The following is a 70,658-nucleotide window of genomic DNA, read 5'->3' as shown; positions in this document are numbered from 1 at the left end:
TACCAGAAGCATACAAAGTCTGCTTGGCCGAAGGCATCAGATGGCTAGGTTGAGCCACAAAACAATGCTTTCTTCTCTTTCCCATAAATCCCTGCAACCAACCAAAGAAAACAGAGCTCTGACTCTAGGAAGCTGGTCTGTCTTCACTAATCAGAAGGAAATGGATTCTAGAGGGAACTCAGACTCAGAAAGGACTCAGCACCACATGGGGAGCTTGTCCTGGGAGCTTCGGCTTCTGCCCATACTCTGAGGCACTGGCAGACAGTAAGCATGCTAGAGGTTACTGCCAAGTTTGGGAACGGCCTTGTCCTTGCATCGTTATTGCTGTAGAAACAAGTCAGCTTGTCTCCACTCAGTGGCAATTACAGTAAGTTATGAGGCAGAATTCCTGAGTATAGATTCATTTTCATTCCTACCCTGTCACAAGACCTCTGATTGGACTTCTTAGGACAGACAGCAAGAGGGACAGACAGCCTGTCACTGCCTAGAGCCCAATCTCCTATGTAGACAATGGCCCAGAGATGTAAGTTACCGTCTGGCATCTTTTCTTCAGGATCCAACACCATGGTAGATACCTGGGGGTCTGTGCTCTTAGAATAGGATTCTGTGAGAGAAAGGAGCGGGTGAAGAATTAGCGAGACGAGAACCAACACTCTGTCAAGGTATGGCTAAAAAAAAAAAAAAAAAAAAAAAAAACAATGTATGTAGGAAAGAAACAATCCCTCTACTTGGTTAGCTAACCCTGAAAATAATCACGGTTTTCAACAACAAAAAGGGAGGCCAGAAAGATGGTGAGACTGGGAGCTAGCAAGCTCCAAGCAGCCTGAGGTATGTGCACTTGCCTCAGTGCTGGGGTCTCACGAGTGCTGAGCTCCATTCCTGTGAGTCCTTTGCAAGCACGGCAGATACACCAGCGCTCCAGCCAGCCAATCTGCTTACAAGACTTTGTCTCAGTGTTACACCAAACATCTAAAACCTGAAGATTCTCCTTCATATATAACACCTGAAAGGCCTGCTGAACAGAAAGCAGCCAGGTCTGTGATAACAGAAATGGAGATGGAGGCAGGACAGGGAGATCGACATCATCCCTATGAGGCCAGTGTTACATCAGCCTGGGACACATAAGATCCTGTCTCAAAACCAAACCAAACCACAGCAGTGAATAAAAATGAAGAAGTAAGTCTAGAACTCTATGATCTACCTAACAATGGAAATGCATGGTTTGGTTTTCTGGAAGGGCATGCAGGTACCTTTGGTGGGGGGAGCACTATTCCCCAGAGAGAACCAGTTACTTCCAGTATCACCCCAACTCTCTGGGAATTGGGAGAAACCAGCCACCCACAGGCTAGCCTGCCCAAACGCCTCCAAGAATGTTGAGGCATCAGCAGGCCCCATCTATGGGATTCTCTGGGCTCTATCCATGGGAAGTGGTATTTCTCTGGGTGCCGGTGGCAGATGAAGGTGCCGTGTTCCCACCAGCCGGACTGGGGAGCATCAGGAAGCTGACACAGCTATGCAACACATCCCCATCCTGGCTTCACCAAAAAGGCTAAACTTATTTTTTTACATTTATGTATTTATCTATTTGTAGGGACAGGGGCATGGGTGCCAACTAGCTTGCCAGAGTTAGTTCTCTTCTCCTGCTATGTGGGTCCCCAGGGGGAGCTTGGTCAGGTCTCTAGGCCTCGGCACAGGTGCCTTTATCTTCTTAGAGCCGTCTCCCTGGCCCTAAAAAAACAGAACTTTTAAACTCTGGACCTTCTTATGTTTTGTTTTCTTTTTGTTTGGTTGCTTGTTTTTCAAGACAGGGTCTTCCTCCCTGGCTGTCCTGGTTCACTCGGAAGGCCAGGCTAGCCTCAAACTCAGAGCCTCCTGACTCTGGCTCACAGGTGCTGGGATTAAAGACATACACCTACACCACCACCAGCAGCTGGATATTCTTTATGAATGTTGAATCTTATTGAGGTCTGTCACCTAGATTCAAAGGGAGATCTGAGGTTTCATCTGTCTTCTGGGCTATAAAACACACCGTTACCTGTTAACTTAGGAAACACCATCTTTCCCTCAGTAGTCACCAGGGCCAAGCATTTTGCTGCAACAGACAACTGGCCTGTCAGCCAACAGATCCCTGTCCCCTTCACCAATGTAGCCTCTTCCTTCCACATAGAGCCTCACCTACCTGAGGGGCATTCACGCCTCTGACCGCTCATGTGGGTTCAGATCCCAGCACAGCGAGAGGCTGCTCTGCGGCTTTCTCTTTAAGGTTAGACACCAGTAATCCTAGCACAAGAAATTAGAAACTACAAATCAGACCAGGTCCTGAGTGTGGCTCTCACAAGACAAAGGAACCTGAGCCCGGAGGAACCAGCAAACATCAAGCAGTGCCCAGGTGAACTTTGGGTCATGTGATAGGAGTCTTTCCGTAGTCTTTGATCAATTCTGAGAACTGTCACCAAGACTGATTACATCAGATTGCTTCCAAATGAGTGCTGATATCTTGCTTAAGAATATTCAGTTTATGTAATACACTTGAAAAAGGTTTTTTTTAAAAATCCAAAACAGGTTTTAAAAAGTTATACTTATAAAGGAAAATGGACCATCAAGAGGGCTCAGTGAGCAAAGGTGCTTGCTGCCAAGCCTGATGACTCAAGTTCAATCCCAGAATCTACAATGGTCAAAGGAAAGAACCTACTCCCCACTCCTACAAATTTGTACCATCCTCTGATCTCCCCACACTCAATGTGCCAATCCCACGAACACACCCCCACTAAAAAATAAATTAAATAAAACTACCTAGAAAATTGTATATAGTTGCCCAACATAAGTATGTAGGTAATTAAATTGTAAATATTTTAGGATAAATTTGTTTTATATTTTGGGGGCTTTTTTGAAACAGGGCTTTACACTATGGCCCAAGTTGTCCTGGAACCTGAGGCCATGATCCCCTCAGCCTCCTGCTCTAGAGAGTTAAAATTCTGCAGTTACTAGCAGCATTCTAAGTGGTAATCCTACACTGAGTACAGAAAGCCAGCAAACCAGCGGTGGGTGGTCTCTGACGCTCAAGAGCACTGTTCCAATGAGATCAGTCTCTGCAGGACAGTTTACTCCTATTAGAAAACAAGCCACAGGCTCCATGCTCCACACCACCTGCAGGGTCCAGTGTGCAGAAGACAGGATGGGAAGGACACTGGGTGGCACTTGTGCGGTCAGTGGCTTTGCCCTCCAGGACTTTCCCCCACCTTGCTTCAGCCACCACTCTCACTGCATCAAGGAAAGATGCAGCCTTAGGACACAAGGCACAGAATCAGCCAGCAAAGCTTAATTACCACACACGCCATGAGGCTCAACAACAGCCTGGTGTACACGTCAAGTCCCAGGCCAACCAGGGCTCCCAGTGAGACCCTGCCTAAAAATAAATATGTTGTAAGGCTGTCTTACAAGTAAAAACGATGATCAGATTACATTTTTATTCACAAATTCTAGTTTGCATAGCCTTTGATACAGCATTGGGCCCTACAAGGCACACAAGAGAGACACGCCTAAGCAACCGTGTAGCACATGCCAGAGGCTGGCATACGGCACACCATGCAGCCATGGTAAGCAAGGCAGACGTGTACACACTGACCATCAAGCCAACCTGTCAACCAGGAGAAAACGCCAATGCAGCAAAGGCGCTATAATCTGTAGAGGAAACAGACGAAAATTGTAATAAATGCCTCAATGCCTGAGCATACAAGGTGACAGCTGGGTGACAGCAGTTAGGTGGCTCAGCTGGTGAGGGAGCTTGCCACCAGGGCCAAAGACCTACTGGAACTTCATCCTCTGCAAGTTGTCAAGTATCCTCCCTCCCCCTCCCCACACAGTTTAAGAAAAGAATTTAGGAGTCCAGTGAAGGTGACAAATGCCTTTAATCCCAGCAATCTGGAGGCAGAGGTTACACAGAGAAACCTTGACACGAGAGAGAGAGAGAGAGAGAGAGAGAGAGAGAGAGAGAGAGAGAGAGAGAGAGAGAGAGAGAGAGTGTGTGTGTTGGGAGCCAGGTTTGGGCTTCACCCACATAATCCCAGCACTTGGAAGGAAGGCAGGAAGATCTTGAGTTCAAGGCTGGAAAGGGCCAGTAGGAGATGAGGATACCCAGGAGAGCCAGGACTGCTGGGTAGGAAGCTAGCACTGGGCTCACTCAATCTTTCTGGCAACAGAAATGCTTCACCGAGTCCTTGTGTTTTTGTTGTATGTAGCACCGAGGCTCACACCCAAGTGTCCCAAGGCTCCACTTAGTTCTCTCAAAACTCAGATCTTCTACAGACTGTCACAGCTTTTCAGAAAGCCTCTCACCTGGACATTCTGCCAAACTGTCTGATAGAGGTTTCCACGGGGATAACAGGCTCTGTGCAGGCGGCAGGCAGGCAGAGACAGAGAGACAGGCAGACAGACAGGCAGGCAGGCAGGCAGGGCACTGACAGCTTAAAGCTTAATTTACTCCTCCTTAGTTTTAGTGTCCACATAGTGGTTCAGATTGAGAAGCGATGATTTTCCACTCAGATACAGAGAGTACAGGCCCTCCTTTCCAGTGAAGCATACTGACTGTAACTGTGGGGAAAGTGGCTGTCACCCAGGACCCCCAGGGCTCACAGCCTAGCATAGCTCAGCCTCCCCTGTCCTGGCCCCAGTAGGCACAAGAACAGCTCCTCCTGGTGCTCTCCTAGCAGCTCTTCTCCAATTTCCTTAAGAAATTTTAATTACTTAAAAGTCACATTCGGTCAGGTATGGTGGTGCGTGCCTCTAACCCCAGCATTAAGAGGCACAGGCAGGATTGCCAAAAGTGAGGCCAAGCTGGTCTACCTAGCAAATTCCAGCCCAGCCAGGGCCACAAAGTAATAATCTAGCTCAAAGAAACAAAATAAAGGGTGAATACAGTACAATCTAACTTATAATTTTCTTACCTTGAAAAAGGCTTAAGACTAAAATAATCTCTTCTGCTTGTTTCTAAAAGGGGGACATCGGCAGCCACGTCGTGAATCTAAAGGAATGGAGAAGTTATGTCGTCCCTGTCCTCATCTGGGGAGGAGGCAGAGTTGTTTCTGCATCTCTAAATCTCCCACCTCCCTTCCTTTTCTTTTCCTTCTGCCTGTCATTTCAATAAAGTCAAAGAGCAGGAACTAGAATTTACATACAAGCAAAACCACTCATCCGTGGCAGGAGGATTCTGTAACTCCTCACTCTGAATGAGCGCCTCGGGTAAAAGCTGATTCTTTTCTCGGACACAAGTCAATTCCAGAAACACAATGATCACAAACTACAGAATACGAAGCAGTAATAATCCAGAAATTGCACTGAAGTATTTGAAACCTTTTTATACATTTCCTTACGTGTGTCTGTGTGTGTGTGTGTGTGTGTGTGTGTGTGAGCATGTGTGTACCTGTGCAGCTCAGAGGACAACTTCAGAGTGGCTCTGTCCTACCTTGGGGACTTTGGAGATCAGATTCAGCCTGGCATCTCTTTAGCTCTCATACTTAGAAGACAATAAGGGCCTGTAACCTTCGCTGTAGGAGACTGAGGCGTGTGAGTCACAAGTTCAAGGCCAGCCTGCAGCTGCTTAATAAGATACTATTTCAAAAGGGTGAAGTAGGGACCTTCACCTTAACAGGAAAAGATTTTCAAATCTTACCTGAGTCGGCTAAAGTCACAGTCAGTCTTGAGAAGCCACCACCTGCTTTTCTAGCCACCCCCTTCCCATGCGATGAATTTCATAACTGAACTTTCTTCCACTTAGATTAACTGGGAACCAAACTGCTGTTGTTTTAATATTTTCAAACAGAGCCAACTGAGACAGCTAGTGTTTCTTACTCCCTGCCCTCGCCAGAGTTTTGACCTTGTAAGGCACATGCATGTGAGGCATTGGGCAACACACTTCTCTCCTCTCTTTAAGGGCTGACTCCTACCTTTCTGTTAAAACTCTAGGCTCACGTAGCAGTCATTCTCAGAGACCTCCCATCAAGGATTCCTGACAAACTCCAGGAACCTATCTATACTGGGAGTGAGGGGAAAGAAACAGATCCCTGAGGGTAGTAAGGTTAGAACTATTATTTAAATTAAAGGGGGCATAGTGGCCCATACTTGGTCTGGTCTACACAACCAGTGGTATATAGAGACCTGGCTTCACACACACACACACACACACACACACAAATCTGTGGTTCACACCTACAGTCACTGGAAGGACCAAGGAGGTAGAAGCAGAAGGATCAGAAATTTAGAAATTCAAGCTCACCTTTAGTTACCTGGAAAGCTAAATGAGACTTTGTCTCAACAAAGAAATTATGACAATGTTTTATCCTACTATCTCTTATGAAAATGAATTTAAAGGCTGAGAAATAACTCAGCCATACAGTGCTTACCTGGTGAGTACAAGTCCATAAGTTTGATCGCAATGCCTCTAATACACACATACACACACATGCATACATACACACATACACAGAACTGACATGAAGCAAGCAGATGGACACACATGCATACACATGCATAAATACACATGCATGAATACACACAGAGACACACATGCACACATATATACACGCACACATACACATATATACACACATATACACACGTGCATATATACACACACGCATACATACACACACACACAACTGACATGAAGCAAGCAGATGAAGGAAAGAAAAGGGCAAGTTATGGTTTTCATCTTACGTTGTTTTTTGTCTGCTTCAAGAGAGAAGAAATAAAAGGTACCTTGTGCTAGTTCAGGGGGAAGCCTCAGGGCTTCCTGATGAAGCTTAGTGGTAGAGTCCACATCTTGGTGTTGAGCCTCAGAGTCTAATCAACCTGTGGCAGCAAAGGTCTGTTTACCCCAGCACTTGGTATGTGAATCCAAAGTCATCCTTGGCTACATGAGGCCCTGCTATTTAAAAAATGACCTTAACACTATAATCCACTCTGCCTGGGCTACTACAATGCCTTTATTCCGACAGCACACTGTAGCTGCCTCAGGGCCAGCTCTCTCTGACAATGACACTGACATTTTGCTAACCTCTCCTCCTCCCTGTCCTACCCGAGAACTGTAATTTCAGCTCAATGCCCCATGTGCTGCTTCAAACCTCTGTTTGACTCCTCAGTTCTGAGACAGGGTCGGGGTGGGGCAGCCTTTAATCTCAGCACTAGTGGGAGGCAGAGGCAGGCTCTGTGAAAGGCAGGCCAGTGTAGCCTACAGTGAGCTATAGCCAGGACTACGGACAAAGACTCTGCCTCAGACAAACAAACATTAAAGAAGCAAGAAGAGGAAAACCCAGCATGGTGACTGACTCATGAAACTCCGGCCTTCAGGACACTATAAAGCAGGGAGCTATTCACAACTCAGCTAGCCAGCCAGATCTTGTCTGCAAACACACATCCAGAAACAGAAGAAGGGAGGGAAAGAGAGGAGGCAGGGGAGGGGAGAAAGATCTGGGGAGAGGAGTACAGTTGATAATGAAGCTGCTTGCCTGGGTGTCAAAGAAGATAAGAACAGGGGGAAATGTGACTGGCTGTCAAACGCTGATCTGTCAGACAACGGTAGTATTTATCAACAGAGACTTTAGTAATAAGGGCCTGAGCTGGAGAGATAGAAGCTGTGGGGGTTAAGTCTTCCAGAAGACTAAGCAGGTACATCAGATGGCTTACATGTGCTTGTAACTCCAACTGCTGGAGATCTGACACCTCTAGCCTAGACACAGGTACACACGCAACTAATTAAAAACTTAAGAGAAAAAGAAAGGGTGGGGTGTGGGCAAGCCTGGTACCTACTACTGAGAACTATCCTTTCTCTGCTCAGCCAGGGTACACCTTCCTGACCACTCTTAGTTTACTCTGACAGAGTTAAGCTTCCTACAAACTTCCTTGTAACCACAGCTTAACAGCAGTGTTTCCTTGGGGGTGGGGGCAGCCTGGTCACCTGGCCTAATACCTCCATCCTGTCAACAACTTCAAAGGCCCTCTCTACCACAAGGAAAAGAAACCTACCAAAGTATGTTACTTTCTCTCCTACCCAGAGATGTTTTGCCCACCTTTTGCTAATTACAGTGTTTTTTCATTAGATCATATCCAACCCATTTACCCTAACAGGTACTACCTTCAAAATGTACTTTTCTTTTTTAAAAATTATTTATTTATATGAGTACACTGTCGCTATCTTCAGACACACCAGCAGAGGGCATCATATCCCATTACAGATGGTTGTGAGCCACCATGTGGTTGCTGGGAATTGAACTCAGGACCTCTGGAAGAGCAGTTAGTGCTCTTAACCGCTGAGCCAACTCTTCAGCCTGTACCTTTTTTAAAAACATGTATGTGTCAAGTCAGACAAACCTAGAGTAAAACCCAGCCATAGATGCTTATTCCTTCTGCTCTTTGGAACCTAATAAAATTTTAATAATTAACTTAAAGCCTTCTCATTACATGTGAATTTTAATACATTTCAACCTGAAGAAGTATCAAACTGTTGTAATACAAAGAGAAACAAGTAAACTTAAGCCACACATGGGCAGTGGGCTTGATGCCACTGATGAGCTAACCCCCAGTTTCTCATTCAGTGATTAGTTCCTAACAATGTTGCGGAGTGAACTGAATGGCAGCTGCTTCGGGAACTCCTGGGGTCTCCAAGCAGAGAAGAATTAAGACCCAGACTCACACACAGGTGCACTTGCTGTAGCAGAAACAAAGCCAGGGGACTGTTTAGCCCCCAACCAAGCTCTTGGCTTCAAAGTCAAACGGAAAAAGATCCTATTTTGTGGAAATAATTCACTGACTCACAACTGGACCATAGCTGCTCACTAGCTCCGCCAAGGGAAGCGGAACTCTGCTTTCCTAAGAGTAGCATGTTTGAGATTCACATCCAGTTTCCCTGTTCCTCAACAAGATGTGCTGGCACCATGTTCAGGAATTCCCCTTCTGAGTCCCACAGGCCTTCCCAGAACACGAGAGACCATGTGTGCTGCAGTCACTGCCTTTTAGGTCTGTGTCCAAAATAAACTCTTAGCCCAAGCAAGACTGAGAGGGAAATAGCTAATAAAAAGCATCAGTGAAATCTCAATGTTACACTTACCAACAGAGCGACTGCAGGGAATTGCCTAAAACCTTACTTTCCCACCTCATTTAATAAACTCAGCAGAAGCCAAACTTGAGTGGGAAATGTGATCTCAGCAGAGGCAGGAGGATCACTTTAAAGCCAACTTTGTCTACACAGCAAGTTCAAGGCCAGTTAAAGTAGTCAGATAGTCTCAAGAAGACAAAGAACTGCAAAGCGCCTCTCCTCACCTGTAATTAGCTGCACTTGCAGACTAACAGTATGGCTAGGAAGCCCTGGCCTGGGGAAACCTTTGGCAACAGCCCAAGGGATTCTGTGCAAAGACTACTGAGAAGGTGAAAGTCTTTAAGGAAACAGCAGGCACAAGCAAGCAGTAATTTAAAAAAAAAAAAAAAAAAAAAAGCGCCAGGTAGCAGGGACTGCTCCAAGCACTTTATGTGTGTTAACTAACTTAGCACCAACAACCCGGTCGGATACAACCATCACCCCCCACCACCGCTTTAAATGTGTGGAACGCAGGAAAGTTTAAGGAGCCCCGACCAAAAGTTAACACAGCCAAGAAGTGATGAGACTCGGTCAGGCTGGAGATGCCACGGTGGACAAGGTGGACGGACAGCTTCCCGTGGTTTCCCCCACGGGTCTCACGGAAGATCCCAGATGCCCGCCAGCCCTCCATCCGTATGTTTGCTTTTGCTGCCTTAAATCACACCGTTGAGAAACAAGGGACAACGGGGTGTCTCCTTTTTATACAGAGGACACTCAACTGTCCTGAGGACGCCCTTCCAAATACGATGTATCAAAGAAGTGGGCTGGAGAACGGAAATGGACAAGGAATCCAAAGGACTATCAAACAAGTGAGTTTCCAAGCTACCCGGCCTAGGGCGCCGCAGAGAAGGGGCGCATCCATCGCGTGCAAGGTGTCCCTGAACGAGGCCTGGAAGGCGCAGGGACCCGGGCTGCACGTACAGCCCGGGAACGGAGCAGTACTCAACCCCGAGGCCTGAGGCCTCCGGGGAGACCGTGCAGCTCCAGCGGCCGCTGGGCTGACAGCGCGCTGCGCTGCGGGAGGTCCCGGGGCTCCGGGAGGCGACTGCGGTCGCGCCCCCGAGCTGGGCGGCCGCGGAAGGCTGTCCCGGTGTCCCGGGTCGCGGTGAAGGGCCAAGGCCCGTGACCGTGGGCGCCTGTGCTGAGCCCGGAGCCCTCCGGGTGTCCTCGGGATACGGGGCTCCCTCCCCCAGGCTCGCAGCCGCGCCTTCCTCTCAGGCTGCGCCCGCCCCGCAGGCCGCCGGCCGAGCCCCCGCGCACGCCCGCGCACAGCGGGACGTCGTAACCCCTGACCCCGCCAGCACCCCGGCTTACCGGCTCCGCCACCTCCTGACACGCCGCGCCGGCGACTCCATATCCCAGGAGCCAGCGCCAACCCAGTCAACCTTCTGCCCTCCCCTGATTGGCCGGCCGGGAGGGAGCCCCGCTTTCCTGATTGGCTGGATTCCTGCAGCTGCCGGACTGCGTGGTCGGCGGAGGTGGAGCGGAGGCCCCGCCCACCGGAGCTGATCTGGGGGCGGGGCCGACCCGGGGGCGTGGTTCTGAGGGGCGCGCCACGGTCCTTGCATTTCAAACCTCCAGGGTTCTCAAATTGGCAACTCCCATCCCCGGAATGCTCGGACATACACGTTTTTGTCCTAGTTCCCGCCACTTCCTTTTAGGCAACTGCATGCCTATTTCCACCTAAGAAATGAGATACTGCTACACCGGATAATAAGGCACCATACCATGGTAGTCTCTTCTTCTGGCTTCTTGGGCCACAGCACGGTACCCACTGACGCGCCCAGAACACCCCAGGTCTGGGAGGGACCGAGATACTTCGACCAGTGAAGCCAGTTTGGCCGCCCCCGTTGTCCTACTCCCAAGCCTCACAGCGAGTTAGTTGTTCTCCATTTCCACCTGCCTCTCGCTCTTCTCCACACATTTTATCCTGCCTGCTCCTAAGCAGTCCGGCTCCATCCCCAGCCTCGGCCTCTCCCTTCAGTCTTATGGCCTGAAAATTGCCCCAACTTGTCACTTGCCAGTAAGTTTTTAAGAGCCACCAAAAAAAAAAAAAAAAAAAAAAAAAAAGAAAGAAAGAAAAAAAAGTTTTTTTTTTTTTTTGATTTCCCCTACAACAGTAGAGATGACAGCCCTGTTTTCTTCATGTACAAACTGCAGAGAGAAATGTTCATTATTTGGTAAGAACGGAGATAGGAAGAAAGGGTAAACCCCAAAGATGGAAACTAAAAAGAATTATGACAGCAAAAGCAAACTCCGGACAAACAGAATAGCCAAACATCCACACCCTGGCAGGGGCTACTGCTCTCCACACAGAACGTCTGCTGAAAGAAGAGAAACTGTAAAAGTTAATCCTGGCCGACTGACTCTCCAGCTCATCCGCGGCGTTGGAGAAACGCTTCTCCAATGCCTTCGAGCCCAGAGCCTGTCTTCTGGGACCCTCCGCTGCATCTAGAAAAAGAAGGGGGAGCTGTTTGTGTCAGCATCCAGGTGTGCTCTGGCCACCGTCCCTGGGCCGTGGCCACTTACTTAGCTCACAGTTTGGAGCAGCTCCTGCTGCCCTCGGCTGCTTCTTCCCCATGGTGCAGAACTGGTTTGGCTTTTCCCAGAGCAGCGCAGCCTCTATATATGCAGATGAGTACGCCTCCCCTTGGCTAGAGAGGATTCTTAAGGTAGATCAAGACTGAAGAAAAAAATCAAACCGCACCCTTCAAAGCATAATCAAATTTCATCTTTGACCGGCCATGAAAAGGAGGCATTGTATTTCTGCCACTCCTGGTTATTAATAAAAATTAATTGAGTTAAAAGTTTTCTTCTGAGATTTCATTTATGTGCCATTCGGCAGGGCAGGACCCGGAGGCGGGCAGTGGGTGCCGGTGGCAGAAACGTAGTAAAGGCTTTTCTGAAGGCCACGCCCCTGGGAGTGAAGCAGGTTCAGGGACTCCACTGAGGGTGATCGGAGGACTCTGTCCCTGTGAGACAGGAGGTGAAACTAATTAACCCGAAGCCTGACAGTCCACATCCATTTTCCACTCAGTACGTGCCACACTGAAGCAAGTCCGAGACTTCAAAGGAGAAGCGAAAACGCCGCCGCCTGGTCTGTTCCCTCCGGATCTGAAGGAGCCGAGGGCATGAGCTGGTCAGTCAGTGTTCTCCAGGCAGACAGCAAAGTGAGGCGGAACCAGAACTTAGTACCTGATGGGAAGGAAAAAGTCCCGAGGCAGCAAAACAGAAACCCAGGGCAAGGATTCCTCCGTGTAGCAGAAGGAAGCTGACGGAATGGGGGAAACCTGCCTCCTGGAAGCAAATAGCGAACTAAGAATTAACGGGAAGAAGAGCAGCCGATTCTGCCGGCACAGGCGCACATTTAAGTATCTCGCCGGTTCTGGGAACCAATGGTTTTCTGAGCAGCATCCCAGAGGAGAGACTGTGCCGGCTCGGCCCCCAAAGTGCTCCGTGACTATGTGATCTGCTTCCAGCCCTGGCAGCTATCAAACAGGTGCCTGAGGCAAAGTTACCTTTGCAGATTAAGCTGAGGACAACTTGTTCTCGAGAAACAGAAGTGCCCATAAAACCATCCATGAAATCAAATCTGGCAGAGGAAAGATCTGAATTTATAAATTCTAAAAGAGAAGCAGGGATGGGGGTGTGGTAGAGTGTAAGGCTCTGGGCTCCATCATTACACACGCACACCACACACATACACCACCACACACATACACCACCACACACATACACCACCACACACATACACTACACACACACATCACACACACCAAATACATACACATACACCACATACATATATCACATATACATATCACACACCAAAGACATACATACACACATATCACACACACACATGCCAAATACATACATACACACACCACATACACACACCACACACACACCACACCACCACACACATACACTACACACAATCACACACACCAAATACATACACACACATACACCACACATACATATATCACATATACATATCACATACCAAATATATACATATACACATACCACACACATATACACATGCCAAATGTACATATACACACATACCACACACACATGCCAAATACATACATACACACACCACACACACACCAAATACATACACCACATATACACATACCACACCAAATGCACACACAAACACCACACACACACATCACACACATCAAATACATACACATACACAAATGTCAAATACAGATGCACCACACACCTACTATACACACACATCACATACAACAAATACATACATACATACACACACACATACACAAACTGAAATAAAAATCATTCAGGGGATGGTGGTAAACCCCTTTAATCCTAGCACTCAGAAGGCAGAGACAGTCTAGGTCTCTGGGTTTGAGATCAGCCTGGTCTACAAAGCGAGTTCAAAGACAGCTGCAAAAAAAAAAAATAATAATAATAATAATAATAATAGTAGTAGTAGTAGTAGTAGTAGTAGTAACAACAAAACCAAAAGGAATCAGCAAATTGGGAATGGAGCTAACACGGTCTTCAGGTGTTTCTCCAGCACACCCAGTCACTGTTGTTGCTTTGTTCCTTGATTCTCTCAGTCACCCCAACATAGCTGGATTCTTTTTGGCATACGCTGTGTTTCACACCTTCACGGACATCTGTTCCTCCCCCAGACTCCGGAGACAGAAACTGTTATCTCCCATTTGAAGATTCATCAGTAATGTACAAGGGTCAGGTAATTTGTCTAAAGACACACGGATGGGGGCTAAAGAAATGACTCAGCTGTAAAGAGCCCTGGCTGCTCTTCCAAGGACCTGGGTTCAATTCCCAGCACCCACATGGCAGCTCACAACTGTCTGCAGCTCCAGTTCCAGGGGATCTGATACCCTCACACAGACAAACATGCAGGCAAAATACACATAAAACTAAATCTTGAGGAGAGGAGGAGCACAGACGGCCAACCAGCAGAGCTAGATTCAAACACAACTCCATTAGCCCGGCAGCTTGCACACAGTGTATCTTGTACACTAAGAACTATTCTCTCATTCAAATCTAGCTTGGAGACATCACGAAGCAGCCATACAGCAGCAAAGGCAGCCCCTTTCTGCTTAGATTTCAGTACCCACGGATGGCACTGGCTAATGTGGATATCTCTGGGTAGCCCTGGCTGTCCTGGAGGTAGCTCTGCACACCTGGCCTTTAACTCCGAGATCCGCCTGCCTCTGCCTCCTGAGTGCTGGACTAAGGTATGCAGGGCCATGCCCAGCAATTAATAAGGGTTTTTAGGTTTTTTTTTAATGATATGTATAATGTATAAAAATCCATAAGGATTTTTGTTATGTGAATACATGTGTGTCTGTGTCTGTAAATACTGTGTACAGTGCCAGCATGGGACTCCTGACACCTGGGGCTGGGTATAGAAGGTTGTGAGCGGCTCGGCGTGGGCGCTGGGCACTATATCTAGGTCCTGGAAGAGCAGTTCATGTTCTTCACCCCTGCCATCCAGCCCGGTGTGGCTCTTACAGCACACGCCCCTTACATAAGAGGTTCTCCCCCACGATTTCCATTCACCCACTGGGAGATTTTTTTTTTTATGCTTTTTTTTTTTTTTTTTCTCTGCAACTTCCTAAAATGAGCTACTGCTGCTGTTCATCATCTTTTCCTGGAAAATCATTCTTCCGGGTTCCTCAAAATACCTGTGGGGCCAAGGAGATAACGGTGTTTGCGGCGAAAGCCGGGAGAACCTGACTTGGAGCCCAGGAAGCCTTATAAAGATGGAAGGAAAGCACGGAGTCCTCAGGGTTGCCTCTGCTCTCCACTGAAGCGCGCCACACACTCACCCGATACAATAATAATATTGAAGTTTAAAAAGCTACTCTGTGATTGTCCTCTGACTCCTTTGACAAGGACCTCAGGGCCTCAAACCCATGGGAATTGGCAAAGCTCCCTCTGGTGTTTGTGGGAATGCTGCCTGAGTGAACTGGAAAGCAGAAAGCCAGCCCTGAGCTTCCTGCTGGGTGGGTAGCCCCTTTCATCTCTGCTTTGGAGGCAGAGGCAGGAAGATCTTGGTGAGTTCCAGGCTGGCCAGGGCTACATAAGACCCTGGGGTGGGGGTGAGGTTGGGGGCGGGTCTGTAGCCGACAAGGCCAGGTATACAGGGGTGTTCTACGAATGTCCTACAGATGATGTACAGATGGATGGATGGATGGGGTGTTTTATGACGTGTTATAACTCTTAAGCAATAAGGAATGACAGCATATCTCTATTTATGTACTTAGTTTTTCAAAGTTAGGCTTTACACCAGAAATATTCTTCCCTAGATGCAGCTAGCCTTAGAAATTATTTCTACAAAATATAAAAATATAATAAAGCCAAAACATAGAGCTCAAACTCTTCTGCCTGTGCCTCTGCCCACCCCACACTACACCCTTTGAGAATGAAGAACATTTTAGGCCAGAGTTGAAACAAGGCCTTGGGTAGCCCAGACTGGCCCCGGAACGTGCCATGTAGCCCAAGTTGGCCTTGTGATCTTCCTTGTATAGGCCCAGCTGGCCTCCAACTCATTGAGACCCACCCACTGCCTTTGCCTTCGAGTGCTGAGATTAAAGTTATGTGTCACGCGCACACACAACTATGAGGGATTTACTATTCCAGCTGTTGGTAGTTGAAGGCTATTGGCAGACGACCTTGGGTGTCAGGTCCTTCCCCATTCCTCACTGCCTACATCCAGGGAGTGGTCCTACATCACAGCTCAGCTGTTCCTGACCGGTCTGGCTTCCTTCCATTCCCTTGGTATCAATCCCAAGTCTGCAGCCTAATAAACTTCCCCTGGGTACAGCCTTGGGGGTGGCTTCCCCAGCTATTTCAGGAACTCAAGGTCAAAGTTATCTGGAGAAGTGACCTCACTCTCCGGCTTCAGTTCTTGCCTTTTCTCCATCCCTTTTCTCAATGGAGGTCATCGAGGCCAGCTACGGCAGAACCTGACTTTGGCCATGTGTGCAGCCGTTATGGTAAAGCTTTTCTACCTGTGTGTCTGCCTGAGCCACTGCTTTCCTATTCCTCCTCCTCCCCTCACATGGAGGCATTTCTCAGACTCAACCCTGAATCTGCTGATTTCCAGTTTTTGTACTGGTCCTACAGACCTTTCCACGCAAAGGATAAAGCTGTAGAAAGAACCTATCTTAAGATTGCGCTGAGTTTCGCCTCCAGCTGGAAAATAATGCGGGCAAGTCCACAATTTCTTATCTGCGTTTCTTTGTTTTCTTTGAGACAGATCCTCGTGTAGTTGAGGCTCATCTTGAACTCCCCACATAGCCAAGACTGGCCTTGAACCCTTGCTAAGTAGATTTGTGCCACTGCGGTTACTTTGTTGCATTCTCCATCTGCACTGAGTGGATACCTCCTGGGGAGGATGTTTTTTAGTTTTCCTGATGTTCTAGTGGTGTCTACTGGAACACTTGCTCTGCCCAGGCTTCACTGGGCTAACTTCTCGTTCTTGAGGTCTCATGTTAAACGCTCCTACCGAAGGAAGCTGTGCTCTTTGGACTGCGTCCTGCCTGCCCCACAGCTCCGGCCACGGATTGCTTCTGCAGACATCCGCGCTCCGCTCTCCACACCAAGCCTTTATTCTGCGTGCTCCTGCATCCCCAGGGAAGGCTAAGGTCCCTGTTCCTAGCCACAGCTCCACTTCCCATCTGGTGACTGCAGAATGTCAGGGCCCTTGCAATCCTTTCCTCTCCAGACCCCCAGCTTCAGCCCACACTGGTGGGTCCCAGATGGTCCTCTGCACACAAACCAGACCTGGCATTTTCCCAGGTCAAGCCTGTTAGTCTCACAGCCTCCGCATCCTCTCTCATACCAAATGACGACGGCGCCGCTCTGCCTTCGCTAGGCCAGTGTCCTCTTCTGCTTAATTCTACCTTCTTGCTTGACCTCCACGGCTTGCTTGAGGGTTTCTGTTTGCTGAGATAAAAACACTGTGACCAAAAGCAGCTTGGGGAGGGAAGGGTTAATGTCAGCCTCTAGCAGTCAGGTCTCACTATCACTGAGGAAAGTCCCTGCTGCAGAGGCCATGGAGGAACACTGCTTACTGTCTTGCTCCTGATGGCTTGCTCTGGGGTCCTCTACCTTTACCGGCAACCATTCATCACCTAAATGCCCTGCAGACTTGCCTACAGACAGTCTGGTGAAGGCCTTCTCTAGACTTAGATCCCTCTTCCCAGATAACTCTAACTTGTGTCAAGTTAACAAAGAACTAACCAGAACACTGCTCTTAATGACTGCAGTGTTGGGTTGGAGAGATGGCTCAGTGGTTAGAGCACTGGCAGCTCTTCCAGAGGTCCTGAGTTCAAATCCCAACAACCACATAGTGGCTCACAACCGTCTATAATGAGATCTGATGCCCTCTTCTGGTGTGTCTGAAGACAGCAACAGTGTATTATATATAATAAATAAATCTAGGGAAAAAAATGACTGCAGTGTTTCTCTGCAACGTATCCAGTTTAGAAAGGTTTAGTGGCTTCTGTGTGCAGGGGATTATTTTGTGAGATGCTGAGACCCTGCGGATACCGTAAACAAGTAAAAACTAATGACTACAAATGACACAGATGTCTTGGAGAGATCTGTCTGTCTAGTTTTTTGTTTGTTTGTTTGTTTGTCTGTTTGTTTGTTTTTGTTTTTCAAGGCAGGGTTTCTCTGTCTAGCCCTGGCTGCCCTGGAACTTGCTTTGTAGACCAGGTTGGCCTGGAACTCAGAGATCTGCCTCCTGAGTGCTGGGACTAAAAGTGTGTGACTTCAGGTCGGGTCGTAAAGGCAGCGTCTCCCCCACGGAGCCCAGGGTGGCTTTTTCTGCCTGGACCTCTTTACTGTTTATTTCTGAGTTGGTTGTCAGCAGCAGAAACCCGGTCGTACAGGAAAGGACCTGAGTCACGCATGCACGGGGTTGGGAAACAAGGATGGCGTGAGTTTAGGGCAGGGCTTACGTGGGAGCCCAGACGCCGTCCCTACGCCATCCCTACGCCATCCCTACGCCACTCTTCTCATGGCCGTGGCCGATGCTCAGATTCTGTCTCTGTCTCTGCGTCAGAACCAGCATGGCTCTGTCCTCAGGCCGGCTTCCACGCTGGAGGAGACAGGCCACCGCCTCTAGGCTGGCTCTTTCTCTCAGGATAGTACAGAAAGAGGAGAATATTTCACTCCTACAGATCCAGCCCCAGTCTGGAGATACCTCCCTTGGGTTACAAATCAAATCCCAAACAAAAATAAATTGCTAGTGGTACCTGGGGCCACAGAGCGACCCCTGGACATAGAGGAGTCACCCAGACTGAACAGAGACCTGAGGAATCTTCTCAAAGAGACGAGCAGAGATTCGGAGGGTCAAGGTGCCTAATACTGAAAAGGGTTATTTTAGAAAGATGTCATAGCCTTTAATCCCTGCACTTGGGAGGCAGAGGCAGGCAGATACCTATAAGTTTGAGGCCAGCCTGGGCTACGTGGGGAGTTCTAACCCAGCCAGGGTACACAGTGGAGCTTCAAAAAGAAACTGGGGCCAGTGAGATGTTTAGCAGGTAAAGGTACCCATCACCAGGTAGCCTAGGTTGGACCCTCAGAACCAGTGAGATAGGTGTTCAGTAGGTAAAGGTGTGCATCACATGACCTGGTAGCCTAGGTTGGACCCCCAGAACCCACATGCTAGGAGAGAACTGACTCCCACAAGTTGTCCTCCGTACCACTGTGGCATGTGACACCTGTCAGCACACACACACACACAAATAATTGTAAAATAATTCGAAGGGAGGTATATTAGTCATGGCTCTCTAGAACAGAACTTATAGAATGAATATCTCTATACATATAGAAGAGGATTTATTAGAATCACTCACTGGCTGCAGTCCACCCAGTCCAACAAAAGTCCAAGAATCCAGCAGTTGCTCTGTCCTCGAGGCTGGATGTCCCAGCTGCTCTTTGGTTTACACTGGGATCCCAAAGAAGAGACTCCAATGCCAGCGAAGGAATGGATTTGTGAGCATGAAGTGTGGTCCAGACTAAAGGTGTGCCTCCCTGTCTCAAGACCCAGAGTATAGGCACGGAGTAGATCTTCCTACTTCAAACTAAGCAAAGATCTCTTGCTGGTCTGCCCTCCATGTGGAGATTTTAATTAATTCCAGGTATAGTCAAGTTGAGGATTAAGAATAGCCATCATGGGGGTGGAGGGAGGGAGGGCGGCAAAAGCTGTAGACAGAGGCGGGGTATTTTAGAAAGACATAGGGAAGACCTCCCTGTGTATGTATATATATATTCATGTGGATGTGAGATGGCACACACGTGTACACGTGGAAGCCAAGGGTCCAGTGTCTTCCATCACTCTCTACAATGAAGCTCCAATGTATGTGTGTGCGCACACGTATGTACACATACATGTATATTCTTTATTTTCTGTTTGAAATTTTGGAGGGGGGTTGTAGGGTAGGAGGAGGCAGGTTTTCTCTGTGTAGCCCTGGCTTGGCTGTCCTGGCACTCCCTAGGTTAGGCTGACCTTGAACTCACGGAGATCCGCTTGCCTCTGCCACCCTAACGCTGGAACTGTAGGTATGCGTCACCACACCCAGCTGTGCTATTCGAAACAGCACCTCTCACTGAACTTGGAGATCACTGGTTCAGCTAAACTGACTGGCTGTCTTCATTCCATAGCCAGGGGCTTACGGGGACTCTGGGTTTGCAGGAATGAGCCACCACACCCAGCTCTTACAGAAGACTGGGGATCAAGCTCAGCTTTTGAGGCAAGCATCTCTCTGCCTCAGTCGGTGGTTTGGGAGCACCAGTTTGGCGGCTAAACTACGAGAGTAACCGACATGAACACTTGAGGGAGAACCTGCAGGTGGAAGGAACAGCAAGTGAAAAACTTAAGGACAAGCCGGGCACTGGTGGCACACACCTTTAATCCCAACACATGGGAGGCAGAGTCTTAGTTGAGGTTTCTATTTCGGTAACAAAACACCATGACCGAAATGCAGGCTGGGGGCACACGCCTTTAATCCCAGTAATCAGGAGGCAGAGGCAGGCAGATCTCTGTGAGGCTGAGAGACCAGCCTGCTCTACAAATAGAGTTCCAGGACAGCCAGGACTCCACAGAAACCTCCTCCCCTCCAAAAAGAAGCCAGTTGGCTGTGGAAGCTGTTAAGGAGGCCGCAGAGGGGCATGGCTTACTAGTTTGCTCAGCCTGCTTTTTTCTAGAACACAGGACCACCTGCCCAGGCATGGCACCACCCACAATGCATTGGGCTCTCCCACACTGATCATTAACTGAGAAAATGCCTTACAGCTGGATCTCATAGAGGCATTTCCTCAACTGAGGTTCCTTCCTCTCTGCTGACTCTAGCTTGTGTCAAGTTGACACAAAAACAGCCAGTAAACCCAATCTCAACACACACACACACACACACACACACACACACACACACGTAAAAAGAAGGCAGGCAGGCAGGCAGGCAGGCTCTAGAAAAGGGTGGGCAGCTTCTGGAATCGAACGTGTACAGCTGCAGACATACATCTTGACATTTGGTGGGAATACATTAACACCTATTTTTCTACTCTGAAGCAACAGGAGGTTCATATTGTTTTTGAGACAGTCTTACAATGGGGCTGAATATGGCCTTGAACTATTAACCTTCTTTTGCCTCTGCCTCCCAAGCATTAATTAGTCCAGGGATGAGCCATCATTACCAGATGAAGGAATATTTTCCCCACAGGCAGGGTCGAACTGTAAAACCCTTGGGCCATTTTTAGGCTTAGAATGTTGCTTAATGTGCAAGACCTTGTATTTAATCTTCAGCACAGGAAAAAAAAAAAAAAAAAAAAGCACAAGTCCTTTCTAACCCTGATTTACCTCAGCCAGGTTTGGGGATCTTGTAAAGGCTCCTATGTGGAGAGTGCTTTGAGGCAGGGGCCTGTTTCCTACAGGAACTAAGTTCCCAAGAGCAGCTCAGTGTAACCTGCCACGCACCAAAGACCAAGGGGCCGACACGGGCTCACTCAGAACGTCCCTCAAAGAGGTTCCTGAACTCTGACCCTTTGTTCCGACTGCCGTGGACGTGCCAAGCAGCAGTAAGTGGCTCCCAAGGGTGGTTCCTGCTGGTTCGGGTAAAGGTCCCCTTATTTAATGCCAAGGACTATACAAAGTAAAAATTCCTCTGATCTCAAGCCTTAGCAAAGGGAGAGGAAGAGCTTAGGGTGGCGAACACGTGTGCGTGGTGGGAAGAGGCAGGAGACGTGCCCTGGATAACTGAATCGTTACAGTTCCTGAAAGTAACCCAAACCAGCACGACTCTTCCCTGGTGACAGGACATCTGAAAGGTTTGGGTCATCATTTTTTAATCGATATACTTGATTTATTTGTTTTTATACTTGTGTGGTGTGTGCGCACCATGGCACGTGGTATGTTCAGAACACAACTGAATGGCGGCTGTGTGGCAAGCACGTTTACCTGCTGAACCATCTGTCTTAGTCAGGGTCACCATTGCTGTGACAAAGACTGTGACCAAAAGCACTCTGGGCAGGACAGGGTTGATTTGGCTTTATATATTCTGAATCAGTCCATTAAGGGAAGTCAGTGAGCTCGGTCCAGGCAGGAACCTGGAGGCAGGAACTGTGGAGGAATGCTCCGCTTGATGGCTTCCCCAGAACTACCACTGGGCAGAGGCGGCAGCTCACACCTTTAGTCCATGCACTCGGGAGGTGGGCAGCCAGATTCCTGAGTTTGAGGGCAGCCTGGTCCACAGGATGAGTTCCAGGATAGTGAGGGTTACACAGAGAAAACCTGTCTCAAAACAAAACAAAGGGGAGAAAAAAAGGAAGAAAATGCCCTACAAGCCTGTCTACAGTCTTATAAAGGCATTTTCCTCAAGTGCTTTTTTCTCTGTTCTCAGATGACCAGCTCCTAACAAGCTGACACAGACTAGCCAACACCCCCGTCACTGGCCTGGTTAGTTCTTCAACATCTTCAACGGTTCTAGACTACTCTACCTTCTTAACTGTTACAGGATCTGTCCTAGGATTATCAGCTAATTTTCAGAGTGCAAACACTGAGACCTTGTCTGATGTGTTTATAAAGAGATAAAGAGAGGGAACATATGTTCTATGGGGGTGTGCTGAGGTGTGGGGGAGGGTGGTGCCTCCAGCGGACCCATGTTGAGGAATCCCTTCCCCCTGAGGGACCAGCCACAGGAATAGAGTTTATTCAGGACATGGTGAGGGGAGTTAAGAGGGTAGAGAGGCAGAAAGAGAGAGGGAGGGAGAAGAAGAAGAAGAAGAAGAGGAAAGAAGAAGAGGGGAAGGGCCGGGAGGAGAGGAGAGGAGACGGGCCATGAGCACACGGGGGGGGGGGGGAGAGGAAATGGGGGAGAGCAGAGGCAAGAAGGTAAGAGCAAGAGAGTGAGGAGGGGGCAAGTAGCCCCTTTTATAGTGTCAGGCACACCTAGCTGTTGCCAGGTAACTGTGAGGTGGAGCTTGGACAGACTGCTAACAGCATCTATAACCGCCTGCTCCAGGCAGCTTCTGTCAGTAAAAACCCCAGATGGAGATTCAGCTTAGCCTCTGAGTCCTGACTCGAGTGAAAGGTCTCAGGTTCAGTCCTCAGCATAGAGACTTGGTGATAAAGATTTTACCCATGGGGAGTTTCAGGCATGGCTTACCCGTTCTTGGCAGTTACAGTCCTTCCAGAGGACCTGGGTTCGGTTCCCATCACCCATGCCGGGCAGCTCGCAACCATCTGGAACGCCTGTGTCCTTGTGGCATATGGACACACACATCACTAAAAGGAAAAAAAAAATCCAGTAGTGGTTGAATCAGAAGATTGCTTCCTGTGCTTTAGTCATTAACAATCAAACCTCTGGGCTGGAGAGATGGCTCAGTGGTTAGAGCACTGACTGCTCTTCCAGAGGTCCTGAGTTCAATTCCCAGAAACCACATGGTGACTCACAACCATCTGTAATGGGATCCAATGCCCTTTTCTGATGTGTCTGAAGAAAGCTACAATGTACTTATATATAATAAATAAATCTTTTAAAAAAAGAATCAAACCTCATTCTGGCTTCTTACTGGTGTTTGCTCCAAACACAGTCACTTTTCTTGAATTGTGAAATGAGAAACAAGGCCACACACTGCCCACTGGACCAATGGACTTAGCTTTAGGTCCGTGTCTCAACTCTTGGGGGCCGAAGTTTCTTAAAGAATGAGTGTAGGTTGACGGCTAATGGCTGGAGGAATACTTGTGTTTTTTCTGGGAAGTCGGCAGTCACCAGGTCAGAACTTTTATGGTTCTTTTAGCTGTAACCTCCGAGGGTGTGCAGTTTAACATACAAATGATAATGAATTCCTAGGTCAGCTGTGGTCACTCCAGCCACCTGCAAGCAGCCTCCTGGGTTATTGTCTTAATTCCGTAAGGCTGTGTCTGAAAGCCTCTCTAGGTCCGTGGAGTTGAGGGCAGTATGGCCCTGGGCCTCATTCCTTGCAGATCTCTCCCAGTGACTTCCTTACTTCCTTCTGGATGATTCACTCACCTCATCTTTTCCACCTCCTCCTTCCCAGGCCCCTCCTCCTCCTTCCCAGGCCCCTCCTCCTCCTCCCCAGGCCCCTCCTCCTCCCCAGGCCCCTCCTCCTCCTTCCCAGGCCCCTCCTCCTCCTCCCCAGGCCCCTCCTTCTCCTTCCCAGGCCCCTCCTCCTCCTTCCCAGGCCCCTCAGAAGGCTGCAAGCCTGGGCCTCGTTCACAGGTCTATTCTCGGGGAGCTCAGAAGCTACAGATCACTCAACAGTGACGGGCAAAAATAAACTCTAGCCACTCTGGCCCCTGCAGGCACACACAACACACACTTGGCCGGAATACCAGCCTGTCTGCTGAGCTTACAGCTACTGTCTCTGAAAGGAAAAGAGGCTCACTGTTGCCCCAGGTTCCATTCCCCCAGGGCGGTCAGGTAACATCCAGTTTAAACTGGGCAGAGCTGCCAACTGAGACCCCCTTCTCCTGGAAGTCCGCACCCCTGCCAGACCGTTGCTCAGCCCTCCTTCCTGTAAGTCACACTGTATTTTGTCGGCTTTCTGTCCAAAAGCTTGTGTGACACGCTCTTTTCTACTGGGGCTCTGGGGTTTCTGAGGGAAATAGAAAAAGGTATTTTAACATGTCGTGTCCTCAAAGTCCCCATGTAGCCAAGGACAACCCTGGATTTCTGATCCTCCCACCTCCCACTCCCAGTGTTGGGATTACAGGTGTGTACCAACACACCCAGTTTATGGATGAACCCTGGGGTTTAGGATGAACCCAGGACTTCCAACATGCTAGTCAAACACTACCAAGCCCTACAAAAGATATTTTTAGAGAGCAGATATGAACCGCCAGTCTCCTTTATTCCAAGTTTGATCAGTAGACAAATCTTTTTTAAGCAATACCTAAATTAAGTGAGACCTAGTCAGTTAAATCCAAAGAAAAGGCATAAAGTTATCACTAGTACTTCCGGTCACTTTAAAGCTAAAACTTCCGGCTAGTCAGAAGTGGGTTTTAGGAATTTAAATTACACTTTTGTTTACATTAACACCAGAGGGTCACAGGGAGCCATTTCTCTTCATCTGTGAGCAGAACAGAGCAGAGCAGGTCAGAGTTCACAGAGTGATGGGCTCAGGGTTGAGAACCTCAAGTTCTGTGTCCGGAGCCAAGTGCAACAAAACCCCTTCCCCCATGACAGCGCGTCTCCTCTGCACCAGACACTGCTGGCCATACGGCGGGGAGAGACTGGCTCCCGTCGTCCAACAATTGCCCCCTTCATGCAGCAGGACCAAGCAGAGAGGACACTGAAGCCACAGGTACTGTGTCAGACACAGCACAGTCCCGCAGCTACAAGGTTTGTGAGCCACCACATGGGTGCTGGGAACTGAATCCAGGTCCTTTACAAAGGCAGACAGCGTGCTCTTAACTACTGACTCATTTCTCCGGCCCCTGAATGTGTCCAAGCAGAGGCACGAAGGAGGGGTACTTATCCAGGGCTGGGAGGCCAGGGGAGGCTTCCAGAAGGATGTGAGCCAAGGTTATATCAGAAGGATTCAAGCCAAGGCTGTCCAGGAGTTAACTACGGAGGGAAGGTCACAAAGCCAAAGCCAAAGGCAGAGGCACAGGGCGGTGGGAAATAGTCAGGTTTGCTGTAGAAACATCACCAGGAACAGGTGTTCAGGAAGATGGTGAGTTTCTTTTTTATGTATCTATATGGGATCTGAGGTTGGCAGGCAAATAGGAGATGACATAGGAGAAGTCTGGGCAACCCAACTATGGGACTGGATCTCAAAGTGACTTTCCTCCAAGAGAATTAAATAGTGCATTGATTACTCGTAATAACAATGCTATACAGGGCTGAAGAGATGGCTCAGTGGTTAGAGCACTGACTGCCCTTCCAGAGGTCCTGAGTGCAATTCCCAGAAACCACCACATGGTGGCTCACAAACCCTGGAACTGCGGCTCCAGAGGCTCTGGTGCCCTCTTCTGGCTTCCGCAGGTAACTGGGCATACACATGGTGCACAGACAAGCAGACAAATACTACCTACACACAACACAACACACACATCGGTTCGTCCCCTTCCCCCTCAAAGAAAGTACAAGCAAACCTTAGTGGGGACGGAAGGAGCTCAGTGAGTGAAATGCTTGCTTTGTAAGCATTAGTATCGGGGGTTCGTCCCTAGACCCCACATTATGATGCTGGCGCAGTGGCACGTGCTTGCAGATCGGTTGCAGATCCGGTACCCGGGAGGCGGAGAGAGCCCACTGGCCGGCCAGCCCAGCCTACTTTGTGAGGTCCCATCTCAGAAAACAAGAAGGGAACTCAAGTGAGCTGCAGCCAAGATAGAAGTAACTGAGATGGGGACAAACCTGAATGTGCCCTACTGGGGTACAAACTGGGTTCCCGAAGCTAAGAGAGCGCTTTGAGACAGACCCCAGCGCTAAGGAGGAGACTCTGGGGGGTCTGGCAGACGCACTCAAGCTGACAAAAGTATTTGGTTCTTCGAGAAAAGCCTTGAGATGACTCTCAAGCTGCTGTCTAAGGCCCGAAAGCATTGGGAAAGGTACAGTTACCATCGGACACCGAGAGGGACCCAAGGAGTCCTCTCAAAATGACCCTGGATTCTCAGATGCTTCAGAAGCCGTGCAGAGTCTCACACTCTTTTCTGGTACCAAAGCAGGGACGGCATGTCACAGGACTTCGGGCTCCCTAGAGTAGGCTCTTAATGTTTTCCCAACTTCCTTTTTGGGACAGGGGCCTTTGGAGTTTATGTCTATCACTGCACGTTAATAATAAAGCTTGCGTTCGTAGAAACCAAAACGACTGCTTTAAAAGAAACAACAGGGCTGTAGAGATGGGTAACTTGAGGTTGGACTTGTTTGGTTTCCTGAGAACTTTAGTTTATGGGACACAGATTGGTTTCATGAACTGGGTCAGTTGATATTTCAATAAATTATTCAATATCTATTTTTTTAAAAGGTACTTTCACATGCTCAACTGTAACCCCAAAGACAGAGCAAACAGGAAAGAGGGGGCTGTTTACTTCCAAACCTGCTCCCAGGGATAAACATCCTCAGCAGGGTTGGGCCAGCTGGGGAGCAGGAATTCAAACCACCACAGATGGCTTTTGAGGAGAGACCCCTGGGGTTGTTCTCTGGCTTCCATACACACATGAACACAATATGTTCATGCACACATACATTCATGGGCACACGCGCGCGCACATACACACACACACACACACACACACACACACACACACACACACGCTTTACACATAATTAGAAAATAAATAAGACTTTATGAAAGCACACAGGGACCATGCTTTTTCCTTGTATATTCTTGCAGGGTTTCTCTGTGTAGCTCTAGGTGGTCTCAAACTCCTAAGTAGACCAGGCTGGCATCAAACTCACAGAGATCTGCCTCCCTCTGTCTCCTGCGTGCTGGGATTAAAGGCCTGCACCACTGTGACTGGCAGAATTTCACTCCTGAGTCAGGGCGGGGATTTTCAACCTGTGGGTTGGGATCCCTCTGGAGGTCCAACAACCCTTTCACAAGGACTGCCTAAGACCATCGGAAAACACGGATATTTACATCACAACTCATAACGATATGAAGTAGCAACAAAAATACTTTTACATCTGGCATCACCACAGCGTGAGGAAGTGTATTAAAGGGCCATGGATCTAGGGGGTTTGCACGGAGACAGGAAATGTGCTTGGTTTTTATTCTAACACTGGGTGACCTTTCCCCATCGGCTAGGATACGACCTCACAGTCTTAGTTATTAGTCTAGTCTAAAAGAACTGGTGCCCAGGAATCGAAGAAGGAGGTGGGGGTCGCAGATCCAGCCCTTCGAGTTCCCAGAATGCAGCGGGGTCTGTTGTGTAAACAAAGATTTGAACGGGGATTCAAATATGTGCCCAAAAGTCTTAGGAGGTAAGAAAGAAGGTTTGAGTTCTTTGCCCTAAACACAAGTTTTATACTGTTGGACGGAAAAGACTCATGTTTGGCATCACTGTCAGCCATGCAAGCTGCTGAGGGTGAACAAAGGTTGTGTCGAATCACTGTTCCTATAGCAACGACGATGTCCTAACATCAGATGACAATTAGAATGATTCAATTAGTGATCCATGTACGTTCCTTACAGGTCAGATAGGATAGTGCATGCCCTCAATTCCAGCACTTGGGAGGCAGAGGCAGGCTCTGTGAGTTCAAGACCAGCCTGGTCTATATAGAGCAATCCAGAACTGCCAGGCCTACAGGGAGAGACCCTGTCTCAAAAAAAAAGTGTGTTACTTTGACATAGAACATAAAGATGCAGCTTGCCCTGATGGTTTTCGGTTTTGCTTTGGTTCAAAGCCTAAGTATGCTTCCTCCCCCCACTTTATTTTTTGTCTTATAAGACAGGGTTTCTCTCTGTAGCCCTGGCTGCCCTGGAACTCACTCTGTAGACCAGGCTAGCCTCCAACTCATAGAGATGCCTCTGCCTCCCTAGTGCTGGAATTAAAGGGGTGTGCCACCATGCCCAGCTCCAAGTACACTTCTTAACTCCCTTCTGGATGGCGTCTTTTCTCCTAAAGTCCCTTCCCTGCAGCCTAGCCACCCTCACATGGCTGCTGCTCTCTGGGCTGCACTGTTAGCTGCATTGCTTTCAGTCTTGCCTTCCCTTTCAGCCGTGAGGTTTATAGTTGCTTGCCCTGTGGGTGGGGTAGAAGTTCCCTTTAAACTCCATGCTTGCTTCTGCTTGTGACTGTTGTTAAATTACTTTATTTTTGGTTTGATTTTAGAGACAGGGTTTCTCTGTGTAACCCTAGCTGTCCTGGAACTCACTCGGGCTGGCCTGGAACTCATAGACCCTGTCTCCCGGGTGCTGGCATTAAAAGCACATACCAACACTGCCTGGGTGCAATTTATTTTACTAACAAAACTAAGAACCCCACAAAGGGACCCCAGTTTCCCAGGTATCCTGTGATGGCTCTGCTGGGGTGCCCCAAGATCTCTATTATCATGAACAACTCAGATGAATGAGATGAGACAGAGCTACAGAGTTAGGAGCTGGCTCCCCATTTCTGCCTTCTCTATTGACTTCAACAGAGTTAAACAATAACAAGGCCCCCGGCTCCCTGTTCAGCTTCCAGACTTGCCTCCGCAGTCTTGGCATTTGTATTTCTCAGGTAAACTTAGATTTATGTTTCTATTGTTCAAAACCAGCAGACCATAAACACCTGCAGAGAACCAGGTGGACTTAGTTTGGGAAAAAACCAATGCTTTCTGAAACTGGCCTGGCATGACGTTAAAAACTTGTAACAATGTGATTATGCTGAGCCTAGTCGCAAAAAAAATTTGCTTCTGTTAAGCCCTGCTTGGTCCAAAGGTCATGAAAGACCTGTAAGATTTTTGCTCACTCCAGATCCCGAGGAGAGCAAGTGGCCCAGCCAGCTGTTAATTAACATTTTTGCCTTGCACATTGCACATTGCAGTCCCTGTGAGTGTCTGGATCTCAACTCTGACACAATACACCTGGAAACAGATTCTCTCTGCAAAACATACTGCCTTGGCAGATTCTTTTTCAAAAAGATTTGCTTTCCTTTTCTTTTTCGTTCCTTCCCCCCCACTCAAACAGGTTCGGCTGGGTAGTGTGGCACACACATTTAATCCCAGCACCAATGAGGCAGAGGCAGGTGGATCTCTTGGAGGCCAGCCTGGTCTACAGAATGAGTTCCAGGCCAGCTGGGGCTCTGCAGAGAAACCCTGATTCAAAACAAAAGATTTGTGTTTGTGCATATATCTATATACCCACATGTAAGTACATACATGTGTTATGTATGTTTATATACAATATGTACATGTGTAAGAGGATCTTCTTCCCTTTAAGGGTGGAAATTATTTTTCTTTACCGTAACAAAACCCATCTCACAACATTTATTGTCACCTAAGGACAGTGTTTCAAGTAGAACAAGATGAGTAAATGTAGCGCCCAGCAGAGGACACCTTTAAAAGCACTGAACTGCCTTCCCAGCTTCTCCTGTTTTTGGCCATTGCCAGTTGGAAACACTCTGGAGCAGGGCACTATCTCCTGTTAGCATGATCAGACCCAGTTGTTCTCTTTGTTTTAGAATGACTCTCCTCCACCTCATCTAATTCGAGGTTCGTGTACTCATCAAAGCGAGTAACACAACCCTCTCTCCGCATACTCACTGGCTCACACAGCCACACCTGAGTGGGAGATCTAATTTGCTAGTATCTGAAGATAAGTTTAATGGGCTGCACCAACACCTTCCCTACCCTCTGGCCCTGGCCCAAGTACACCAAGGTGGAAGTCACAAAGACCATAGGAGTAGGAAGGTCGCCTCAGAAAGTGACTTCATGGAAACTCATCATATTCCTTGTTTACAGATGTTCTATGGCAGGAAATGCCTGCTGATCATAAAGCCCGCTCTCTGTAACTTGGCCAAAGTATCTACCTGACTACAGTATCTCCAGATGATAACATTTTGCTGCTTCGTGGGGTGACCTGACAGCAATCTCCTTATCACTGGTGGGGGGGGGGAGTCATTAAAAGCCTTTGAGTCTAATCAGATCCATAACTCAGCTGCAGCTAATCCAAAGGCAGGTCAGTTCCCTGCCCTGCTCTGTTCCTCTGAGCGGCAGCCTGGGCCAGCGTGGGTTTAGTCTAAGAAAATCTACCGGTCAGGATGTGTAAGGATGCTTGTCTCAGAGCTATGACCTTAAAACAGCTCGAAAGCTGATAAATGGTCCACATTGGAGGTGCTGCTCACATACCCGTGTGTGTGTGTGTGTGTGTGTGTGCGTGTGTGTGTGAGAGAGAGACAGACGAACACACATAGAGACAGACAGACAGAGACCGAGGGAAGGAGGGAGGGGCCCCGTCTGTGTGACCTATGTGTGTGTGCACAGGCGCAGAATGGAGGAGGGTGTGTGTGTCCTGCTCTATAGCCCTCCTGCCTCATTTCCTTGAGACGGTTCCTCACTGACTGCAGGTTGGCTGACAAACAGCAAGCGTGAGATTCTTGTCCCTAAAGCCCCCAGGACGGGTCACAGGCCTGCTGTTTACACGGGTGCTGCGGACCTACTGGGTTCACTGCCCATACTCACAGCAAGCCTGAACCCACTTTGTTCAATCCTTGCGTAGAAACGCCTCCGGACACTGAGCAGTACGGTTCACTAACAGCTCCTCCGTGTCCCTGTATCCTAGACTCTAGCTGGCCTGCAGTTGCTCCTCGGTTCTCCCTGCAGTGAGCTGAGGGAATTTTAAAGTGTCATTTTAGAAAACTCGAAGCCACACCGTGTCGGTTGATGTCAAGGTGATACATGATTGGACAGGACAGAGTGGGGAAGGGACAGGGTTCTGGTAAGGCAGGAGAGGAGAAGGCGGGAGATTCGAGAGGAGGCAACACGGAAGCCGACGTGGATGTTTCTCTCAGTGCATCTCTGTATGGATAAAGGTTGTTATGAATATTTTATAAGTGATGGAATGGTACGGAAAATCATATCATACCGATTGGATCAGAGTAGTTTGGTGCGTTCTTTGATGTGGCGGCTCAATTGATTTCAAAGAGGGCTTAATGGCAGAACACACAAAGCCCGCCAAGGAATTGGGATGTGTGTGCAAGGCTTGGCAACAACACACCAAGGGAAAGTGAGTGAAAACAACGCGCTGGGGCGGCCGTGGACCACCCGGGACAGAAGCAGCCGGGGCGGGCAGAAGGGCTTGCAGATTGTATGGCAGAGTAGCAGCCGGGTCCGCATATGCCATGTGGCCCTAGGGGTGCGAGCACCAGCGCGGGATAAGAGGTTACCCTATGTAATATTTACCACAACACACCAGCCTACATGAACCAAGGCCACTGCCTCCCAGCCTGACTGCCTCTGCTGAGGAGGGAGGCTTTTCCATTCATTTTCTGCCTGTTCAAATGCAAACAAGCAAGTAAACCAATAGGTAAACAGAGCAAGGAGCTTGCTTACAGTTTCAGAGGTTTAGTCCACTATCATCATGGTGGGAAGCATGGAAGTATGCAGGCAGACATGGTGCTGGAGGAGACAAGGCAGCCAGGAACAGACTATCTTCCACACTGGGCACAGCCTGAGTGTACAAGGCCTCAAAGACCTCATGCACACTGACACCCTCCAACAAGGCCACACCTCCTCCAACAAGACCACACCTCCTCCAACAAGACCACACCTCCTCCAACAAGGCCACACCTCCTCCAAAAAGACCACTCCCCGACAAGGCCACACCTCCTCCAAAAAGACCACTCCCCGACAAGGCCACACCTCCTCCAACAAGACCACTCCCCGACAAGGCCACACCTCCTCCACTCCGTATGGCCAAGCATTCAAACACATGGATCTATGGGGGTGGGGGTAAACTTATTCAAACTACCACATCAGTGTTATTTAAAATGTAAGGTGATAATACAATATCAAAAAACTTACACACAGTTAAGGAGAACACGATCAGCAGCAAATCACTCGGAGGAAACAAAAGTGCCACGCTCAGTGGCACTGGGCTGTGACCCCAGCATTCAGGAGGCTGAGGCAAAAGCGCTGCTTCTAGGTCACAGCAAGCCTGGGGTTTGTACTGAAGTCCTGTGTAGAAAACAGAAACCAGCAGATGGAGAGATGGCTCAGCAGTTAAAGTGTACGTGTTGTTCTTGCAGGGGACGGTTCCTAGAATCCACAAACAGCTCACAACCACCTTAATTCCAGTTCCAGGTGCTCTAGCGCCCTCTCCTGACATCCACAGGCACCAGGCACACGGGCAGGCAAAACACATCTTTTAATATGGACAGCGAGGTGCACACCTTTAATTCCAGCAATCCGGTACTCAGGAGGCAGAGGCAGGCAGATCTCAAAGGCCAACCTAGTCTACAGAGTGAATTCCAGGACAGCCAGGAGCTACACAGTGAAACCCTGTTTTGAAAAACCAAAATAGATAGATAAATGGATGGATGGATGGATGGATAGATATAAATAGAACCAGATTAAACAAATTTAAAATTATTTTTTCTAAGTTTTCCCATTCTTTTCTTTCTCGTCAGGGTTTCATGTAGCACTGGCTAGCCTCAAACTCTGTGCCCACCTGCTTCCACTTTGGAGGTTAGGGGTTACAGGTTTGCATCATCTGTCGGGCTTGTGTTTAACTCTGGGTCAGAGAGCCACTGATGGTCGAGGCTGGAGAGATGACTCAGTGGTTAGAGCACTGACTGCTCTTCCAGAGGTCCTGAGTTCAAATCCCAGCAACCACATGGTGACTCACAACTATCTGTAATGAGACCTGATGCCCTCTTCTGGTGTGTCTGAAGACAGCTACTGTGTGTATAATAAATATTGTGAGGGAGGGAGACACTGAGGGAGGCTTCCTGGGATGCCAACAGATTTTCATGTTCCTGGTGAGAGGCAGAGAGGGCCATGGTGACTGGGGCCAAGAGCTGACAATTAACTCCTGCTGAAAGCAGCAAGGGAAAAAAATCTTAGTTACTTGGGTTCTTTTTTTTTTTTTTTTTTTTTGACTCAGGGACCCCTCAGTGGCCAGGGCAGAGACTCAGAGTTAACTCTTCGTGAGTCAGGGAGGAAAAGGAAAAGGAGAGGATAATTGATTACATGGTTTTAAGGCTTAAAGAGTTACAGGGGAACTGTTTCCGTGCCTTTCCATTAAGAATAGTACCTGACTAAACATTTATTGTCTGTTTTCTAGCAACCCCATGGTGGCTCACAACCATCTGTAATGGAATCTGACGCCTTCTTCTGGTGTGTCTGAAAATAGCAACTATATATATATATATATATATATATATATATATATATATATAATAGATCTTTAAAAAATATATAAATTTCTTAAAATTTTTTAGTTTATTATTTGCTCTTATCTTAAGCATGAAGTCACACTCTGCAACACCAGCTCTGCTTTTTGGTGCCTGACGGGGGATCCCCTTGTGTAGTTCAGGCTGGTCTAGATCTCTGCCATGTACAACAGTGTGCTGTCTGGTTCTGTGTCAACTTGACACAAGCTGGAGTTATCACAGGGAAAGGAGCCTCAGTTGAGGAAATGCCTCCATGAGATCCAGCTGTAAGACATTTTCTCAACTAGTGATCAAGGGGGGGTGGGCCCCGCCCCGCCCATTGTGGGTGGAGCCATCCCTGGGCTGGTAGACCTGGATTCTATAAGAAAGCAGGCTGAACAAGCCAGGGGAAGCAAGCCAGTAAGTGACATCCCTCCATGGCCTCTGCATCAGCTCCTGCTTCCTGACCTGCTTGAGTTCCAGTCCTGACTTCCTTTGGTGATGAACAGCAGTGTGGAAGTGTAAGCTGAATAAACCCTTTCCTCCCCAGCTTGCTCCTTGGTCGTGATGGTTTGTGTAGGAACAGAAACCCCGATGAAGACAGGCTGTGATCCCAGGAACTGGGAGGGTGGCACCGGAAGACCATGAGCTCCTGCCAGCCTGGCTAGATATAAAAATCATATTCTGGGGCAGCTGGAGAGATGGCTCAGTGTCTAAGAGTACTGGCTTTTTGTGTAGACTACCTGGGTTTTGTTCCCAACATCCACACGGTAGTGATTTGTATCTACCATTACAGAGGATTGGATGCCCTGCTCTGACCTCTGTGGGCACTAGGCACACATGTACACACACACACACACACACACACACACACACACATACATGTAGACAAAATACCCAGGAATAAGCTAGTAGAAAGGCAACCATGAAAATGAGCACACATGTTATTTCTTCTTAGCTGTTTTGAGGGAAAGAACATAGAAGCCTCTGTTCATTAATCCAGGAAAACAAAGCCTCCAGTGTGTGTGTGTGCGCGTGCGTGTGTGTGTGTGTGTGTGTGTGCGTGTGCGTGTGTGTGCACATGAGCTCATGCATGTGTATGCTTGAGACAAGATCTTACTATGTAACCCTTGATGTTTCAGAACTTGCTACGTCGACCATGTTGACATGATCTGCTTGCCTCTGCTCTCTGAGCCCTGGGGATAAAGGTGTGAGTCACCACACCTGGCCTATTCTCACCAGTTTTCATGAGCAGCAGATGTGGAATGTAGAATCTTATTTGAATGAAGAGCCAAGACTACAGATAAGCGTTCTGCTTAGACAAAAGCAAAAAGTTATTTTTCCAGTGGAAGTACGGTAATGATGTGACCTTAGGAGTCCAGTTTATACATTGTTAAAGGCTCACTAAAAGCCTCTCTGAACTCTTGACATCTGTATCAGGGGCTCATAGGAGCTAGTCCTCATCTGCTTGCAATTTGCAGTATACTGGAACCGGGCGGCTACCTCACATCACATTAATAAAAGCTAATCACAGAATGTACAGGTGTGTGTATACATGTGTGTACACACATATGTGTATGTGTAGATATACATATGTATATGTGTATGCACATGTGCATGTGTGTATGTACAGGTGTCTATTTGTGTGCTTGTGTATGTGTGTGAGCTTGCAAGTGTGAATGTGTATATACATATGTATGTAAATGTGTATATATACCTTTGTATGTGTACATATGTCTCTCTGTGTGTATATGTAGTACACATGTGTACATGTGTCTGTGTGCTTGTGTGTGCATGTGTGTATGTGTGTATATACATATTTGTGAATGTATATGTATATATGCGCATGTCTGTGTGCTTGTGTGTTGATATGCGTGTGCATGTGTGTATAGGAATGTGTGTGTTTGTGTGTGTAGGTAGGTTAATATGTGTGTATGTGCATGTGTATGATAAATGTATAGATATATGTGAGACCTAATAGGGCCCCTCTGTAGCCCTGGCTGGCCTCACCTTTACAGAGATCCTCCTGCCTCTGCTTCCCAAGGGCTGCTATTAAAGGTGTGCCATCATAACTGGCATTTTTACGTTATTTTTTTCTATTATGTTTTATCATTTTAGATTTTTTTTTTCAGTTCTGTTTTTAAACATTTCACACAAACATACCAGCACAGCTCAGCTTTCACCTGCTGTCACTGGGGGACTTTCCTTCATGCACAGGATGTGCTGTGGCCAGAGTGCCCCCCCATACCAGGGGACTCTGTTTTAACCAAGTCCATGCTATATAGAATAATGAAATGCCACTTAGCTGGGAGCACGTTTCCACCATTACAAGAGCTCTAAGGGTTAAAGGAATGCTAATGCCTTTCGCCTGGCTCCCGGTGAGAGGCTGAGAGGCCCGGGGCCAGCCCAGGGCAAAGGCCGGTGCTACCTCAGCAGCTGTACAAGGGTTCCTTACCTTTTGCATTTGTCTCTGGCCTTCTCTGGCTACAGCCAGGAAAACCTCAAGATGTCAGTCAGTCTCCTGCATCTTCAGATCAGCTCGGGAGACAATGGTGGTAGACGGGGGTGGGGGGGTGAGGGGGGTAGGGGATGGGAGGGTGGGGGCAAGCGTAAGGTTTTCCTGTAGACACAAGGCCACCTCTTACCTGTGCTGTCTCATTAACCCGCATTGTCTTTAACACAGCACATTTACCTTTTGTCTTATAAAGTATTTATCCAGGGTGAGCATCTGAAGTTTTTGTTTAGATTTATTGTTCGTTTTTGTTTTTGTTTTTGTTTTCAAGACAGGGTTTCTCTGTGTAGCCCTGGCTGTCTTGGAACTCACTCTGGTGACCCGACTGGCCTCGGACTCTGAGATCTACCTACCTCTGCCTCCAGAGAGTGCTGGGATTAAAGGCGTGTGCCAGGCTGAGCAAGATGCCAGTAAAAATGGCTTTAGGGTGCAGAGGAACAGAGATCATCCCTCAGCCGGAAGGAGAGCTGGACGATCAGCACCCCTCGGGGCTGTCCCTGCTCTAGAAGACCCTGACTTGTCTGCACCAGACTGATGCGGTTTGATAAGCAGCAGAGCCTCAGCTTCCCTTAAGAGCAGCCCGCGGACTTTACAACAGCGACACCTACCGACCATCTGGAGGAGCGGGCGGAGGTCTAGGAGTGGTAGCTTCCCGAAGGCTCCCAGGTCCCTTCTGAGTGCCCGCCCCAGAGCTGCAGGAGTACATCCTGTGTTTAGTCACTACCCTCTTAAAGGGGTCGAATGATAACACCCTGTGCTCAAAAGTAAACATTAGAAATGTATTGTGCCGACAGGTATGAACCTGAAGCTATTCTCTTCTCACCTGCTAATTTCTAGTACACTGTAGCAGTCCATCTGCCTGTCCGTGTATCCATCCATCCTTCCATCTGAGCCGTGTACACTGTTGTGTATGGCCCTAGAACTCAGAAGCAGACTTTCCTGAGTCACCCTTCACTGGGTACTGGGGACTGAACCTGGGTCTTCGAGCTGGGAGGCGCATGCCTTTCCCACTGAAGCATCTCCCGGGTCCTGCTGTCCAGTCTCTTAAGCGTTCCACAAGCTTTAACTGCCAAATAGCACCGCATGGGAGGGCCTGAGCTTGTGAACACTGTTTACCATGTCTGGATGGTGCTTTTCAGTAGTGAGCACTCAACGGAAGACAGGACAGTCTACATCCCACAAGGACCCCAAGAAAATGCTACGAACCTTCCCCCTCTGAGGGAAGGCTTAGAAGGTGACTAGTAAGCACAACCACCTATAGGTGGCGCTGTCTGTCCATTGTCACCTTTGTGGCGCTTTCTCACCCCTTTTAAGAAATCCTGAGTCTTACAAAAATGGGGATCTCTCAATTTTATTTTATTTTGAATGGAATAATAATGAAATAAATAAAATAAATAATAATGAAAAATATTAGACAGTGCTGGAAAGTATGGCTCAGTGGTAAAAAGCACTTGCTGGTCTTGCAAAGTCCTGGAGTTTGGTTGCGAACATTTATGCAACTCGAGGGTATCCAACGCCCTCTACTGGCATCCCAGGGTAGCTGCACTCAGATGCACATACCCACAAATAAATGAAAATAAAATGACTGTTTATTGAATTCGTGTACATAAAAGTATTGCTCAAACTTTTAAAATTTATTATCTTTTTTAATGAAACCTTTGAAGGCATAGCAGTAGTACACTCCTTAAATCTCTTCATTTGGGAGGGAGAGAGAAGCTGCATTCCCGAGTCTGAGGCCAGCCTGGTGCCTTAGGAGATCCGAGGACAAATCCAGTCCCCTAGACCTGGAGTTGCCAAATGTTGTGAGCTGCCATGGGGGTTTTGGAAATTGAGCCTGAGTCCTCTGGAAAGGCAGCTAGTGCTGTCAAGCACAGCACCATCTCTCCAGCGCCATGTTTTCTTCTCCTTTTCCTTCTTTTTCTTCTCCTTCTTCCTCCTCCTTCTTTCCCTCTTTTTCATCTTCTTCCTCCTTCCCCTCTCCCCCCTCTTCTGTTTCTTCTTAAGATCTCTTGAAGCTATGTCTAGTCTAGAACTTGCTATGTAGCTGAGGCCGGCCTTGAATTCCTGAACCTCCTGCCTCTGTCCTCCTAGTGCTGGGTTTACAGACTTAGGCTCCATAGCCTTTATTTATGTATTTATTTACTTATTTATCTATTTATATACTGCAGGTTAGGGAGTATGTGCACACACAGGTGTGTGTGTGTGAATCTGTGTTATGTGAGAGTGTATGTGCACAGATGCGTGCATGTGTGTACACATAGATATGTGTGTGTATGTGTACAGATGTGTGTACAGGTATGTGTGAATGTGTGTGTGCACAGATGTTTGTGTGTACCGAGATATGTGTATCTGCACAAGATGTGTGTGTGTGTGTGTGTGTGTGTGTGTGTGAATCTATGAGTGTGTGGTATGTGTGAGTCTGTGACCTTGTATGTGTGTGAATCTGTGAGAGTAAGTGTGAGTGTGCATAGGCCAGAGGCTGTCACTTCGTGCCCCTTTTTCTTTATTTTTTAATTTATTTTAGGACAGGGTCTCTCACTGAACATGAAGCTCACTGATTGGTTGAGACGGCTGGCCTGTGAGACCAAACTTGCTGGTGTTACACGTTCCTGCTGCCACCCTAGGACTTTTACTGAGTGCTGGACATCTGAACTCAGTTCTGCACAGGAAATGAGTAACTGAGTAAACTCTGCAGCTTTCACTATCTTTAAATCTTCTCAGTGCCTTAACTTATTGTGTGTGTGTATTTGTGTGTCTGTGTGCTCTGTGCATAGGGTCTGTGGAGGCTGAAAGAGCGAGGCACTGGATTCCCTGGAACTGGAGTCACATTGTAAGCTGCCATGTGGGTGCTGGGGACTGAACCTGGGTCCTCTGGAAGGGCAGCGAGTGTTCTTCACCGTCTTTAGGATATGGCAGGAAGATCATGAGTTCAAGGCTATTTAGCAAGGTCTAGTCCAGCCTGTGCTGCTCAGAACTGTCAAAGAAACAAAGGACAGGCCATGGTGGCTCACACTACAATCCCAGTCCTTGGGGATGAGGCAGTGGGAGTGACTTCCACTTGGTTGAAGCCACAACCTGGACTTCATTGTGTGTTCTGGGCTTGTGTGTCTACAGAGTGGAAAAACCTACAAATTCTAGCCCAAGATACCAAAATTCTAACAAAAAGAATGAACCAAAGGAGAAGGTGTAATGATTCAGGTAACACTGGTCCTGTCCCAACATGGAGTCCTCCTCGGCACCTCTCAGCCCTGGGTGAGACACTTCTGACCCCCGCTCCTCACCACCCAGCAGCCTCGGCAGTGGTTCTGGGACTGTTGACATCGACCATGATCCAAACAAATTATGTGGTGTCTGGAAGATAGTGCTGAGCCTCGCAAAGCAAGCTGCTTTCGCTGTCACTGTTTGCCCTCACTAATGTAACCCTTTCCAGCGCTAACGTAATTGTGGTTTGCCTTTTTAAACACTGGCCGTACCCGCGAGCTTGAGCACAAAGAGACTTTTCAGGGACATGAGCCTGCTCTGGGTCTGGACGTCAATAGAAAAAGACTCAAAACGTGTAATTGGCTTAATTGCTGTGGTTGTCAATAACTGTCTCCTGTGGATCATTTCATAAGCAATCCAGAAGAAACAGGTTTTGCCCAGAACAAAAACCTAGTTGTTGTCATCAGTTTCTGGGTTTTTTTTTTTTTTTTTTTTTTTTTTTTGACCTCCTTCCAGTCTGCCTTTAGATTAAATGTCACAACCGTCAGGTGGACAGGGAGAACATCGTCTTTAGGGGGCTGCCAGCAGGTCCCTGTGAGGCAAACCACCACAAGCTGGGGATGGGTCCAGGCTGCCTCTGCCCCAGACTGACAGCGGGCCGGGGACTGGTGATGGGAGGGGGCGGGGTTTGAGGCTACAGATCTATTTTCTCAGGGCTCTGAGTTGTCGCTGTTTTCTGTCCCACTTTTCAGTTTGCCCCAACATTCACAATTACCTGTCACCCTGATTTATTTATTAATCGTTTGCTCTCTGGTTTTTCAGAAAGATTTTTGGGTGAAGACGGAGACAATAAAGATGCTGGCGGTAAGGGAACACACAGAGCGATCCACAGTAGCGCAAAGTTCTCACTGGCTTCTCGAGCCTGCTGCTATTGACCTGTGTAGACTAAAGAAAAGAGCTACGGTTTCCCAGCAGTCCTAGCAAATCTCACAACAGCTCAGGACTTTGTAGTCAGCTGACAGATCGAGTGGACAAAGAACTAAGCCTGACAGTAGGATTTTTTACTGTTGGCTTGTGTTCGGTTTTTGGCTGTTGTTAACAGACAAACACACAACACACAGTCCCCAGCCTTACTGATGCCTCTTGCTCTCTGGAAGCTGATTCCCCAGCTCTGCCGAGTGAGGTGGGTTCTGCTTTCCTAAGAGTAGCATGTTTGAGATTCACACCCAGCTTCCCTGTTCCAAAACAAGATGAGCTCGCACCATGTTCAGGAATTCCCCTTCTGAGTCCCACAGGCCTTCCCGGAACACGAGAGACCGTGTGTGCTGCAGTCACTGCCTTTTAGGTCTGTGTCCAAAATAAACTGTCCACACCTACCATCTCATCACTGTGGAGGAGGGGCTAGAGTTTGTGGACAACCTGGGTCACATAGCAAAACCTTGTCTCAAAGCAAAACCAAACCAAGCGAACACACTGCCTAACACGCCGGATGGAGAATATTATCTGATGAAGCTCAGACGGCCTGTGAGATCTTACAACAGAGCAGCGGGGACGGCTCTGGCTAACGCCTTCTCTGCACTCAGCACGGCGCCTCTCCTCACCCGTAATTAGCTGCACTTGCAGACTAACAGTATGGCTAGGAAGCCCTGCCCTGGGGGCCTTTGGCAACAGCCCAAGGGATTCTGTGCAAAGACTACTGAGAACGTGAAAGCTTCTACATATATTAACTAACTCACCACCAACAGCCCTGTCGGATACAACCATCACCCCCCCCCCCCACCGCTTTAAATGTGTGGAACGCAGGAAAGTTTAAGGAGCCCCGACCAAAAGTTAACACAGCCAAGAAGTGATGAGACTCGGTCAGGCTGGTGATGACAAGGTGGACAAGGTGGACGGACAGCTTCCCGTGGTTTCCCCCACGGGTCTCACGGAAGATCCCACATGCCCGCCAGCCCTCCTTCCGTATGTTTGCTTTTGCTGCCTTAAATCACACCGTTGAGAAACAAGGGACAACGGGGTGTCTCCTTTTTATACAGAGGACGCCCTTCCAAATACGATGTATCAAAGAAGAGGGCTGGAGAACGGAAATGGACAAGGAATCCAAAGGACTATCAAACGGTGAGTTCTGAAAGTACTATTTAGTACCAGCAGGGGGCAGGCAACGCAAGTTCCACCTAGTGAGTCCCAACATAGCCACGACTACCTCCACCCCACGCCACCCCTCCAAAAAAAAAAAAAAAAAAAGGGGGATCTATAAAGCCACAGAGATGAGGTTCATCCACGGTGTGCAAGAAATCCCTCTAGAAATATCCCAAGTGAAGTGTGAAAGGCACAGAGACCATCAATGGTCCAGAGACCAGGAAGCACTCAACCCCAGACCCGCAGGCCTTCCCATGCCGGTTTGCTGCTGCAGCGACTCTGCTCTTGAGTTGCTACAGGTAGTTTTCTTATGCTTGTAGCCCACCGTTTGCGATGCCGGGAGAGTAAGAGGATAAACGGGTTACATGATAACCAAGCAAGCCTGTTCTACAATAGTAAGACTCCATCTCAGAACAGAAACTGAAGTGCCTGCCTTGACTCTGCTATCTTTGGAAAATGTTCCATTAAACCTCCGACTGCCGGCCTCAGATCCCATGGGGACCTTCTCTCCTGACCCTAGGACAAGTATTACTCTACTGCAGCTCTGAGCTTTTTGAGAAACTGGCCTGTTAGCATTTTGTCTAAGCTCCGCCCCACAGTTACCTGGCAACAGCCATGTGGGACTGACTCACTCTAAAAGGGGCTGCTCGCCCCTCCCCCTCTCTTGCCTTCTTTCTCCCACTCTGTCCTCTTGCCCCTTCCCCCTTCTTTTCCCATTCCCTCTCCTCTCTCTCCATGTACTCACGGCCGGCCTCTACTTCTCTACTCTCTTTTCCTTTCTCTGCCTCTCCTACCCTCTTAACACCCCTCCCCAATCCCCGAATAAACTCTAGTCTATACTATACCTGCGAGAAGGTATATATACCTCAGCACGGGCCGAGGCATTCCCTTCCCTTATGCCTTACCACACACCCACCAAAACACATCCCCTCCTCTTTTTTATCTTTTTACAAACACATCATGGCCAGTCTTGTAAATAGGTCTTAGGTGGCTCCAGTTAGCCTCGACTCATGCGACAGCCAAGGATGACTTTAAAGTTCTGTGTCTTTCTTGAAGCTACAGCATGTGCCACCACATCCAGTGTGTACAGTGTTGGGGATGGAACCCAGGACTTCCTGTATCCTAGGCAAAGACTGTAGTAAGCCAGCTACCTCTCCAGTTGGTCCCCATTTACTGTATCATATGTCTGGGACCATTTAAAGATGGTCAAAGCTTTTACATATATTAGCTAACTTAACACCTGGAGGGCTGGAGAGACTTCAGAGATTAAGAGGCACTTGGTGCTCTGGCAAAGAACCAGAGTTTGGTTCTTCACAGTGGATTACAACCTTCTAAACCTTTAGTTCCCGGGGATCTGGCGCCCTCTTCTGGCCTCCTCGGGTACATACATCTGGTATGCATGGGTGCGTCCGGCCACAGTGGAGGGAGATGGCATTTTCCTTCCACCGTGTACATCTGGGAGAGAGAACTCAAGTGTCTTTAGTCACTGACTCATCTTGTTGGCCTCTCTTTTTTATACTTTTGAGACAGGGTCTGTGTGTCACTGCCTGGCCAGGACCTTGGTTTGCAGACCTGGCTCTCCTGGAACCCTTCTGTGTGTCTGCCTTCTGAATGCTGGGACTAAGGATATGCAACACTATAGCCATCTCTTTTTTCTAAAAGCTTCTATTTGTTTATTAATTATTGACTTTTTACTTCTTGGGACAGGGTTTCTCTGTGTTACAGCCTGGAGTTCTCTCTGCAGACCAGGCTGGTCTTGAACTCAAAGATCTGCCTGCCTCTGCCTCCCAAGGGCTGGGATTAAAAGCGTGTGCTACCACAGCCTGGTTTCATTTTTGACATGCCTATTTATGTGTTTGTATGTGTACATATGTGTATATGAGCGTGATATTTATGCGTGGGCTTCAGCGTTCACCTGGGGGCAGAGAAGACTGTCTGGTGTTTGTCTTTATCACTGACCACCACATTTCTTTGAGGTGGGTGTCTTCCTAAACCTGACAGTGACAGAGACGCACACACCCAACAAGCAATGCACTTAAAATCCTAGATAAAATATTTATTTATTGACTACAGGGTTTCACTATATAGCTTGGGCTAGCCTGGAATTCACTTGGTAGCCCAGGCTGGCCTTGAACTGCTGAGCTCCTCCTGCCTTCCCTTCCCTGGTGTGGTGCCAGCTTTGGGAAGGTGAAAACAAAGGCTCAGCCCGGCTATGTGAGGTGTGACATTAATCTTACCTTCGTCCTCTGGGTGAGAGCTAGGATCAACTTGGGACCTCTGGGCATGCCTGGGGTGGGGGCGGGAATTATCTTGAGTAGGTTGATATAGAACACCAGGGTTAGTTCCTAGGCTGACGTCACGGACTGTATAAAAAGGAGAAGGTGGCCCTATGGTGGTGACGCACACATTTGATCCCACCATTGGGGTCTGAGGAAGTGGGTGGGTGATTAGCTGACAACAGGCAGTTGTCACAGTCTCCTTTCCAGAACAGTCACTATGCCGAAATCAGTGATGTTTCCTTATGTTATGCAGAGGGTACAGGTGCTCAGAGAGAACCATCAGGGAGCCCAGAAATGTCAATCACACAGGGTTGTCTCCTCCGTGGAAGAAATGTATGCCTGTTTCCCACTGGAAAGGCGTGGCATAGACACCGTTAACGACCTTTGCTATCTGTAGGGCCAGACCTCATCCAAACCCCTGGAATGTTTATCCCATTCTCTCCCTAGACCTTCATCTTTAGCTTCTTCAGACAATAGAACCATCTGTCATCTTAGGGTTTCCACTGCCGTACAGACACCATGACCAAGGAAACACTTATAAAGGACAACATTTAATCGGGGCTGGCTTACAGGTTCAGAGGTTCAGTCCATTATCATCAAGAGTTCTACGTCTCCATCTGAAGGCACCCAGACTTGGTGCCACGTGGAGGTCTGCAGAGCTCTGTCTGCAGCCTTTGCTCTGCAATGGACTTGAGATTACTTGTATCAATGTAGGAATTACGAAATCACCAATTCTGGCTCAGCTGTTAAAAGCACTGTCTGCTCTTCCAGAGGTCCTGAATTCAAGTCCCATGGTGGCTCACAGCCATCTGTAATGGAGTCTGATACCCTCTTCTGGTGTGTCTGAAGACAGCTACAGTGTACTCATCATACATATAATTTCATAAAATATTTTTTAAAAAAGAAATCATCAGTTCATCTACACAGCGTTACTACATGAAAGTACATCTTCAGATTGATTCTGAAGGTCACCAGTAGGGTGGGCTGATGCCCAGGAATCACTAGGCTATGTGATAGCGGCAGGAGAGGCGTCTCAGCAGCAAGAAGCAATCCTGAGATGGAGTCTCGGAGGACGCCGCACTCTCAGAGTTCACCCAACACAGGCCATGCAAATCGGTGGGCCATTTCTAAGAACCTTACTTGCTTCTGTCATACAGGCATGAGCGTGCACACACACGCACACACACACACACACACACACACACATGAAGGCAAAATGCTCACACACCGATGCAGATCCAGTTCCACATTTGAGTTTTTAATAAGTTCACAGATGACGCCTGTCACTTCATCTCAATACAGAACAGCCGTGGACACTCTCACTTTAAAAGCCTCAGCTCGGTGAATAGATTTCCAGTGTCTACAAGGCCTCTCGATTTCCCTGAGTCCGACAACCGGAGTTTCAGGTTTTCTCCAGGTCATGCTCAGCCGGGTGTGCAGTGTTCCAAACCGACCGCAGCCGGCTCAGCATTGACCGCCGCAGCCGCATAGCGCCTGTTTAATTATCTTTGTGCAAGGACAACCTCAGATGTCTGTCCTGACTGCCACTTTGAGACAGGGTCTCCTCTCTCTCTTTTCCCTGCAGGGCGTTCCAGGCAAGCTGGCCTCTGAGATTCTGGAGATTTCCCTACGTGCGCCTGTGTGCGTCATTCGTATTTGTGTGTCAGCAGAAAGAGAATGGATGAAACACTCGGTAGCTATGATCCCTGTCCCGGTTTTTTCTTTTTTGTAGGGTGTGTACATGTTTGCGCATGTGCACTGCTGGAAATGCGCATGTCTGGACTGCCTTTGTCAATTTTCCTTTTTTTGGACAGGGTCCCCTCTGACCCTGTAACTTGCTAACTTGGCTAGACTGGCTGGCGAGCAAGTGCCAGGGCTCCTCCTGCCTGGAGCTCAGCTCCACCGAAGCTCCCCTTTCCCCTGCTGGGGTCGGGGTCATGGGCACACACCACCGTGCCCAGCTTTGGCATGCGAGTCAGGGATCGAACTCAGGTCCTAATGCTTACACCGCACTTTACCCAGGACCCCCCTCACCATCTACAAAATGCCTTCCTTTAGTTTGTTCTCCCAGGCATTTCCATCCTCCTTACAAAAACGTCCGTGACTCTGCACTCTTGTCCCCTGAGAGTTATCCTATTAGTGAACCGAACATTCTTGGCAGACACCGTAGCTGAGGGACTTAGCCGCTACCTGAGAACCGAGAGAACCCATCTTTGAGTCTTTCTATCCTACCTAACCTCGTCTACCCAAGAGTTGCAGAGCACAGCTTTGCAACTGTTAAAATCTCCAGCACCCTCTTAACACCGAGCCATTCTACAGCCATGGGAGCTTTTGGATCGTCACGGAATTCTACAACATTCCACAGGAAGTACACCCAAGTGACACGCCCAAGGTCCCACACACTAAACCTGACTTCAGACACACGGCTCCAGCATGCTTCCTTCAAGTCGGTTAAAATGCCTATGGACACAAGAGGGCCGTCAACTCTGGGCTGAACGCCTAGAAACCCTTCCGAGTTTCAAGTAGTCGTTTATCCAAAAATATCCATCCCGCACCTACTATGTGACAAGGGCACATGAGGACCACAGTGCCATGGGAGGGGAGGGAGAGGTTCTACGCCTGCCTCCGTCGCCAGCAGAGGGCGCTGCGCGTCCCCGCGCTGCCACCGTCGAGGCCACCGCCTGGGACACCCACAGAGGTCAAGGGCAGCGCCCGAGGCCCCAGGGACCCACGAGGGCACTGGGTCTCTCAAGGAGACGCCGTCCCCGACTCACGATCGCTACCTCAGGCTGGGCCCGCGCGCGCTCCCTCGGGGCGGCCCGCTTCCGGTCCTGCGGGCGGAAGCGTCGCCGCGTCCAATCCGGGTCCCCGCCCGGGCTCGCACGGGGGGCGTCCGGCGGCTCGCAGCCGCCTGTGAGCGCCGAGGGGCGGCGCGTGCGTGCAGCGGGGCGCACTCTGACCCGGAGACGACCTCTCTCCCCGCTCCCTCCCGGTCTGTGAAGATGGCGCTGTCCAGGGTGTGCTGGGCTCGAGCTGCTCTGTGGGGTTCGGCCGTCGCCCCTGGACCCTTTGTCACCCGGAGGCTGCAGCTGGGCCGCTCTGGCCCTGCTTGGCGAGCCCCTCGGTGAGGGCCCTGGAGAGAGAAGAGCATTTTTGACCTAGAAGCCCCTCCGAGAGGCTCATCCTCCGCCACTCGGGATCCCACGCCTGGGGCCCTGGGTTTTGCTTTTCCACGCCGGATCCCTACCGAACGCCGGTCCTTGACCCTCTCTGTGCTCCGTGCCCACCGATCGTCCCCGCACACCCTGAGCTCATCTTTCGGCTTCCCCTGCGCATCTCTCCATGGCCTCAGCTTGCATCCCCCTGGCCCTGGGCTTTGCGCACACTGCACGCTCACACCTTTTTATCACGTTTCTGCATGATCTGCTTCTCTGAGACCAAAGGTTTTCTGAAGGGTCGAGTTCCGCTCTCAGGAACTTGTGTTTTATAGTAGGCGCCCTAGGTACGAAGTGGCTCCTACTAGCTCTCAGACAGTCTCTTTGGTCTTTCTTGTAGGTCTTCAAAGTTTCACCTTTCTCCAAAGGCGGACGTGAAGAACTGGATTTCTTACGTGGTGACCAAGACAAAAGCGATTAATGGAACGTACCATCGTTTCTTGGGGCGTCATTTCCCCCGTTTCTATGCCTTATACACAACCTTCATGAAAGGTAAAAGCTAACACTGAAATCCCCAAATCCGCTCAGTCAGTGAGATGGGCGGGGGTCCGCTGCAGCGCTGTGAGTTGGGATGTCTTCTCTTCAGAAAGTGTTTGAGCATTAATTCTTATAAACTGTCACCTCTTAAATAGCTATTAGGATGTTATGGTAGACAAATTCTGACATCACAGGAGAAAGCAGAGGATATAAATATATTCTAATTTCCGTAGAAATTCCTTGTCCTGAGCAAGACCTGGGGACAGTAGCAGTACAGACCAGACCCAGGGATGGTTATAAGAAAACCAGATTAAATGCCTTGTTTTAGAACTTTAGCTTCTTAACATCAGGGCGTCATGGTCAATTAACCCCATGTGTTCCCCAGCCAGACATGAACTTGATGCTTTCCGGTGCGTGTTTATCACATGGCCAACTTAGATAACTTGTAGTGGAAATAGAATTATATACACTTGGTTTCTTTCGACTCAAAGTGGCGGCCGGGTAGCTATGTTGAAATAACACTGATAATGTCACATGACTTCCCTGGAACCAAAATGCCGGATTGAAATCCCACTTGGGATTTAGACTGTACTCTCTCGGTAGTGACTTAACACGGTTTGTCCCTTTGGCTTCTCATCTATAAAGAAGTAATAGAACCTACCTACTGATGACCTATTTACGACTGTTATTTAGTTGTCCAGACTGACCTGAGACTTCCTGTGTAGTTGAGGATGACCTTGAATTTCAGGTTCTGAGTGCTGGGGTTCTAATGCTGAGCCTCCACACCTAATGGTGAAGATTAAATCAACATATTTAAAATGCTTAGAACATGGCCTGGCCTATTTTAGTATGGCAGCTCTACACAAGTGCCCCATATGTGTTAACTGTTACTATTATTGTGTTCTATACTTTTATCCACTAATTAGAAAAATAGAATGTTGCCAGCTTTGACTATTACTATAAGTGTTATCTTCATGGACATACTTTGTCCAAGCAGTGGAAGTAAGAATGGTTGCCTTGCCAGCCATGGTGGCTCTGTGTCTACAAACCTACAACCCAGCATTCCAAGGCAGAATCGGGAGTTCTAGGTCAGCCTCAGCTACATAGCAAGATCCTGTAAAAACAAAACCGTCAAGCCCCTTGGGAAAAACCACTTAATGACCACCAATCAAATACATACATATATGCCCTGGATTATTTGAAGCCAATGTAGATAATATCTTGTTCATGCATCTGGAAGCACTAAAGTGATTTTATTCATTTTATTTGTGTGAACATATACATGTATGTGTGCCATGTGCGTGCCTCCGTGCTCTCGGATGCCAGAAAGCACAGATGCCCTGGAACGTGAGTTCTGGGTGGTTATGAACCACCACGTGGGTGCTGGAAACTGGACCTAGGTCCTTCTCAAGAGTAGTAAACATTTTAAACCTCTAAGCTATCTCTCTATCCCTGGAAGTGTTTTTTAAAAACTAGGTAAATATATGGATTATCGTCGAATAAAGATTCAGAATGGAACCATAGCATTATGTCAGATTATGCAATTTATAAATTATGCAACTTCTAAACCCCAGAATGCAGCCAGTTAACATCTGGCCGGGGAACACACAGGGCTAATCGACGGTGATGCCCCAGTGTTAAGGAGCTAGACCGAGTAACGAGCCCCACGGTAGATCATAATCCGGGTAGTACGCAGAGGGAAGGGTCGGGAGGTCTGCCAGGCGCAAGCTTCCCTGCTGGTCGTGCGGGGAGGGGCCGGTGTGTGTGCATGTGAGTGACCACAGTAGGAGATGCAAACCGGGGTAACACCACATTCTGTCCTCCACTCTAACGGGGCAGGAATACAGATGTTGTGGGCTGATGGCAAAAAGGCTAGAAGAATAAAGGCAGACATGAGGAAACAAAATCTAAAGTTTCATCAACTCTCTTACCGGGAGATGGAGCATTTGAGACAGGTACGGGCCAGGGACAAGCACCCAGAAGCCCTCGGTGAGGTAACTAACCCAGAGCTCAACTCTGCTTCTTCCCTTTCCTGTTGACCGCTGGCCACACATTCCCCTCGGCCACAAGGTGTCCAGTTGTCTGTCAGAATTGGGTTCGCTGAGATTCACGTTCACAGCAGGGCATATAGAATTCCTGTAAGTAATAAAACCCAGTTTGGTTTTTAACACACAAAGATCTGCACGGAGCTGCCTGGAGAAAGCGTTTGGCCCGAGGAGCACTCTGAAGCTGAGTTTAGAGCCCAGGAGACGTTCTGCACGTCCGAGAGAGTTCACTTAGGGATCTGAATAAAAAGGCCAGGCCTGTAACTCAGTATCTGGGAATAACAAAACTTAGCATCCGAGACTCCACCCTCAAGGAACTTACCGTCAGAAGATAGAAGTAAACCTGTTCTGTAGGCCGCTGTGTAAGCTCACTCTAGGTGGGATGGAGGGATTGGCCACATTACCAGGAACTCGTGGGTTAAAGCGGGATCTGTTTGTTTCTGTTTAGTTCCGGCGAGATATCACCAAATGTGTCTTCATAGGCCTCATCTCCATTCCGCCCTTTGCCAACTACCTGGTCTTCTTGCTAATGTGAGTATAGGCCACCGGCAGCCATGTATGTCTGTACCACGTGTGTGCCTGGTACCCTAGGTGACCAGAAGATGTGTCAGATTCTTTAGAACTGGAATGACAGATATGTGTGCTGGGAACCAAACCCAGGTTCTCTAGAAGAGCAGTTCTCTTAACCTCTGAGCCACCTCTCCAGGCTTGAAACTATATGTTTCAAGATTTTTTTAATTAAAGTCATCTTGTCTGGCAGAGCGGCACAGAACCCCAGTGCTTGGAGTTGGAGGCAGAGGGTCAGAAGCTCGAGGGTAACCTGAACTATAGAATGAGTTAAAGGTAAACCAGAGCTACACAAGACCTTTCTCGGGCAAACAAAAAAGACAGGAAAATGATTCATTTTTAATTACTGTCTTATCTTTTCTTTTTATGTATATGTGGTTGTGAGCACAATTATGTGCATGCAGGGTCCTGTGGAGCAGAAGAAGGCGTCGGGTCCCCTGGAACTGGAGTTACAGATGGTTGTGAGCCACCATGTAGGTGCTGGGACTTGAACCTGGGTCCTATGGAAGAGCAAATAGTGCTTTCAACCCCAGCTCCTAAGAAAATAATTTTAAAACCTTTTTATTTCAGAAGTTCAGAGATCATCAAACTTCTTGCTTCAATCTTTTCGTTTTTGTGAATTTTTAAAAATTAGATTTATTTATTTTATGTCTATGAGTGTTTTGCCGGCATGCGTGTATATGCACCATGTAAGGGCCCACAGACGTTTGTATGCTATCATGTTGTGCTGAGAACTGAACTTACAACCACTCAGTGACATAGCACAATGACAGTAGGTGGCTCAGCAGCCCTGGGTGTGGTGACGTAACCTCAGTGTCTTCCCACCCTACAGACAGAATCTCAGTCTCCAGAAGAAATGACACACTGGAAAATGTTTTCACCAAAACAATTATTTTGCATTCCGATATCATGACTTTAGTATTTGATAGGCAGAGATGATGCTTGTAGTGTGTGAGCATTGGCTGCTGGGTAATAGCAACTTCGCAACAGAGTAGATGAAAACCACTCTCCTCGTGATTTCAGTGCCTGGGGGCCCAAGTGCTTCCCAGTACCCACACTGCACGGCTTCCTGAAGCTCCAGCTCGAGGGGATCTGATGCCCGGCTCTCAGTTTTGAACAGCTGTACTTGTGCACAGAATCACAAATAAATACATAAAAGATGGCATCTGGATAGGGCGCAGGAAAGGGATTCATTTTTCTATGTAGTGTTAACAGGCTGGACAATGATGTTTAGCAGTTGAGCGAGACAGCTGGAGGGCCCAAGGTCATTCTGTGTCTGGTGCTTTGCTGTGGATACTTGGGAGATGAACCTGCCTCTTCAGGATGGCAGTCTGGGGTGGTGGAGCTGCTCACAGGACAGTCACAGCTCCAATGAGCATGCGACCTTGTACAAAACAAACACAAACCCCGAGTCTCACCATGTAGTCCGAATTGTCTCGGAACTCAGAGAGATCGGCTTGCCTCTGTCTCCCAGTGGGACTGAAAAGGTGTGTGCCATCACACGTAGCCTGTACTTGTGATATCTTTGTCTTAGAGGTCGTATGAATTAACACCCCAGAGTGGGGGAAAAAAGGAGAGGTAAATAAACCTCACCTGCCCATACAAGTACCAGAGAATTTGTAGCTAGGGTAACTGAATTAAAGAGCACATCCTGGCCTTTTCAGGACTGTGCACCTGTGACTGTGGTGTGGTAGGCGGTCTGCAGTACAGACCCCATGTAGCTGTGTATGAAACCCTACAGAGCATGTTCTATGTTTTAGTTCGAAGCCAGGCATTTTCCGTGCCTGCTGCACACCTTTAAACCACAGTCTTACAGCTTGCAATGATTCGGAGACGTGGCTGAGACTCACAGGAGAAAGACTGTTGAGCAGAGAAACAGGTCCCTGCTGGCTTCCTAGGACCCAGGACTGCCAGGTGCCTGACTAGCCAACTCTGAAAGATGCTGCTGTCAGAAGGCAACTTTATGGCTCTTTCTTTTAGGTACCTGTTTCCTAGGCAACTGCTTGTCAAGCATTTCTGGACCCCCAAACAACAAACTGATTTCTTGGACATTTATCATGGTCTCCGGAGGCGGCCCCACTCGGAGATCATCACACATCTAAGAAGGGCCAGCACTGTTGTTTCTGATGAGAAGCTTCGCTGGCATCTGACAGACCTGTGCACCAAGGTATCTCTCCAGCCAGGGCTCTGGAGGTCCTGGGCTCTAAAGCCAGTTACAAGCAGCTAGTCAGGGGCTTTCTAAAATCTACTCATCTCTTGCAAGGTGCAGAACGGCACCCACCCAACAGCCCAGGACATCCTGGCTCTCAGAGGATGCTTCTCTACCCATCCCCTGGGCTTCAGCCAGCTCCAGGCTCCGCAAATGGTGAGCACCTTGAGCCCTTTGCATCCGCAGGCTCACCAGGTTTGAGGCTGTCAAGTAAAACTTTCTCCCTTCTCTCTTCTCCCTGCCCTGCTGTGTCAGAGAGCCTTGAGCCAGGCCGTGCTCCTCACACCTTACCTGCCTCCGCCCTTGCTGAGATGGCGTCTGAGGAGCCACACCACAGTGATTCACCAACTGGACAGGGCTCTGGCAAAGCTGGGGATTGGCCACCTGACTTCACAGGAAGTGAGATCGGTGAGAGTTTGATTGCTGTGTCAAGCAGGGTCCAGGCTGGGCTGGAAGCTTACAGGGCTCCTTATCTTGCTCAGAACAAAACTCAACCTCTGTGTCTGGGTTGCTTTAGTTATTTTGATATAGCAGCTCCCTATGTAGCCCTGGTTGGCCTCAAACTCTTTGTAGATGAGGCTAGCCTCGAACTAAGTGCTAAATGACAGGCTCATGGTGACATGCTGAAACCTCCCACCATCCCATGTAATACAGGCTAGCCTTAGACTTAAAGCAATCCTCCTGCCTCAATCTTTTTTAAAATTAATTAATTAATTAAATTAATTATTTTTACACCACAGATTTTATTCCCTTCCCACCCTCCATCTGTTCCACATCCCATATCTTCTCCCCACCCCTCCATGTCTCCACTTGGGTATCCCCACCCCGCCAGACTTCTAAACACCCTGGGGCCTTCAGTCTCTTAAAGGTTAGGTGCATCTTCTCTGACTGAACCCAGTCCTCTGCTGTGTATGTGTTGGGGGGCCTCGTGTCAGCTGCTGTACTGCCTGGTTGGGGGTCCAGGTTATTAGGACTTCTGGTCCTCCTACAGGGTCGCCCTCCTCCTCAGCTTTTTCCAGCTTTTCCCTATTGCTTCAGCCTTCCAAGTGTTGGGATGACAGGCAGAGCCACTACACCTGGCTCCACATTCTTTCATTCTACTTCTGTGGACTTTTTTTTTTTATGAACATAGATAGTGAGGATGAATTTAAGAAGCAGGGACCCCGGGCAGGTACGGTGATGGTACATCTGTCTTTTTAAAAAAAATCAAGGACAATATGTTTTAAGCCTGCTATTTGGGATTGTATAGGCATATGAGTCACAGCCTGCTGTTCCAGACTATACAGGCACGGCAGTGACAGCCCAATGTTTTAGACTATACAGGGGTACCAGCCATCAGCTTAAAAAAGAGGGAAGTGGGGTTTTGCCTCACAGTCCTGGAGGTTTTGATCCTGATAGTTCGCCCTGCTGGTTTTAGTGCCATAATGAAAACAGTGCATCCTGGAAGTATGTGGTGAAGCAAAAATGTTCATGCCCTATCAGCTGGGAAGTGAGACAGGAAGAAGAGAGCTAGTGTCATGCCCTTCACAGACAGGGACAGTGTTCCTTGACCAGAACCTCCCAGTAGGCTTCTTGTCTTAGCCCCTCCCCTTGCCTCCCAGTAGGCTTCTTGTCTTAGCCCCTCCCCTTACCTCCCAGTAGGCTTCTTGTCCTAGCCCCTCCCCTTACCTCCCAGTAGCACAGAGCAAAGCACTGAGCCTCCTGACCTGCAGCCCAAGCTGAGGCTGTTGGTAACCTGGGCTCATACTGGAATGCGTGTGCCCGCCTCATGCATGCTGGTCAAGTACTCTACCTGGGGCTAAGGCCCTGAGCATGAGGGCCTTGGCAGGACATGAAGCAATGGGTGTATTAATTTATCATCTACCGTTTACACTGCATGCTGGAGGTTTCCTGTGGGGATGAGGTGGTGGCGTATTCAGGAGATGCAGTCAGTTGTGGATCTCTGTATCTGGTGCACTGAGATTGTTAAGATGTCTCTCTTCTGGGTGCTCCAGGCTTGCTATCTGCGTGGCTTGAACTCTACCCACCTAGCTGATGACAGGTGTCGAACCTGGCTGGGAGAATGGCTGCACATTTCCTGCAGCCTGAAAGGTAAGGCAACCCCTGCGGCTGTGCCACAACACAAAACCACAGTACGGACAAGACAAACAAAAACTATGTCCAAGATCAGCTTTGAACTTACAGCAATCCTCCTGCCTCTACCTCCTAATTTTGGGATTATAGGCAGTGGACCACCACACCTAGCTCATTTTGTACTTTATTCCGGGATCACTTAGGTATTGTGAAGTTTTTATCTAACATATTATATGTACATATATATGTGTATGTATGTATAATTCAAAGGGTACATGTGTAGGCTCACCGTAGACTGTAAGACAGGCCTGCTTCCTGCTTTGAGGCATTTATCTGGGACATACCTTGTGCACGCAGGGTTTTAACATGTATACTTGCCCATACCCATTTCATACCAGCCACAGCCCTTCTTCTGCAGTGTGCCAAACATGCCAGACACTGCCAGGTGTTCCTGAGCATGGGGTGGTGAAGGGAGAGGGACAGGATTGTCCCGGGTGAGAAGTCGTCTTGAAGCCGAGAAATGTCCTTACAGCAGCAACTGCTACCATGAGTGACTGCTGTTGTGAGAGAGCCAAGGCATGGAGGATTAAGTGTGCATTCAGGGGCGGGGAAGCAGGGACCGTGGGAATGGCCTCACGCTGCTCCCCATCCCTGGCTTCCTACCAGGCAGCTGTCCCCTAGCAACTACTAACTCTGATGGTGTTTTCAGAACCTGAGCTGTCCCTCTTGCTGCACAACGTGGTCCTGCTGTCCACCAACTACCTTGAGACAAGGCGCTGAGTGAACCGTGGGAAGGATGGCATTGTCCTGCAGTCGCATAGTGTAGTGGTGTGGGACCAAGGAGCACTGCCCGCTGTCTGTGTGCACCACTAGCGCTGGAGGCAGGCAGAGGAGCTACTCAATGGGAGCTGTACACATCCCTCACTGCTTAACCTAACAAAAACCCGTGCGTGCTGCCGTCCCCTGCTAACCCGGAACCGGCAGGCAACTCCAGTACTAGACTCTTATTGTGATGTAATACTGAGGTCCTACAAAGTCCGCATCTGCCTAGGTGGGAGTCACATGGCCTAAAACTCTCCACTGCCATATTTTATTTTTGTTGTTATTTTGAGGTGAGTCCTATGTTGCCTGAGCTGGCCTCAAATTCCTGTGCTCCAGGCTTCTTCCACCACAGATTTAAGGGTGCCAGGGCTATAGGTCTACTTGGCACTGGCCTCACTGCCACGTTCTTTACAGCAAGCATTGTTTTGGAGCTGAGGATGACCTTGAAGTCTGGTCTTCCTCCTTCCACAGGCTGGAACACGGGTGTGGAGCACCAGAGAGCTGTGGGGTGTTGTCTTGGGAAACTAGGCGAGTGCTCCTCACTGCATCTTTTTGCACTAGAGATCTATGGTGCCAAGAACAGTGCAGCTTACCCTGGAGTGAGGACGTCTGTGCCTGGCCCTGCGCCAGTGCCCTGGCAGTGGTTTTTCTTACACCCCTGCCCTTGTCCTTTTTTGGCCTTTTGGAGACAGTCTTACTATGTAACCCAGGCTGGCCTTCGATTCCCGGCGATCCTGACAGACAGTTCTGCCACAGCCTCCTGGGGGGCTGAGAAGATAATCATGAGCCACACCCATCCTTTCTGGGGAGACCAAAAGTAGGGATGTTTTTCCTGTCACTCGCACAGACGGACGTCCACCCCTCCTTCAGTATTCTTTGGACACTTTTGTTTTTAGTAACTTATGGGAACATTCTAAAGGAGAAGGTAAGAACGGCTGCTTGGCCCCTCCCTGCATTCATCCCCAGCGTCTTAATTTCCAGGCCGTCACCACCCCTAAGGACCTTACATGTTTGCTACCTCCACTGTGTTGCAGTAAGCCACCTGTAACCAGCACTGACTGCCTTCTTTAGGCTGTGGGTCAGATCACACAAGGTACTAATTACTGCCTAGCCTGGGAGACCAGGAGATGTGCATCCAGACAGTGAGTTGGGCTAACTGTTTTTGTGTGTACATCCATGTCCTGTCGTTTTGTAATAACTTACTGTAAATGCATGAAGCACTGTCTTTAAACCCAAGTAAAGACTGCCTGAAACCAGTTTTGGGGAATTACTTATGCATACTCTACTCACTTTCCTAAGGCTTCTTTTCCAAGAGTGATGTAACCTAACTAATGGGTATTTAACTGGTGGGGCGGAACTTCCAGAAGGAAGGGAAGGGAGCCCGGGAGAAGTGCTGGGTGACCAGGGTTAGAGAAGCTCAACCGCAGACCGCAGGGTCTAGCAGGCCAAGGCTGAGGGGAGCGGAACACAGGACAGGTTTTTGGTGCTTCAAAGGCAGTGATTTGCATTCCTATCACTGACTTAGTTCTATATACATAGCAAGATAAGCATCCTTTCTCTTATCTGCAGTAAGAAGAACCCCACAGCACTCTTTTCAGTATTTCTTTAATATTACATTTAAATATTCTCTTTAAATACAGCATTATTACAATGTAAAGAACCTAAAGAGTGAACATTGTTTTCAGAGAGCCAGACAAGCTTTGGGTTCACATTGAGAGTCCAACCTGTGCACAGACTCCGAGGAGACAGCGCACAACTGCACCACAGTTCATCTAGGCCTAGACTGGGGAGTGCTCTGCTTCTGTGACACAGGCCTAGCCTTCCCGGCACCCAGGAACCAGACATCCTGTCCAACTCAGGTAGCACCAGAACTGAGATGGGCTAAACTGTAGAAGAGGTCTTTGCTTGACATTAGTCAATGCTAAATATAGCGCTCAGAAGTTGGGGTCAGTTTGAATCAACATGGAATTAATGAAATGCATTTAGAAATATGTAGAAATATCAAATATCTTGGGGTTGGCTAGTCTTTACATTTCTTAATGAAAATCCAAATCTAAGAGCTAAGAAAGATGGAGTCTTGAGGGAAGGGGCTGCGTTCCCCCTGCCCAGCAAGCACACTCTCAAAACGCTTCTTTTCAGCAACAGTCTCAGCTAAGCTTGTCCGAGAGTTCTAGCCAGGGGTGAGAACACCTTGACCTCTTCAGATAACTCTAGTGAGACTGGAGAGAGAACTTAACTCCAACAACAACAACAACAAAAAAGCAGACCCAAGAAGGGACAGTAGCAGAATGGGCTAAACACCAACATCCATGTTAAATACAAGGTCCTCCAACTTAGGATTTAGGGATTCTTATAGATGTTTCTGCTGCCATATACACTAAAGTTTATGACACCAGGGCCTTATTATCTCACCCAAAATAGATAAAAATGAGTGAGGAGACACACGCCTGCATGATGAGGAAGGCCAAGCTGGAGGCCAGCCTGGTCTACATAGCAAGCCCCAAGCCAGCCAGGGCTGTTCAGCAACCTACTGCCTCAAAACAAGCGTTTCTTTCCTGGTTAGTAAAGAATGGTAAGAAAAGGACTGTTTTGCTCCTACTGCCTCAGTTTAACCAGAAGGCAGAGGTAACATTGCCAATAAAAGTCAGTGCTGAGTGGGGACCTTGGAACTTCACGAGCTCACGAGGAGCAGCATTACTGAGGTAAGTTGAGTCTGAGTCGCAGCCATACAATTCATTATTATGAGATCCGGAATTCTTTGGAGTGTGGATCCTACATAATAACTAAGAACCAGTCTGACTTCCAGTTTTCATGAATCTCCAAGACGGAAGGTTCCAATAACACCTGCCACTCTTGGGATTGAATTGTAAACGCCAAAGAGCTTCCCAACCCCACACACCCAGGGCCGTGAGGGCAGCAGAGAGGGAGAGGGAGTCCTAAGTCGTGATAACTGCTGCAGCTTACATCCCATTCAGAGCCAAGACCTCCCAAAAGGAGTGTGTGTGCATGTGCCACACTAGGTGAGAGCAAGTGTGACAAAGCCATCTTCACACTGTTCCATACTGGACCCCTGCCTGATGTGCAAGCCTCACTCTTACATCTCTACCCAGCCTGCATTTCACCTTCCAAGACACAAGTCTCACTCTAGTACTAAAGCACATACGAAAGAGTTCATTACAGACCAGGGATCCCCAGTTTGCAGGTCAGCTCAGGGAACACCAAACACATTGGAAATTAACTTATTACCAACTAAGGGGGTGGAGAAAAGGCAGAATAAATGTTTAGAGCTCTGGGTTTTGTACAGAAGCAGAGACTCTTGTGGGGCCTCCCCTCCATTCTAGACTCAGGTGAACGGCCTTCCCACTAGCGTGGCTGCTTCAAGCAGGAAGGATGTCGGGAGCTACTCACATCCTTGGTTCCGGCACTAGGCATAACGAGCTGCTGGTCACAGTTCACTCTGGGATCGCTATCTTTGTCCTGCAGCTGGGGCTGGTCTCCTGGGTATGCTCTCTCAGAAAACACATGGACTAACCTTTCCTACCCACTTTCCTAAGACTTCCAACAAAACAACCTGGGAGCAGCAGGGCTGTTCTGAAATGGCATTCGATAATAAATAGAGTGAATAAGGTGTCTCCGGTCACACTGCCAGAGGGAGTTCTAGGGCTGATTCTTCAGGGGTCCGGTCCTCACTCTGCTGGGAGTTCTGCACTCCACAGCCTTCTTCATTGTCCGTTCGGAAGGGTGGGCTTGAGGGAGACCAAGAGGGGTGGAAGTCTTCATTCTCAGGCTCCTTACGGTTACAGTCGTCAGGCAAGAGTTTGTTGAGACTGGGTGTTTTCCCCTCTGGTTTACAGAGAGCAGCTGAGTCTGAAGGGCTGCAAGCCACCAGTGAGGTAACAGGGAGGGAGAAAACACTCAGGTCTTTCTCCTCGGGGAAGGAAGCTGTACCCTCTTCTGAACCAGACTCTGCTTTCACTCCCACGACCGGCCTCTGCTCTACCTGGTAGTACACCAGAGGCCCACTGTTCAAGTAGGACGGGCTGCTCACCGGGGAGGCAGCTGGGTGTTCTGAGTTCTCAGTGAAACACAGGACAGAGGATCCTGGGGGCAGCTGAGCCTGGATGAGAATGGGGGCCGAGAGGCCTGGACATAGCTCCTGGGGAACAGCCAGAGGCTCCTCCAGGATGCACACGCCCAGGCTCTCCACGCTGGAGTCCAGGCTGGCGCTCGAGCCGCTGGAGTCCTCCTCGGCCTTGAGCCGCTCCAGCTCCTCTGCGCTCTGCAGATGCATCACCGCAGTCTCGTTCTCCGCGATGAACTCCTGGAAGTCCTGCATCTCCGAGCTCTGCGCTCCTGGCAGGGGCTCATCCTCAGCGGCTGCTGGGCGACTCACCTGCCTTTTGCTCTCTAGCTCCAGCTTCATGATGGTGTGGAGGTAGTGAGTCCGCACTCGGATCGGGTTAAACTCAATTCGCCCGGCCATGTTTCCACAGCCATCCCTGGAGCAGCCACAAGGAAAGGACATTCGATCCACCTGAGGGGAGCACAGGAGGTTGTGGCAAGATAAGACCAATAGCTCTAACTGTGGGGACAGGTGACATTAGCTGGCACGCACAGGCAGTGGGATTTGAGAAGCGACCAATTCAAAACACAGCATGCAGCTCAAGCCAACAGCACGAGGGTTTTCAGACCACTTGCTTTTCAGCTTTAGCTCAGCCATTAATTAGTGGTGGCATCTCAAGAGAGTCATCTATTTTCTCCCTTGGGCTTTGTTTCCTTTTCTAAATAAAAAGACAAGAATCACATCAAAGACTCCTTCCAGTTAGCATGTCTAGTGCTACGTCTGGATGCTGGCATCTTGGGGTAGAAGAGGTTTGTGCCTCAGGAACTTCCAGAACTTACCTGGTTCACTGAGACAAAAGGCTGGGCCAAGCCTTCTGCGTGACAGGCGTGGAAAGTGAGTGGAGATCTTGCTACTTCAATGCAATACACTCTAGGGAAACTAAACAAAGGTGCCTTAGTGCTGAGGCGCTAACTTGAAGGTTCACACTGTGGCCAGCACCTCACCACCTGCTTCTCCCTGAAGGTCAACCAACATAGTTTTGGAGGTGTGGCCAAGATAATTACTTACAGCCAGGGATCTCTAGGAAGGAGATGTGCTGCATGGTGGCATGTGCCTTTCATCCCAGCTCAGGGCAGAAGGCTAAGACAGGTGAATGTGAGCTGAGGCCAGCCTGGGCTACAAGGTGAGTTCCAGGCCAGCCTGGGCTACAAGGTGAGTTCCAGGCCAGCCTGGACTACAAAGTTTTAAGAAAAAAAATAAAAAGGAAGGAAAGAAGTAAAGAGATGCTTTATGCTTCTTTCTCCTTAATATCAAAAAACAAACAAACAAAAAAACTCAGAAAATTTATACAGCAAACAGTAAGAACGTGTCTTCTATGATATCACCTTATTGAGCTCCTCCCCCAGGCCCAAGGCAAGGGACACATGCTGGGAATTTCAGAATTTGGAGGTGGAAGCAGGACCAAGAATTCAAGGTCATCCTTGGTTATAAAATCAAATTCAGTTCCCAACCAGCCTGGAAAGAGACTGGCTCTTCTGCACCCCCAAAAGCTTTCTCCTGTCCCCCCAAATCCTAAGACTCAGGTTTGTGAACACCTGGCTGAACAGGACACTTTGGGAGAAATATTGGCCAGGTCTACTACAGCTCTTTGTTACTAAAGAAAGCCGAGGAAAGGAGTTAACGAGTTCAACCACAGGCCTCCTCAGCATCAAGTTCCATGCGGTTCACTGGGCACTGTGGGCTTCCATAGAAATGGGAAGGAATCTCAAACGGTCTCTTAGAACACCAACCAGAAGACACTTTGAGGAAAAAAAAAAAAATGAGGATTTAAGTGTGTCGGCTCAGGTCTGGTCCTGCATCAGAGAATCTCAAAGCTATTTTGATTTTTACAAAACTGGAAAAAGATGCTGCATGTTCAGACTGATGCAGGCTACCTCATTTCTGTGTCACAGAATCCCTAATGGGGCACTTGGCGTGTGGCAGGCGAGGCAGCCCTGCTCTTCCCTTTACTGCACTGCCTGTCTCCTCTGAGCAGACAGCGGGAAAGGACAACAGTCATGGCCACAGCTGTGTTCTCTGAGGGGGCTGTGGGATGGGAAGCTTTCCTCTTCCCTGGCACCCAACCAACCCCATCCCCGTCTTGGGGTCTGACTGACCTGACATTTAATCCCAGCCTGGCTACAGGCACATGCTTCTGGGTCACAGTAAAGCCGACAGTCACAACCACACTCTTCCCGAGACAGGCGGATGGCTCTAAGTTCCTGCTTCTCTTCGGCATCAATCCGATGGACCCCAGAAGCCCTCAGTAAGGCCCGCCGCCGTTTGGTGGGCAGGGGCTGAAGGAAGAAGTAGTCATCCACCTCCACATTTTCCACATCGATATCTTCGTCTGAAACATCATCGAGTGTCAAGCCATCGGCCTCCACTGACTCCACTGTTCCGTTCTTCGTCAGCTGCCAGAAGACAGGCAAGGTCAGCTTTGGAGCATTAGCAACAGTAACTAGAGTCCTCAGTTCTGCAGTGACAGGACTGTGTTGTCCCACAGCAGAGCACCAGAAATGTGGAGACTGGACCTGAGTTTTATTTAATCTCCAAAATAATGAATGGTTGCCACACTGGACTACACAGGATACGATTGAACCTCCAGAGCCTTCCCCTTTCTGTTCTAGGTCCTCAAAACCAGTCTCTGCCAGCTGTGGCAGCTCAGAGCTGTCACCCCAGCTGCTCAGCAAGGAGAGGCTAGGGAGCCTGAGCAACACAGCAGGATCCTGCCTAACGGGATAAACACGCCTCATCTTCCCTCCTAGGAGACAGCATTTCCACAACGCTCCCTCCATTCCTAAATGTCACCTGTGCTGGAGCTAATGGTGTACCAGTGGCTGGGTGTTCCTCAGAATGCTAGTAACCTTGCAAAACACCCTCAGCTTGAACCCTGGAGAACTCAAAACTACCTTCAGAGAGAAGGGTGCACTGGAGTATAGCACCAGCTTCCCAGGTGTTTGTCAATGGAATCCCCACACTGTAAATAATTACCTGTGTTCAGAGAACTGCATCTCACCGTTTAGGGAGGGCAGCTATTATTTGCAATTATGAACAGCGCTTCCAACACAGGGTCTAGAAGAAGCAGGTACGGGTCCTCTCCTCATCCCTGTTTATCTGACTTCAAAGGAAAACGTCGTGAGGTAGGGCAGTGTGAATAACATTGTGTGTGCTATCTAAGAGCAGAGAGCTGGGTTTTCTGCACCAAGGTGAACAGAAAGCCAGGCAGGACTCGTAGAAGGACAGGCTGGAGATAATTTCTGGCTGAATGAGTTCTACAAACTCACTAGAGGATCTAAGTAAAGAAAATGAGGTCCAGCCCCTGGGGCTCTGGAAGCTGCTAGCAAGCTGAAAGCCCGTGGCTGGAGTCTTCAGCTTATTTCGTCAGACAGCCCCAGTGCTGGGCACAGCAGCTCCTGTGAGAGGTGGTGCAGCAGGTCGCCGGGGAGCGCTGCGCCTCACCACTCCTGGGGCTTACAGGCTTCCAAGTCTATTACCTATCTACCAGGCAAGCACCGGTCAGGCGCCTTTCTGTAGACCTCAGGATTGTTCCCGTTTGTGTCACAAAACTGGCTCGTCCCCAGTACTCCCACTGTTCCCAAAGGAAAGCCATCAGAAGTAGGAGAATTCAGATCTCCACAGAAGGGGCAATTTATTGCACTGCATCCAGTCAGGAAACAGTGCTGGGACTGAGGTATTCTGGGGGAGAGAGAAGTAAAGGCCAGGTATAGTGGGTGGCTCATGCTTAGGAAACCCAGCACTTAGGAAGAGGAAGAGGCAAGAGGAACAAAAACTCAAAGCCATCCCCTCCACAGCAAGTTGAAGGCCAGCCTAAGTTTCATGAGACCCACCCCAAAACAAAACCAGGCAAAACCAACCACCACCCAATCCAAACTACCTACTATAATAAATCCCATGTGGACAGAGCAAAACTAAAATACTAGAAAATTATGTGCAGCAACAGCTACAGCATTCTAACAGTTCATTGGAAGGGCCCAAAGGGAAAGATCTATCGAACGGCACCCAAGACACAGCACATACGTAATGTCAAGACTGTGCCCTTACAGGTGCGAAGGACAGGAAGCCTTCCTGGGGAGGAAGAGCACTCAGTGCTTTCTGATCGAGACACATACGGATGTTACCTCTCACATCACTCCACCTCCTGTGGGGGAGCTGTCTTCTAGGAAAGGGGAAGAGAACCTTCCCTGCAATGGAGAAGAATGTTTATTTGTCTAGCTGTTGCCATAGCAACAGAAAGGTGACAGGGTCAGTGATGGAATTCCTCAGAAGAAAGGGAAGGCTAAATGTCACTGTTGTTACAGTAACAGGTGTTTAGGCCTTAGGAGCAGGCTGAGAGCTCCCAAGAGTGAGACCTGGTCAGTCTATACCCTCCTGCCACGCTCTCCAACTCGGCCAGGCCTCAGTTTGTCTACACCCTAGAAATAATGCAGCTACCTCATGCCCTGGCCCAGAAACTCATTCTAATTCATATTCTTTAACCCATGTAGGGGACAGAACCCAAGGTTTCATGCGCACTGGGTGAGTGCTCTAACCACTGAGCTGTACCTTCATCTCTGGGAAATTTGAGGACTTACTTAGAAACTCTGATAGTGTCAACAGGGCTAAGCAAAGTGTGGTCTGAGATGAGTCTTCTGACGCTATCAGTGTCCCGTATGTAGTAGGCAGGGCAATTTTTTTTTCTTAAAGGCCGATTTATTTGGCCAGGTCTGGTAGTGTATGCCTTTAATACCAGCACTTGGGAGACGGGCAGGCAGATATCTATCAGTGACCTGAGACAACCTGGTCTACATAGTAAGTCCAGTCTAGCCACGTGAACCAGCACGTGAGCGCTGTGGACCAAATCCAGCTGCTCCCTCCATAGGAGCCACCAATGCTCTTCCTCCAGCACCTACTGGTGTCCATGTCTATGAACCTGACCATGAAATAATGCTACTCTCTGCACCAAGGGGACTGTGTCGGCCCTCCAGGTTGACAACGTGCAGATCACAGAGGACTGTGCAAGATCTGTCAAAGATCTGAAACCTGCTCTATTCAGAGCAGCCGCTGGCACAATGAAATGTATGTTCTCTTGGTGACAGACCTGAGAAATTGAGTATTCGTGTCATGCTTAAAAAAGCATCCTTATGACAAGAAGTAAGGGGACTGTGCAGAGAAAGTGGTTTTTGTCTCTGGTTGACACCGGCACCATGATGACAAGAGACCATATTGGAAAAGCTGAGCTTCTCATCAGAAACAGAGCTCACACTGTCTGCTTGCCAAGATCAACAGTGCAGATCAGCCTCACTGGACACGGGGTCCCACTTGGCCTCGACACTCAGGGAACACCCCACGCCCCACAGGCACCTTCATTTTCTTGGCATGAAGTTTCTCCTCCTTCAGGTGCTCACGAAGAATCTCTCTATGGTTCACCTCTTGTTCTTGTGCGAACTCACAAAGGGTGTAGCTGCGGACAGAGTTATGGCGTTGGGCCATTCCCAAAGAGCTTCCACCCTGGCTGGGCACGCTGGTGAAGCCCTGTCGCCGGGCGAAGTAGTATACAGTCACCTGGTCAAAGCGGACATTCTTCCTCCGTAGCTGCTTCTGCCGCTTCAGGATAGATGTTGCTGTGAAGGGAGCACACGGGTGTTAATCCAGCGACAGTGAGCTCAGGACCCTCACTGCCCTTAGTCACCAGGCTCTTAACATTCTCCCAAACATGAGGCCATTTCCAAGTCTTAAGTCATATAAAAAACCGGAAGGAGCTTTGAACCTCAGCTGGTTCATCCCACTGCCTCCAGACTGACTTCATCTAAATAGCTGGCCACAAGATCTATTTTTAGACAGCAACTGGGGAATGCTAGGTGTTTATTTCAGGAGAAAAGAAAATTGCCATGTGATTATTTAAGCCAATTAAAACTACATTTTAAAAATTCAGCTTTCGGCTTGTATTCAAAGCCACACTAATAACTACCAGCAGACTACGCTGACAGGAACATTTCTACCACAAGGGCAATTCAACTGGACAGTATTCTTCTACCGTGGGAGATTCTCTCTAATTGGCCTGATGATAAATATTTTAGGCTTTCTAGGCCATGAGGCCTCCTCTGCAACCACGCAAGCACACCACCAGTGTGGACCAGCTGGCCCAGGACAAGCCGGACCCTCTGTCAGAGGCTCCCTGTGGGAACAGCTTGAGAGCTTCGAGATGCCACTGAGCCCAGGACGGGCGACACCAGAAAAGCTGTGGGGTGTGCTCTTTTGGACCACAGTGTGAACTGCTCAGGCTTGCAGTTCAGGGTCCAAACCCTTGGGGATCTATGGGGTCGAGACAATACGACTGAAGACCCCTGGAGGGGCCCCAGTGTCCAAACCAAACATTTACGCCCGCTCTGGCTGCAGTTTTTGAATCCCTGGGCAAGTCCCCTGAGGTAAAAGTAGAGCTCTGAGCTCCTCTTCCTCCACCAAATCCCAACCATCGGGTCACCAAACCACAACACAAGCAGAATAAACCACACTTTAGCCTCTGCTATTGGAAAGTGAGGCTTTCCAAAAACAAGGGCATGCTGTGGGAAGGGTGAGCCCCAGGCTGGCTCCAGGGCTCTGAGGAGCGTGGAGAGGTACAAGGAGCAGCTCACTCACGTGTGAGGCCGGTGGTCGTCGGGGGGTTGAGACTGTCGCAGCTGTCGGCACTGTCACTGCTGGACACCTCATCATCTGAGTTGGAGACTGACGAGCCCACGTCCACATCATCAAATTTCCTCTTGAGGCCCGAGCCCGAGAACGCATCCATTGGCCTCCAAAGGTTTCCTCGGGGAACCAACCACAATGGTCCCAACTGCTTACCACCAGCTAGCCAGGAGCATGAGGATTCTGCCCAGGGGAGAAGAGCAGTCAGCTGTGTGGTCCCAAGACAGAGCTGGCACGTCTGTCAACAGAGCATGCTCACTGCAGACAAGTGGAGCAACTGGCCTGGCAGAGTCTCGCTTCTCCAACTAGGTCTGTCTGTGCTGGCTCTGGCCAGCGCTCTCGCTTGGTCCCTTCCCGCCTCTTAGATGGGAGTGGAGGGATGGCCTGTCAGTCCTGCTGGCCACGGGAGTCACTGGCCTTCTGATCACGGGAGAGCACTCCAAGGGATCAAGTGCTAATCCTAGAGATAATATAGTCTAGCCTGCACCCAGAGCGCATCTTCTCTGGTTCCTTGGATATCTGCAGCCTTTTGGATAAGAATAGGACTGCTGCGTTAGAACAGTCCAGAAGACTTAACAGCACCTCCAAGGAGTTCTTAATACGCGTGTGGTTATGGTAAAGACTAGAGGAAAACAGTGCAGTGCTTCACAACCTGGTTATGGAACCCACTGTTTCCAAAGTGTGTTAGGGGGCGAATAATCTCTGGAACACACTTTGGGGAATTCTGCTCCAGGCTCTCGCTTTTGAAGGACATTGGCAGTCAGGAAAACCCTTGACCCAGATCTTCGCAAGTGTGAAGTGTCTCATCAGCCTCCCAAAAGGGGCAAATTTAGTACTAAAGAAAGGAGCCAAGATTAGAATCTGTACTGGCTCCAAAACCCAGAAATCAGGGCTGTGGGTGCAGCTCAGTAGCCGAGTGCTTGCCTGCTGTACGTACACAAGGCTGAGTTTGATCCCAACACCACATACAAAACAGAAACCAGATTCTTTCCATCCTTCACGGCCCCTCGTCACGCACAGAGGGAAACACAGCTTTGCACTCTCTGGCCTCTGAAAAGAAGCTATCATAGGAAGTAGTGAGAGACTGCCCTGGCTACCCCGACACAGCAAGCACAAGTCACTCTTTCTCCATCTTTGCACGAGAGCTCCTAAAGGACACGAGTGTCCAGGAGAAAGGCTGAGAGACATCTCACACATGATGAGGCACAGGGCTCCCCACATCATGATCTCACAAGTTGCTAATTATGCAGCAGGATTAACAGCACTGACCAGAACATGCAGACATGTCTACACTACTGCAAGCTGCTATCCAGAATGCACTGTAGTGACAAGAGATATTTGCTACATCTGGATTTTCTGATCTTCCTCTTTTAGTAGCAATTTAGATCAGCTCTACAAAGTTAAACCAAACCTAGTGGGCTCTCTGGGGATTTCCTAAAATATCTACTCAGATCACAAAAAAAAAAAAAAAAAAAAAAAAAAAAAAAAATCTGCATTTATGTCACAAAATGAACCCAAGTGCCTTAACTTTCAAATAAGCATATCATTCAGGTAAGTCAGTTTGGCTAAGAAGAAAAATTAAAATCAAGAGCTTGTTAAGAATTATAACCAAGGCTGGAGAGATAGCTCAACCAGAGGTCCTGAGTTCAATTCCCAACAACCACATGGTGGCTCACAACCATCTGTAATGGGATCCGATGCCCTCTTCTGGTGTGTCTGGTGACAGTGTACTTACTTGAATACATAAAATTAAAAAAAAAATTATAATCAAGGCTGGGCAGTGGTGGCACACACCTTTAATTCCAGCACTTGGGAGGCAGAGGCAGGTAGATCTCTTTGAGTTTGAGGTCAGCCAGAGATATATAGTATCTGACTAAAAAATATATAAGATAATTAGGGTCTGGAAGCCAGCAGTTGAGAGTGCTAACTGCTCTTCCAGAGGACCTGGGTTTGGTTCCAGCAACCAACACTCTAATCCCAGTTCCAGCGAATCTGAAACCCTCTTCTGGCCTCTGCAGGCCTGGTACACAGGCACACATGCAGACAAAGCCCCCACTACACATAGCATGGTACACAGGCACACATGCAGATAAAGCCCCTACTGCACATAAAATCTTGAAGGTCTTAAAAAAAAAAATCAAATGAGTCCAAATTATGAGCTGTGTTCCCAGGGTCTGGCCACAGGTCATATTAGGAAAAGACAAGAGATAAGAGAACGAAGGAGCTTCTTATGGTTTAAGATCTTAGCTGGGCTTAAAGATGATACCCTTCCAGCTAACAAATGTCTCATTCCATTCTATTTTGGGTGAAGGAGCATGGGGGGGCACCTTTGTCATTAAATATTCATGTAGATACTATATCAGAAAGGAGAATGTTGTCTACTGAATTCCCCTCCCCCCACGCCTTCTCAACTACATGAGACCAACGCCGAGAAGGAAAAAAAAACACACACACACACACACACACACACATTTTCTTGGTAAAAGCTTAAGCTTCCCTTCAAATTGAACTGAACTCTAGTTAATACTTCCAGAAAAAATGGCTGCTCAGCCTGGAAGCACTCAGGGACTTATGATTGGAAGCAAATGTACACTCTGCCTCTTTCCTCAGGGTCCTCTGCTTCCGGTCGTGTGGATTTCCTTTAACTATTATTCTTTAAGTCTCACATGAAGTTGGATCTGTGCCAAACCCATCTTTATTACTAAAACTCTCCCTTACCCTTAACCCAGCTGCCCCGAGAGTAGTCTTTCATCCAGAATGCTCTGCTGCTGCTGCTGCTGCTGCTGCTGCTCCAAGCCCTTTCCTCCCACCTCTGGGGTTGTGGGCGGGAAAAGGGGAGGGGAAACAGATATAAGGAGAAGTGCCAAGGATAATCAGGCCTCCCCGTGTAAACCGTGTGTATACTGACCTATAGGACCTAGTCCACTAAAGGACTGGGACTGGCCCTGAAGCACAGAGGCTGTCTACCAGGCTTCTGAAGCCTTCTCTGGCTTCAATTCCCAGCACCGCAGAACAATGGCAACAGACCATCTCACCGACAGCCCTCCGGAAAATCCGAGACCCCACTGTTGTAGCTCTGTTCACCTACCAGGATGGACTCAGGACGAACACTTCCTGGGAAAGTGCCCGTTTTAATTGTTTTGAGTTTAGATACGAGCTCAGCCACAAGAAGCCCCAGCTAGTTTCTTGAGAAAGGTCTGGAAGTCACATGGTCCTCTTGCTTTGGCCTCTCGGGTGTTTGCACCAAGTCTGGCCCTCCAGCCCTGAAGATTTTAATTTCTATCATCATCTGGTAAACTAAGTTTTCAACTCTGCTTGCCTGGCTCCAAGTGTCTGGCGTGAGCCTGACCTGCTAAGGATGTTCATGGTAACAGGAAACCCTCCCAGTTCCATACTGCCTAGAATAACTCTAACCCATTACTATAGTAACCATAAGAACAAGTCACATTTTTTTTATCACCACATTACCATCCTCTTAACCTCAAAGTAGAAACCAGTCCTTCCCACTGGCTCAACTATTCCCTTAACCATTAGTAAAAAGATCAGTGCCAGAGTTCAAAAGATATGCTAACTGTCCTATGACCGTATAGACAATTAATCCCAGCATTTAAACGCAGGAGGAGCAGGAGTCCAAGGTCATCCCTTGCTACAAAGCAAGTCTGCAGCTAAGCAAGGCTACATAAAACCCCGTCTCAATTTCTCCACTTATTAAGTTATATCCAAACATTGAAACAACAGAAATAACCAAGGTGAGACTAGAAACGCAAGCCAGAATATCTAACAACCTAAAGAAACATCTCAAACAAATAATGTACCCTCCATGACAGAGAAGAGTTGAAGACACATTCTAACTATGCGCCTTACGGTGCTTTTTGTTTCTAGCTGGACATTTCCCAAAGGTCCATATATTGTTCACAGCTACAGTACACAGATGATATTACGCTAGTGACAAATAAAACCAGCACGTCTTTCGTTACTAGGTCTAAGCTTTCTTCAGGCTGCTAAGAACTCAAATCTCAAATCCCAGCTTATATAAGAATAGCAAAAATCGGGTGTGGCAAAGCATGCCTAGTGCCAGCACCCAGGAGACAGAGTCAGGTGGGTCTCTGTGAGTTCCAGGCCAGCCAGGGCTATACAGAGGAACACTGTCTCAAAAATCATCACCAACAACAAATACGGTTCAGGGAAACTGTAGACACAGTGTATTTGTAAAGTTTGGGTAAGATGAGCCTTTTTCTTAAATGACTCCATGGTACACCATCCTGCTAAAGGTAAAGGAATCTCTTATAGTATTATTAAGACTACCAGCCATGACTGGGGTGGAGTGGCTCCTGTTATACCATACAGTAAACTTGAGTAAGATGCCCTATCCTGTTCCTCCTTTCTAAGATACCATGGGTGATTCGAAAATACTATCTTACGGCTCTATGTGTCCTTGTGATCACTAAGATCAAGGAAGCAGAGAGGCACTCAATGTAAACCTCCTACAAGCTAGGTATCTACAGAAGGGCCGTCCCCACCCCCCAGCCCCCGGGTTTTACCCTTTTACTGACACTAGGTTAGAATTCGGCTCCCCATATGTAAGCCACATCCGGGAGAAGATCTTGGTGAGAGACCGGGAACATGATGCTGCATCAACTCTCCTCTGAAGGATAGCGACATTTATTACTCTCCCACATACCAACACCCTGGTTTGAGAGATCTGTAAGATTTAAAGCCACCAAAGAAGAAAAGGAGAATGCGAATCAGCTGGGGTTTTAATCATGAAAACCGGAGGACGCCCGGAACAGTGTCATCTCCTGGGATAACTTCTAACCTTTCATACTGAAGAATGGATTCTGTGTCACACTGCTACTC

General features: G+C 48.5%; 3 protein-coding genes, 1 long non-coding RNA gene and 1 pseudogene across 7 annotated transcripts in view; 1 reads left to right on the top strand and 4 right to left on the bottom strand.

The window, feature by feature from the left end:
• The window catches only part of SLC11A2 (solute carrier family 11 member 2), a gene marked incomplete at its 3' end in the record, with an annotated part of 15,706 nt that extends 13,490 nt beyond the window's left edge, over nucleotides 1–2,216 (bottom strand). Inside the window, exons 1-2 of the mRNA XM_080939459.1 lie at nucleotides 2,180–2,216; nucleotides 533–604 (exon numbers count right to left, since the gene is read on the bottom strand). Of these exons, the coding sequence (XP_080795585.1) occupies nucleotides 533–604; nucleotides 2,180–2,210 (103 nt within the window). The 5' untranslated portion in view covers nucleotides 2,211–2,216. The remainder of the gene's footprint in view (nucleotides 1–532; nucleotides 605–2,179) is intronic.
• Nucleotides 2,217–21,544: 19,328 nt separating this feature from the next.
• LOC308438272 lies at nucleotides 21,545–46,520 on the bottom strand. The gene is made up of 3 exons (XR_013975588.1): nucleotides 46,388–46,520; nucleotides 22,819–22,937; nucleotides 21,545–21,944 (listed from the first exon to the last, which is right to left on the bottom strand). It is a non-coding gene; the product is annotated as an uncharacterized lncRNA (long non-coding RNA).
• On the bottom strand, nucleotides 29,661–30,000 carry LOC308438095 (small nuclear ribonucleoprotein E-like; annotated as a pseudogene). Its single transcript has one exon. The product of its transcript is annotated as a small nuclear ribonucleoprotein E-like (transcript).
• On the top strand, nucleotides 46,469–58,631 carry LETMD1 (LETM1 domain containing 1; the record flags this gene model as incomplete). 3 transcript variants are annotated; one of them, XM_080939617.1, is made up of 9 exons in its annotated part: nucleotides 46,469–46,728; nucleotides 47,160–47,311; nucleotides 49,136–49,251; nucleotides 49,790–49,872; nucleotides 51,889–52,075; nucleotides 52,172–52,273; nucleotides 52,373–52,525; nucleotides 54,112–54,208; nucleotides 54,900–56,441. In XM_080939617.1, exons 1-9 carry the CDS (start codon nucleotides 46,607–46,609, stop codon nucleotides 54,968–54,970), a joined length of 1,083 nt encoding a protein of 360 aa, XP_080795743.1. In that variant the 5' UTR covers nucleotides 46,469–46,606. The 3 variants fall into 3 exon arrangements, with proteins under 3 accessions (XP_080795743.1, XP_080795744.1, XP_080795745.1); XM_080939618.1 differs by lacking the exon at nucleotides 54,900–56,441 and having other exon boundaries at nucleotides 54,149–54,205; XM_080939619.1 differs by lacking the exons at nucleotides 49,136–49,251; nucleotides 51,889–52,075 and having other exon boundaries at nucleotides 54,900–58,631.
• Nucleotide 58,632: 1 nt separating this feature from the next.
• On the bottom strand, nucleotides 58,633–65,932 carry CSRNP2 (cysteine and serine rich nuclear protein 2). The gene is made up of 4 exons (XM_080939620.1): nucleotides 65,754–65,932; nucleotides 64,479–64,738; nucleotides 61,232–61,528; nucleotides 58,633–59,546 (listed from the first exon to the last, which is right to left on the bottom strand). Exons 1-4 carry the CDS (start codon nucleotides 65,902–65,904, stop codon nucleotides 58,650–58,652), a joined length of 1,605 nt encoding a protein of 534 aa, XP_080795746.1. The 5' UTR covers nucleotides 65,905–65,932; the 3' UTR covers nucleotides 58,633–58,649.
• Nucleotides 65,933–70,658: the final 4,726 nt, after the last annotated feature.

The sequence above is a fragment of the Micromys minutus genome (genome assembly GCF_963924665.1).
Source record: "Micromys minutus genome assembly, chromosome: 27".
In the NCBI taxonomy this organism is placed as follows: domain Eukaryota; kingdom Metazoa; phylum Chordata; class Mammalia; order Rodentia; family Muridae; genus Micromys; species Micromys minutus.
The sequence above is the reverse complement of the archived record's forward strand: the minus strand, read 5'-3'. Positions and strand labels throughout refer to the sequence as shown.

Bases quoted from the DNA above. Each gene is read 5' to 3' on its own strand.
- CSRNP2 (XM_080939620.1), bottom strand. From the start codon at position 65,904: ATGGATGCGTTCTCGGGCTCGGGCCTCAAGAGGAAATTTGATGATGTG. The intron at 61,529-64,478 runs GTGCCTGTGGGG...GTCTTCTGGCAG, and splicing joins TTCATGCCAAGAAAATGAAG to CTGACGAAGAACGGAACAGT. The intron at 59,547-61,231 runs GTCAGTCAGACC...TGCTCCCCTCAG, and splicing joins AGGCTGGGATTAAATGTCAG to GTGGATCGAATGTCCTTTCC.